At 43.9% G+C, this 72,089-nt stretch overlaps 2 protein-coding genes across 8 annotated transcripts in view; both read right to left on the reverse strand.

Annotated features, from left to right (window-relative positions):
- Positions 1 to 3,587: 3,587 nt before the first annotated feature.
- Positions 3,588 to 34,342, reverse strand: LOC142772024 (uncharacterized). 3 transcript variants are annotated; one of them, XM_075874099.1, is made up of 5 exons: positions 33,918 to 34,342; positions 31,986 to 32,122; positions 31,868 to 31,918; positions 30,183 to 30,266; positions 3,588 to 5,000 (listed from the first exon to the last, which is right to left on the reverse strand). In XM_075874099.1, exons 1-4 carry the CDS (start codon positions 34,041 to 34,043, stop codon positions 30,224 to 30,226), a joined length of 357 nt encoding a protein of 118 aa, XP_075730214.1. In that variant the 5' UTR covers positions 34,044 to 34,342; the 3' UTR covers positions 3,588 to 5,000; positions 30,183 to 30,223. The 3 variants fall into 3 exon arrangements, with proteins under 3 accessions (XP_075730214.1, XP_075730212.1, XP_075730213.1); XM_075874097.1 differs by having other exon boundaries at positions 31,851 to 31,918; positions 33,918 to 34,334; XM_075874098.1 differs by lacking the exon at positions 30,183 to 30,266 and having other exon boundaries at positions 31,851 to 31,918; positions 33,918 to 34,340.
- Positions 34,343 to 48,653: 14,311 nt separating this feature from the next.
- Positions 48,654 to 72,089, reverse strand: part of LOC142772027 (uncharacterized) — a 28,690-nt gene continuing 5,254 nt past the window's right edge. For 2 of the 5 annotated variants that reach the window (XM_075874100.1, XM_075874102.1), the window contains exons 2-5: positions 60,771 to 60,907; positions 60,644 to 60,711; positions 58,590 to 58,673; positions 54,763 to 55,093 (exon numbers count right to left, since the gene is read on the reverse strand). In XM_075874100.1, the coding sequence (XP_075730215.1) occupies positions 54,942 to 55,093; positions 58,590 to 58,673; positions 60,644 to 60,711; positions 60,771 to 60,907 (441 nt within the window). In that variant the 3' untranslated portion in view covers positions 54,763 to 54,941. Of the gene's footprint in view, positions 48,873 to 54,762; positions 55,094 to 58,589; positions 58,674 to 60,643; positions 60,712 to 60,770; positions 60,908 to 72,089 lie in introns of those variants that run through there. The other 3 variants (XM_075874101.1, XR_012886255.1, XM_075874103.1) reach the window with 3 other exon arrangements.

The following is a 72,089-nucleotide window of genomic DNA, read 5'->3' on the forward strand; positions in this document are numbered from 1 at the left end:
TATCGCAGAGTTTCGAGCACGGGTAGCATAGACGTATGGCCATTGAGAAGATTTGCGGCAAATCACTGAAGTAAACAGGGTGACAGTGGTCGGTCTGCAGAACGTGAACAACAAACAACTTCAGCCATTGCCTACAGCTGAATAAAACTGAAACAGTGTGGTCTACTTACGTTGAACATGATTTGTCATAAAAGATGTAAGTCTGGAATACTACACAAACCGCTAACTTTTCTGCAGTAAAACACTACACAGCTTGTAGAAATTTTATTCAACTATAGTAGAAATAAACCCCCAAAACAAATTACCGTACTTTGGAGCTGTAGCCGAAGCTCCATGTAGTTGATATCATCGAAATCAACACGAGCACGTTGAATATAAAGTATATTAAAGGTCATGGGGTCATGCAATTTTTTGTTTGCTTGGCTGTGAACAGATTTCACATTATATTGAATTATTAAGAAAGCCAGCTTTTTCAAGCGCAGGAAATTTTGATAGCGACGTGCTGTTCACGGAATCCTACCCAGGAAAGCTAGCATTTTGTTAGGGCTGATTTCCACATCAGACATGAAATATGACCACCGGAGTTAGTATCAGCGGCTTCAACACAACTGATCCCAAAAAGCATCAAGTTATGAGGTCACCATAACTGCATCATGACGTCCCTGGTCCTCGAGATTTGTTATGTCCCTAGGACGTCATCATGATGTAATATAGTGTGAGGTCGTATGAGAGACATCATTGCTCAATCAGAGGCGGTGTGTAGTCACGCTTCAACGCCTGTGATCTTGCAGGCAGTGCACAAGTACGTGGGGTGCAGAAGGTAGGCCGGGGATATCGGAAGATTCATTACAAATTTGATGGTTTTTACCTCGCAATTCTCTTAGGCGAGCGCATAAAGGGACCATGAATTCGTTACAGCTTAAGTCTTGCGTTGCAAGCTAATATCTAGCATAAATTCAGTACTACAATCCACTACGATAATGCGGAGCAGATTTGCATCTACCAATTATTCTCGCAACAAAATCAACAAGTTCTCGCTTTGTTGAGGTCTCTCTAGACCACGATGCATACTCTCATCAATATAAAGGAACAACACTAACTCAATGCGCCCGGCAAGATTTAAATTCCTTGGAGCCAGTTCTTTGAAGCCTTTTGCAAACATCTTGCATTATAGTCTACTTTCAGACAACTGCAGATGAACTGGCTCCAAACACGTCTCAGTAGGCACTGTCAAAGCGCGTGTGGTGAACGCTGATAAGTGTATGCGCGTATCACTTGTTCTCTCTTTACTCCTTGCTTTCTCTATACTTTTCCTCCCTCTCCACTTCCCCCCGGGTAGAGTAGAGCACTGGGTACAGCCTCATTAGCATCCCTGCCTTTCCTTTGCCTTTCTCTCTGAAGACATTCATTTTCTTCGTTAGTTTTTATGGACAGGTTTGAGCTACATCTAATTGACAATGAAGCCGAAGAAAGAAGAGGGATGTTTTCAGCAATTTTTATGTAAACCAGAAGAAATTAAAGCGGACGAAATACTAACATGCCGCCGGCTGGAACTGTACCTTGAAGTTGAACCCTTCCAATAATGCCGCCGAACCGCCACTTGTCATCTAAGACGGCGTTCACTTTCCCATCCACCTTATGAGGTCGCATAACCAATGACGTCAGCAGAAGTGAAAGGAGCGCTGCACAATCGCCGTTAGGACTGCGAGCGCACTGATTAACGCTTTAAGGTTTGAGTGCGTAGATATGGCTCATAAAGTGGTTCATAAAATTAATGGGAGGATGGCTACCCCCTTAGCTAAAGTATTGAAACATCGGGCACGTTATTCGAAGGTTGAATGTTTGGTCCCTGGTGATAGAAAGTGATCCTTTTGTTCACATTGATTTGTTCTCATTGATATCGCAATTACAACGTCCGCCTCGGTGGAACAGGGGCTTTGGTGCTTGAATGCTGACACCAAGGTCGCGGGCTTGATCCCAGCGGCGATCACAATTCGATGGTGGTCAAATCGTAGAGGCCCGTGTAGTGTGTTATGTCAGTGCACACTTGAGAACACCAGACGATAAAAATTTCTGGAGTCCTTTATTACAGCGTCTCTCATATCCAAATGGCGGCTTTGGAGAGTAACACTCCAGATAACAATGTTGTTATCATCACACTAACTCCAACTAACTTTTCTATATGTTCCTTTTGATTGTAGGTTCTCATTATTGCTGTGTGCAGCAAAGAGAAACAAGCCGCTAATATTACAACATATCCAAAGAGTTAATGATGCTGAGTGGGGCGAGGCGTCCGTCCATTCATTCGTCTGTCTGTCTGTCTGTCTGTCTGTCTGTCCGTCTGTCCGTCTGTCTGTCCATACATCAAGCCGTTTTTTCAATTGCACACGCTTCTATTGAATCAATGTCATCTAGGAAATGAGACGAGAAACAGTGATGAATACAGATCGGATTATCGGCAAATGCCTATTTTGTTTCTTGCGTTCCTATCGTATCACTTTGATATATGAGCATGAATTAGAGGTTAAGAAGAGCTCCAATGGTGTTTTTACAGTGCCTATGAATGCCTATTTTCGACGTCTGTGTCTGAATTCTTATAAGTGCCTGTAAATACCTATTTTCAAAGCTGGTGCTTACAAGAATGCTCATAACCACATATTATACTTTAAAGCACAGTTGGAGACCGGTGTTCATGTCACCTGACAAAACTAAGCTTTCGGAACTCTATGGAGTGCAACTTATACTCCGTATCATAAGTTCCTTTTAGCAGTAGTGCCAAGTCTATTAGGCCTCTTAGCCAATAGGAAGACAAATTAGCCTTTGTAAATGCATTCATATTATCAGCCTCTGCTCGCTTGCGCAGGGAACAGGAGGTGCTTCTGTGTTGGTGCAGGACGATGGAAAATGAATTCGGAATTGTAGAGTGTATTCGGGGGAAAGTAAAGCGTAGATAAAAAAAGGTATCGGGGTGCTTTTTGTTTTGTTTGTCTTTACTTCAACGCTGCATCACTAGGTCACATGAGAACTTTTTCTTGGGCATGGAAGCTGTTGCGTGCACCATTATAATTTTCAATTCGTACTTTACACGCAGCGAAAACATGAGGAGAAAAGGTGAGCTGGAAACATTTGCCACTCGCCTGGTGTGGAGCTCGCAAGCCAAATTTATTCTGTGCCCTCTTTGGTACCGGAGCAATTTGAAGCTCGAAGTTCACACGACTCAGACGCCTGAACACGTCATGCGCAGGCAAGGTTACATTGGCATGACATGCTCATGCCAGGTCATGCACTCAAGCAGTATTGCGTCGTTTCGACGTTCTCGGTACTGTAATACCTGTTTCTGTTGGATGGATCCCTCTATCCATGCACGTTTGGAGAGGCTGGCATGGATCATGCATCTTTACCACGCTACACAGCGTCGCACATCTGTAAGTGCTCTAAGGGACGATGCTCCAAAAACATGCCAAGTGTTGTAAATGCTTGCACCAGCACAATGCGAGAGCGACGAGAACGCCAACGCAAGCGAAATGAAGGCAGCTTAGCCTCGTATCGCGCCCGATACGAAGTTAAAAAAAAGAAAAAAACGTGCATAGGTTTTGTTCGCATGTTTTATTATTTTTTTTCAACCTTCATATTTGTATTCCGGCCACAGATAGCACAAATGACACCCGTCACCTCGAATTATTCTCGCAGTGTCACGTACTACTTTGACGTACGCAGGACCAATCTCTGTATGCGCCACCTCCAACATGCTAGGTGCGCGCCTTGAGATGAAGATCGAGTGGCGTTTAGCCTGACATTTCACCTTTTTCTGGGGAGTGTAGCCATACAATCTTGGCGAATCGGTTCGTGAGGGCCAAGTGCAAGCATTCGTCTTGCCTGCTCGAAGTTGTCAAACTGGGTGAAGGGCCCTTTAAGTTGGTCACAGACGTAGGAGAAATCGACCCTTTGCGGTTACACCAAGTTAATACGAAGAAAAAAGACCCTTCTGGCATGTTAGTGGTCCGACTATTGGCTCCTGTGTGGCTTTTCTCAGCCATGCCGAGAATAAAGAGACCCAGGAGCGTGCCAATTCGACAGCGGATTCTTCAATCACTATGCTGGGATAGCAAAGGAGAGGCCATATACTGCAATTCCTGCGAGGGAAAAAAGGCATGGCTATGCGAAAAACATTGGCGCCCTTACGCCAGCATAAACTAAAACATTCCTGTTTGCTTTCCTGTCGTAGACACAGATTCCACAAGTGTTTCTTTGAAAATATAAATTGTGAGAAATTTTATTGTGCCTATATTTACGATTTTGGGGCCTAAAAGAATGTCTTGCCCACCTATTTTTGGCGTCTAAAACCCGGTATTTTAATGCCTCTAAATTTGGCCTTTAGTGATGAGACAGCGCCATCTATTACAATGTTCGGGAGACACTGCTGGTTACGCCTGACGCAAGACTAAGTTAGACGAGGATCTTCCCCCCTGAAGCTCTTCTTTTTTCGTTCATTGCGGCGTTGATGTTAAACACAAGAACACGTGGGACTTTTTTTGTTGTTGTTGTCCTGACTGAGCACTTCTGCTCTGCGGCGTCATGATGCTTACCATAGCTGCGAAAAAAAAGCGATTATTTAAAGGTTGGCTTTATTTTCAACTTAGTTGCTTTATGGTATTTTCAGCTGCCATTCATCTTGAAGCCATGACGTTGCTCAATCAGCGCTGCGAGAAGCTGCGAAAATATGGCTTAGCTTAATCAAAATTAACAGCCGATTTCTTTTGTTCTGCAACCTAATACTCTTTCCCCAATGGGTATCTAAGCAAGTGCTTTCTGTTACGCGCTTATGTAGACCATTCATAAGCATTTTGTTCACAGAAGTGTATTGCGTAGTTCTTGTGAGCAGCTTGAGCTGTATATAACTCTCCCATGTGTGGCTATCCGAGCAAATTCTCTTCTGCACTCCAACCTTGGGCCGTCTCTGATAAAAGAGTTCCTCACTCGGAGGTCAACGAAAGTTGTACCTGAAAAGGAAGAAAATGGTGCATTTGTAATAGTCTCACAAGAATGATGGACGCTTTCTTTGTGAAGCGTATCCAACATAAATATTAGTTATGAGGTGAACATCACTCGATGAAGTTGCATAGCCGTCTACATTGAAGTGGCCTTAATAACTGGCTTTCCGGTCAACCTTTGATGATATAACGTCTAAGTGTTATGTTTTGATTTATGAGTCTTTTCTGTATGCTTTTTCAATAGCCTCCGTTCTCAGTATTTATTATTGGAAGCGTCCCGCAGTTTGGTCAGGTTACTCATTTCATCGAACTTATAATCATGCTTGTAGGGCTCGATGTCGGTAGTCGTAATCAGAGAAATCTGGCAACAGCTGGCTGACGAATGAGCCCTAATGTCATCCGCACTTGCACGTTTAATTTCTCAAACAACCCCTTGTCCATTGTTTTTCTCATTCCGGGCTGGGACAAGGAAAGGAGAAAGAAGAAGAGCACGAGCGAGAGGAGAGACGTGGAAACGCTCAATTGTCAGCAGAGCGCTTCCTAGCGCAGTTAAATAAACAAGTATTTTTTGCCTTAGACCTTAAAGACGGAGTTGAGTCTGATCGCAGTGTCTGGAACGCCATCGTCTTAGTATTTGGTGCCGAAGAACCGGGATTGAAAACCAGGACCCTACGGACGGCTGCCAGTCAACTGCAGTGGCATGGACCAACTGAAGTCGAAGCGGACATCGCGGCGAGCACAGAACACGAGGATTATAAACGAGGCAAGTGCTCTCCTCGCTAACGACTCTGCCTTCTATGACGAGCTCAACCCCATATATGAGAGGCCGAAGGCTAATAACGAAGAGCTTAAAAACTTGAACAACGAGATTGAGCAGCATATACCTGACGAGGAGATCGAAGTCGAGTATAACGCCGTCTTACAATACGAGGACAGTGCTACGCGAATTCTCGCAGAGATTCTCAGCAAGAAAGATCGCATGCTAAGGACATCGACCGGAACTCAAGAAACAGTTGCCCAGACAGTCGCAGCACCATCAGACGGAACTGTAGTCAAGTTGCCTAAACTGACAATAGCTCCTTTCTCTGGGGACCTATGCAAGTGGACCGAATTTTGGGAACAATTTGACTAAATTGTTCATAGTAACAATCGCATCACTGCCACCGAGAAGTTTCATTACCTGCGACTGTATTTGAAAGGAGACGCTGCATCAGTAATTGCGAGCCTTACCACGACAGAAAGTTGCTACAGTGACGCTATCAAAATGCTAAGGAAGCGATTTGGGGACAACCCGCGCCTGGAGCAAGAATATTTTGCCAAGCTACGGATGTTAAGCCCTGTCCGTTCATCGACTGACAACAAAGCGCTACGCAGCTTGTACGACCAAGTTCTCGTTAATATCCGAAGCTTAAAGAGACTTTGGGTGTGCACAAGTCGTCATTTTTGTCAATGCTCTGCGACATCCTACTGCGTGCTCTTCCACTGGATATAGTCGCGCAGTATCATCGATCGTGTGCCGCCCAGTTGGCATATGTCTCGAGAGCTGAAGCTACACCCGTGGGATGGACTGTGTGCTCAACTTCCTGTGTATCGAGCTGGAAATCCTGGAGAAGAGTGATGTTCAGGATGCCAGAGGACGAGGACATACAAAACGCCCCGTGGCCAGTCAGTCGACGTACTCTCGGCGTGGGAAACCGACGTCATCTGGGCTTCACAGCAACTCGGTACGAGAAAAAAAGGGCAACTGCGTATTCTCCTCGTCCAGTCATCACGGATCAGAAGCCTGCACAGCTGACTTGTCACTGACGCAGAAGAAGAAACTGCTTTCCAACGACAAAAGGTGTTTCCGCTGCAGCACTAAGGGACGTCAGGCAAGGGACAGCAAAAAGAAGATTTCCTGCTCCAGATGCCAAGCTCGACACGCTACAATCATGTGCGATCCCGATAGGTGTTCGCTGAAGTCAGACTATGCTAACAAGAACAACGAAAAGAACTACGACAGTCTGCGCATCATTTGGAAGAAGACCCGTCAAGGAAGGCTCTATCACTTGCGTTTTCCTTCAGACTTTTAGAGCATGGGCCATGAATGATGACACCTGCCGCTACATACAAGGCGTTTTTGACGGTGGCAGTCAGAGGACTCTCATAACTGAAGATCTGTCCTACCACCTTCAGCTGAAAAGCGTGGGAAAAACTCGCATAGCCTTCAATACTTCCGCAAGTGCGTCGGACCAAGAGGCTAAGAGGCGTCGCATCGTAGAGCTGCGACTGCGAAGCCAGTTTTCCGACGCAGAAATAGTCTAAACTGCAATAGATGTCCTACGCATCTGCCAGGACATCACAGAAACTGCAATAAACGTAGCCTTTGTCGCATCTTTCAAGAAGCTGGGAAATGATGTCGCCGATGAGCTCAAATATCTATCTAGCATCACTAAGAGTGGCATCGGCGTACTTATCGGGTCTGATCAGATGTGGAAAGTGTTGACCGGCGAAGTTTTACGGTGCGAAGGCAACGAATCATTGATCGCACTGAACTCCAAGCTTGGATGAACCTTCCAGGGAAGCACATCACACTTGGTGTCCCGACCAACTATTTCACAAATGATGGTGTGTGTGCTAAAAGCCCACGCTATCGGTTTCGACAAGATTCTGCACTCCTTTTGGGAACTTGAAAACATAGGAATTACGGGCACGATAAACAAGCGACCTGAAATGAGCAACATATGATGCATTTTGAGCAAACGATTAGCTTTATATACGGAAGATATGAAGTGGCCCTTCCTTGGAAGGATAATTTCGAGCTTGCAAGCAACAAGCAAGTCAGCGTTACTCAACTGGACAAGCTTGTCAACCATCTCAACTCCAGGAAAGGACTGCTCGAAACGTATGCCGTACCATAAGAGAGTACTTGAGGGCAGGACATGCCGAATTAGTTAGTGATGTACCTGCAGAGGTGACGAAGTTATATTAGATGCCGCCCAAAGAAGTCATGCGTTAAATAGCACTGACGACGAAAATGAGAGTGCTGTTTTACGCTTCGTGACATGCCAAAGGATGCAAGTCCCTTAATAACTGCCTTGACAAAGGTGACAACTTATACCAAGACCTCGTGCAAATTCTGCTAGGCTTCAGAACGCAGCCGGTGGCAGTTATCGCGGACGTAGAAAAGGCATTCCTTCAGATTGCGATTCGGGAGGACGACAAAGACGCTTTCCGCTTTCTCTGGCTTGCAGAAAGAGATTTATTCAAGGGCAAGCTGCGAGAGTGGAGGATGGTACGAGTGCCTTTTGGTGCTATATTTAGCCCATTTTTGCTCACAGCCACTGTTCTCTACCACGTGAAAAGAGCACCGACTGCTATGGCACCAACAGTGCAAACTCTTGCCGAGTCATTTTAGGTGGATGACTTAGTCACTGGTGCCGACACAGAAGTGGAAGCCGCTAAACTTTGCCGAGAAGCGTGCACAATAATGAAATTGGCTGGCATGACATTGCGGAAGTGGACAACAAATTCAGGCAATTTGATGCGAAGGCTTGAAAATCAAGTAGAATATACTAGTAATGAGATGGTCGTTCTTAACGAAACGTCTCTCAAGGTCCAAGGGTTTGATTTGGAATCCGGCAAATGATGAATTCAACTTCGGTTGGAAATCTACTCTGGTTTTTGACTGCACAGACGGACACAAAACAATTTGTCTTCCAGAGAGCATCAAGATTATTTGACCCGTTGGGATTTGTAGGACTATATACTATTGTCATACGAATATTGTTTCAAAAGCTGTGGATACGAGGGATTGGCTGGGATGAAGTACTACCTAATAACCTGCTAAAAGAATGGAATTATTGGGTCATCCAGCTGCCGAAACTGCAAGACATCGTCGTTCCTCGCTATCTGGGCGGCGGAGCAAGGCAGCTCAATGTGCTTCAAGTACATGTTTTCTGCGATGCCAGTCCAGCGTCATACGGAACAGCGATATACGTCATGTCAAGTCCTGAGGAGCCGAAACTGTTGATTACGAAGTCCCGTGTAGCACCCATTAAGGAGACAACGCTGCCGCGATTGGAGCTGCTGGCTGCGTTAATCGGCTCAATAATGTTGACATACGTGAAAAGCGCTTTGAGGAATGTTCAAGTTGACCACACGATGTGGGCTGATTTCGCCATTGTGTTGTCATGGACCAAAGTTGACGGTAAAAAGTAGAAACAGTTCGCAGCCAACAGAGTCAATGAAATTAGGTGCACTACAGATCCATCAAAGTGGAGATACTGTCCTGGAACGAACAACCCGGCTGACCTACTCACGCGTGGCACGACGCTTGAAAGACTGCTGTGCAGCTCAAAATGGTAGCATGGTCCCGAGAGGCTAACTAAACCGATGTCTGAATAACCCCTACAGTTCAGTGAACTAGACATAGCGGAAGCCGCCCAAGGTGAAGTTACAACAGTTCACGTCACACCAATGACACGCTTCTCAGTTCCGATAATCGTCATTCAACGATACAGCAGGCTTCACCACCAACTCAGAGTCACTGCGTGGGTTTTCAAATTTACTGACCGATGCATAAAAAGGACGGATCATGCAGGACATCTCGCGCCAGCAGAACTCCTGAACGCTAAACAGTACTGGATAAGATGTACACAAGAGCAACGCTTTCTTGAAGAACTCACTGCTTTGACCAACGGCCAACCAGTCGAGTCTACATATCGAATCGCTGAACTACGCCCTTACATAAACAAAGGCATAATTCTTCGGTTTGGAGGCCCCCTATACCTCATGCATTCCACGCAAGATATCAAGCACCCAATCATAATGCCGTCAAGCTACCACTTTTTGGCACTTTTGGCAAACAGAGCCGAACTTCAAGTCCTACATGGAGGAGTTAGATATACACTTACGCAGCTTCGGGAACGTTACTGTATTTGTCGAGCTCGCTGTTTGGTAAAAACAGTGCTGCGTGGCTGCAATATATGCAAGCGTTTCAGTGCGGGCCCAGGAAGTGCTGAGACTGCTCCGTTAACAAGTCATCGAGTGTCACCAACAAACCCGTTCGAAGTTTCAGGAGTCGACTTCACGGGCCCTCTGTATGCACGCACGGAGAAAGGGGACAAGAAGTGCTACGTTGCGCTTTTTACGTGCGCCGTATCTAGAGCCGTGCATCTCCAGCATGTCTCGGAAATCACATTTGAGGCTTCCCTGTTGTGCCTACGACAATTCGCAGCTCGGAGAGGATTGCCTAGGGTAATCCACTCTGACAACGCACGAAGTTTTCACAAGACATCGGCAGACATAAAGCGACTACAGCGAATGTTCTCTGAAGAGTACGTCACTGGTCACGTCAGCACCAACGGCATTTCATGGAAGTTTATTGCACCAAATACTCCTTGGGGAAAGGATGGTGGGAGCGCCTCGTACGATCAGTGAAGCTTCCGCTGCGAAAAATTGTAGGCAACGCTAGTCTGAGCTACGAAGAAATATCGACAGTGCTGGCGGAGGTCGAAGAAGTCATAAAGTCTAGGCCTCTGACTTTCATCGAAACAGATGCAGGAGAACCTTGCTTTTTGACACAAGCCGAAGTTCTCCTTCGTCGAAGGTTGACTTCCATACCATATGCGACCGCCGACGAAGTCCACAGTAACTCCAAGTGAGCAGACGCCATACGCAGAGACAACTACAGGAAGCTGCTGGTTGAAAGTTTTTGGAAGCGTTGGCAAAAAGAATACCTGTTACAATCACAATCTGCACATTTTGCCGACATGAAATCAACTACAGCATTGAAGCAAGTGGACATCGTTCTCGTGCATGCGGACAACACGCCACGCCAGCTATGGAAGCTTGCAAGGGTCACGGAAGTATACCGCAGTGCCGACGGTCTCATTCGTTCTCTCAAGATCAAGTTGCAAGGCGGTCACCTTGCGATCAGGCCGATACAAAAACTGTACCCACTTGAACTATGTGTTCAACTTTGCGCGGCCAGGAATGTTGATTATTTTTAACGTTCCAGGCTGGCACAAGGAAACGAGAAAGAAGAAGAGCGCGAGCGATATGAGAGACGCGGGGACGCTCAAGTGACAGCAGAGCGCTTCCGAGCGCAGCTAAATAAACAAGTATCTTTGCCTTATACCTTAAAAACGGAGTTGCGTCTGATCGCAGCGTCTGGAACGCCATCGTCTTAATACCCTGACACAAGATTTCAAAGGCGAGATAATGAGTGAGAGGACTTTATGCAGAGACATACACATGTACTCAAATATGAAGAGCAAATATAGCGTAGAGCATACTTAAAGTCAATTTTAATGCGCACGCCGTGTGACTGATCGAGATGCGCAGCACCTCGCGGGCGACGCCGTAGCAACGTGTTGTCGAAGTAAAGAAGCCTACTATATTAGGAGTCAGAGTTGGCTGGTTGCTGGCCGGACTTTGCAGCGAAATCGGCAATTTCTGCCTTCGTGCGTGTAACTTTGCGTGTGCCCGTTGTGCTCCCTTCCGATCTTTGGCCATCGTGGTCATGGTCATACGTTAGGCAGCGCTTCTGCAACTTAGTTGATACTGTGGCACTGCCTGCAAAATTAGTGGGGCTATGTCGGTCTTTTACTGCGTGGTTGACTTCAGGCCATCGCGGTCACAGTTCGGCCAAACTGTTCACAGCTTTTCTGCAAAGAATTTTCTGAAGTCTTTCACACCAGAAAAGTAGACTATGAGCATGGCAAAGGCGCATACATATATTTTTCGTCCCGTCATAATATTGTTTTTTGAAATGGAAGTGAATATGATATGTTGCGTGAAGGCACGTTGCTTGGCACTTAGTGAAGGAACTGGGTCTTGTACTCTTTTTCTGTGTACTTTATTGCAATAAGGCAGTCGTAGCACTCTCATTGCTCTCTAGCCCTTCCCCGCTTTTTTGTCGCTCTTCCACTAAGTCACTATAGTTTTGGCGGAAAATACAGGTAGATCTTTTAATAGGCCACTGTGAGCCTGACAAAAATTCTGAATTTGGCTTATGAAACAACTATTCCGACATTGCTACCTGGCTGCCTTGCAGGGTAAAGCACTGGGCCAAAGTGCTATTGGTTGTTGACGTGTAATCCGTAAGCTGACGTGTTGACAAGCTAGTCTAACGTGATAGCTTTTGAAAGCTCGTGTCGCAGAAATTTCGTTGTCAGCGTCAGCACCATTAGTTGAGAAAGAAAAGTTGTCCGGGAGTGAAAAATCAAAAAAGAAGTAAAATTTTAGGTCCCATGCAGGATAAGATGCGGGTTGTTCGCGTGGCAAGCAGGTTTTCTTCCACAAAGCCACGATGTTACTTAGCAGCTACATCGGGAAAAAACACTACAAAATGTCATGTAATGATAGGACTCTCTTTAACGCATTTTGCTAGACAGGTGTCACGGTGAAAGCGAGCCCATTCGGCGATTTGTAGGCGTGTTTGGGAGGCTATCAATCTACGTCAAAAAAGGCCAGGATAGCGCAGCCATCGCCTCTAAAAACACACAGAAACTTTCAAACAGCTCTAAAAAAAGACAACTATGTCCATCTAGCGGGAAACCTATCATGCTTTTCCAGAGGTGTTGATCGAGTGAACAGCAAACGCTAGATAATGTGCTGCCATCTATGAGGCATTGCGAAACCCTTTATGGCCTATAAGATGGCGAGCGCACAGTTTGTATCTTGGAGGCTATGCGATTCTTGCTTTTGGTCAAAAGCCTCTATGTATCTTTCGCGAGCGCGCGTGTTTGTGGGGGGGGGGGGGGTGTCTGTGTACTATCTGTGAGACATTGTGAAAAACGTGTCCCGACTACTGCGGAGCGCCGTTGTAACGGAGGGAAGGGGTCACACTGCGCAGTCACTGCATTACTATAGATACGGCGCGCGCGTGTTTGTGTGCGTGTGTGAGTCTGTGTTTGTATGTGTGTGTATGTGCGAGTGTGTACGTGTGTCTAACTAAACATATTATTAAGTATGCACTTAGCGGTTGAAGGGCGCATTTGGGGCCGAATTTTGCTATCGCGTTCAACTCTTAAAGACGAAGCTTAAAGGAACCCACAACTGGACAGAACATGGAATTAGATATCCGTGGAAAAAAAAAGAGCGCTAATTATGGTGACATGTGCGAGCCTACGTTTCGCGGTCAGAGTAGCACTTATATTTTTAAGCCGCGTTCAAAATGAACTAAAACCAAAATGTCGCGCCCCCAGCGCAAGAGATATGAACCACAAATATAAAGTCCTAGTAAATATGCTGTGATCATTTGAAGCGTGCCAGAATAAGGTCTTAAATTTTAAATATGTACCTTATTGCTCATTTCTGTTTGTTTTTATGTGGGTTGAAAGGTAAAAGAAGCAGAGCATGAAACGTGTCGCTGCTTTCGTGGCCTCTACAGGGAAACAGGAGAAGTTGCGCATACGCCTGCCACTCGGTTTTTAAAACACCTCCGTGAGGCGTGGACAGTATTGGCCTGGCCACTGAGGCAAACATTCTATTGGGAAGAGGTGCCCATGAGGATATAAGCTGACACAGGATCGAAAATGTCACACAACAGCTTTCAAAGTAAAAAGAAGAAAACGCTGCCACTTCAACACGTTTAGAAAAACGTTGTTGGAAGGGGAAATACATGAGACGACTGAGGAGGGCTAATACGAAGTAGGTGAGCTGATGAGGACTGAAAAAATTACCCACTGTGAAGAACCACCCTCTGACAGAGAGCATAGCGAACAGCTTTTAAAACACCTCCGTGAGGCGCGGACACTATTGGCCCGGCCACTGAGGCAAACGTTCTATTGGAAAGAGGTGCCAATGAGGATATAAGCTGACACAGGATTGAGAGTGTCACACAACGTACAGCGACTGCCAGATGAATCAATCAGCGGTGGCATCAAATGAGAGCGAACAAATCAGGGGAAGAAGTTCTCCCGAAGACGCAGCCAGACCTCATTACACAATACAGCAATAAGAATCAGACTAGTAACTAGTCCTATGGACACCAGCGAATTATCTTGTCCCCGTTCTTCCACTATATAGATTGTGAATCACGTGTGGCTCCTACCTCTACCATGTCCCATGGAATGTGGGTTTGTACCGCACGAGATTCGCATAAACGGTCAGAACAAACTTTAAAAATCTGAGTTTCATAGACTGAAGGAAGTCATATTGCAGGAAATGTGGTACTAGCGTCGCCACCACTGTCAATGAAGAGATGAAAGTGACTTCTTTTCGCATGTGGCTGCATTCTTTGTAATGTGTAGCATGCTTTAAACCACGAGAAAATATCCACGTGAAATCTTTCCGAACAGTCTATTAGGGAAAGTAATATGTGGGCCGTTTGTAGTGAGTGACCAGCTTTAAACCATGCAGGTATGATAGTCACATGTTCAACCTTCCGACGGCAATGTACGGTTGCAGCGCGTACTATCATGGTGACATTACATGATGAATGGTGAGGCATGTATACAGGCCGCGTATCTTTGTTAAGCATCACTTTTACTGCATAGCGTAGCATAGAAAGATATTTCGAGTGTTATTGCAAGCAGATATATGGCTGTATGTTAAGAGTTCCTGCTTGCCTTTCAATCAGCTCGGCTTCGATCATCGCTCGGAGGCACGTTTTTTTTTTTAACTTTCATAAAGACATATTTCTTGATTTTTTAAGTACGCATGCCGACACCGATGGCAACACCAACGCCGATACCGACGCCGATGCAGGAATTTCTGCGAAACAAGCCTCTTAGCCCTATCACGTTAGAAGAAGGGTGGGTAAGAGGTATAAACAGTTAAAGAATGTAGTTTTCCTAAGGCACTATTGCTATAGTCTTGAAACACCGAGGAGTGACCGAAATTTGGTGATTAAAACAAAGCGAAGCTATTTTCTGCTACACCAAGTAAAGGTAATGTCCACGCAGCTGAAATGGGTCGCGTTGTACAATGAATCCGTATCGTGATCCTGTAATGCAGATTCGGTACCGCACTCGTTACAAGAGCTTGTCAATGAAGAAAACTCCCAGGTTACACGAAACTACTGACTCAAGTCATCCGCGTTGAGTGGGCGGCGCCACTCGTTCTGGTTGTCAAGGAATTGAGACAGCTTCATCGGCTTGTGCGGCACATTTAGAATGACAGTAGGCACAAGAACACATCAAGCAATATTTGTTGCTAAAGGTAAAGCAAATATCTGCGAAACTCAATGAAGGGAACTTGCTCAGTACAACAGAATGTTAAAACCAACCAAGCCTCTGTCAAGATTCTGAATACAAGTCATATTCCGGAAAATCATGAACCATGTAATGCAACTGCTTGATTCATTCGATTCGCGAGTTTAGGCGCAGTCAAAAGATGCTTGACCATTTCTAAGTTGTTTCCTTGGGAAGTGAACTTGATGTGATGTCAGCCAACAACATGAGTCGGATTTTTCGAATAACAAGAGGTCAGATCCAAGTTCCGAACTTTAACCTCTATCGAGTGAAACCTCTTGTTATCCTTGTTTTACCCCCTGTTGCTATCTATCTATCTATCTATCTATCTATCTATCTATCTATCTATCTATCTATCTACCTATCTATCTATCTATCTATCTATCTATTTATCTATCTATCTATCTCTCTATCTGTCTGTCTGTCTGTCTGTCTGTCTGTCTGTCTGTCTGTCTGTCTGTCTGTCTGTCTGTCTGTCTGTCTGTCTGTCTGTCTGTCTGTCTGTCTGCTTACATCAGCGTACGGTGGCGTTCGTCTCCATAACTAGCTTTATGGCAAAATTGAGACAGGAAACCATGAGTGCATGGTCATTAACAATAGCAGGTGAACAGGACATGAACTCCTCGTGTTTTACAAAATTGAATTATCTTGTCCCCGTTCTTCCACTATACAGATTGTGAATCACGTGTGGCTCCTACCTCTACCATGTCCCATGGAATGTGGGTTTGTACCGTACGAGATTCGCATAAACGGTCAGAACATACTTTAGAAATCTGAGTTTCATAGACTGAAGAAAGTCATAATGCAGGAAATGTGGTACTAGCGTCGCCACCACTGTCAATGAGCCCAAACGTGAATGTGCGCATAGAATAATGTCTGGTTTGGGAGAGAATCAAAAATAGGTGTTCCACGTGAAGGTCCTATTTCACTCAAAGGCACACCGCTGCGTAGAACTGTTCTTAAAATAATTGTTCAGGCTTCATTGCACAGCTGAACATCTAGGAGTTTACTACACCCGGTCTTCATAAACATATGTGCCTATAAAATTGTTGCCAATGTTTTTCATCCTTCTTTCTTTTGTTTTTTTTTCGTCTGTACAAATAATTGCAATAAACTCTTTTGTCCGCAACCTTTTTTTTTTTGGTTGCACTATAGTCCGCGACAAGCTAAGACAACGCCTCATAGTGAAAGATGCGTGCGGCATCGCACACTTTTCGATGGGGATGAGAGGTTCCTCGTAGAATGAACGTTCCTAGTTCCCCGCTAGAAGCGCTCGCAGCCGATACTACTACTTCCGCTCGATTCGGAAGTGACGCTATCACAAAGATATAACCATGTTGACTACGAGACGGAAATAGCCATTGCTTTATTCTCAGAGGCGGCAAGGTTTAAAGATGCCAACGCAGCGAGTGCTTGACGCCGACACTCTTTGGGCAGCGGAGTACGAGAGAACAGGAGAGGGCCGGGAACCGGCTTTTCGGCTAAAGTCGCAGGCATCTTTCCAGAGAAGGCGTTGGCTAAGAGTGAAAAGTAAAGTGTACCACTGTCCATTTGTATTATGTGCGTCCAACTGCAACTACTCATTACTATGACGTAAGAGTCACGATGAATCAATGACAAATTCACCATGGCGCCATTCGCGTCGAGAGGCGATGTGCCGCTACACCGAGACCGTCAGGCGACCATTCAGTTTTCTGTTGTGCTATTAAAGACGTTAGTCTTTCTTAGGGACCTTCGACGCAAAACTTTTGGTCTGTCTGTCTGTCTGTCAGTTCATATGTCTGTTTGTTCACCCTTAAAGCGAACCGGGTACTCTAAACAGCAGCAGCCGATACCTCAAATGGCCGACCCCATCCGCAGCGCCCACTAATATTGTTCAAGCTTCAGCGTTCATACTCGTGCGATTGTCAATTGAAAGGCAATTATGAAAAGACGCATGTGCGTCTTTTACGAGAAAACGCATGCAGCAGTAATTCTAAAGACCGTAACGTTTATCACGCTGCGCTGACCATGCAATGCTTGCACGAAAAGGCGAGTGTCTCCAACGCTTTGCTAAGACGACATGGTGGTGGCACCTACCTGTCGCCTTGCGTTCTACACTTTATCTCATCTGAGACGGACGCGCATGCCCGTCTCATGACCACGCGTTTCGTTTTCCAAAAAAGCTGCGAGATGGCACTCACATCTTCACGTGTGACGTGACTTGATGCACTCGTTCGCCTAAACTGCACGCTCGAGGCACTTTAACGTAGCGCCTCCAGAATACCATTCACCAATTTTCTTGCGAAGGACATCAAATGAATAATTTGTTCACTCTCTGCACACGCAAGATCTTTTGACGACATTTCCAAATTAACATGTAGATACGGGGCCAATTTTTTTTCGTCAAGAAGAAGCTCTTTCATTCACTCGCCCTCAACACAATCGTCATCAGTTATCAGTAAATGCTGGCGTTTATGATTTTGCAGCGTCTCAAAATGCAACCGAAGTGGCAGAGCTTCACCGCGTTCCTTCGGTTTGGCATTTACAGCGTGAAGAAGCAACACGGCGTCTATTCTCTGCGTTGATAGGATGATCACTCTCGACGATTGTCGTCGTGGTCATTCGTTTGCAGTAAGGTGAAGAAGAAGTGTGAATGTGCGTGCGTTTTGTTCCATGGAATGTGCGCGTTGCGTTTTACCAGCTGCAAAAGGTGTGTCATCAGCGTTGTCGCATGTGTGTTTGTGAGTGAGTTACTTGGCTGTCGCACTGCGACAATCTTAGTGATCGTTTGCGATATGCGCTGTATTGTGCACCAATATGAGGGTTGTAAGTGCGGGCGAGGTGTGCGCAACCAAGAGGACCTGCCAGCGTCATACAATACGAGAGTAAAAAAACACCAGGTGGGGAGAATATGCATTGGTGTATGCATTAAAAAGCGAATTGTCGTGATCGTGTGTGTGAGAGCTGGTGTGTGTGTGTGTGTGTGTGTGTGTGTGTGTGTGTGTGTGTGTGTGTGTGTGTGTGTGTGTGTGTGTGTGTGTGTGTGTGTGTGTGTGTGTGTGTGTGTGTGTGTGTGTGTGTGTGTGTGTGTGTGTGTGTGTGTGTGTGTGTAACTATGTTGACGCATGCCAAATGACACAGCTGCGTCATTTGCCAGATTTAAGTGACTGTTGCGTGGGCGTTTGTCTCACGCTCGAAGTACGAATGCCTTGCATGAAAAACAACATGCGAGGTTTTTTAAAACGGGAAATGATGCGAGCTATGTAATATCGCTGCATAAATCTTTATGAAAGCAGCGATTACAATTGATCACCAGGAGTTGAATCGATCCTGATCGTCACTGAATCGACGCTGCTAAAACTATGGTAGAGCGAAAAAAAGAGAAGCATTTTGTTTTTCAGACATTGTGTCATCCTTAACGATACAATATTACGAATTGTTATTTTTTGTATATTTTTTTTTATTTTGCCTGTTTTGCGTGCATGTATTACGCATAGCTCCATTGTGCTAGGCCCTACCGCGGTGGTCTAGTGGCTAAGGTACTCGGCTGCTGCCTAGCAGGTCGCGGGTTCGGATCCTGGCTGCGGCGGCTGCATTTCCAATGGAGGCGGAAATGTTGTAGGCTCGTGTGCTCAGATTTGGGTGCACGTTAAAGAACCCCAGGTGGTCGAAATTTCCGGAGCCCTCCACTCCGGCGTCTCTCATAATCATATGGTGGTTTTGGGACGTTAAACCCCACATATCAATCAATCATGCATTGTGCTAGCCGACCAGATGGGTTCTTGAAGTTGGCCAGCCAGCAAAGGGAGTTGTGGTCACTCACTACATGGAAGGGACGGCCGTAGAGTTGTGGGCAAAACTTTATAAACTGCCCATACTACAGCAAGACATTTCTTTTTCGTTGTGGAATAATGCGACTCGGCACGGGAAATCGTTCTACTTGGATATGCAATCACTCGCTCGGTTGATTCTTGCCACTGGACGAGTACAGCGCCTAAACCTATGTTGCTGGCATCGGTGTGGATCATAGTAGGAGCGTCCTCGTCAAAGTGAGCAAACATAGGTGGTGTCTGCAGGCACTGTCGTAGATCGTCAAATGCTGCTTGTTCCTCTTCGCTCCATAAAAATGGAACATCGTCTCTTGTTATGCGTGTTAAGGACAATGCTCTGTATGAGAAATTGGTGATAAATCTGCGGTAGTAGGCGCAAAGGCCAAGAAAACGTCTCACGGCCTTCTTGTTTGTTGGCACCGGAAATTTTCGGACGGCATCGATCTTGTCGGGGACCGGACGAACACCATCATGGCTCACAACATGTCCTAAGAATAGGAGTTCCTTGGTACCGAAATGACATTTCTCAGGTTTCAGCGTTAAGTCAGCGGACCGTATTGCTCGAAATACTAATAACAGCCGTCTTAGATGCTCCTGGAAGTTACTGAGAAAACAATGACGTCATAAAAGTATACCAGACACGTCTGCCACTTAAGGCCTGATAGGACGATATCTAACAGTCTCTGAATTGTTGCTGGGGCTGAGCACAATGCGAAGGGCAAGACTTTAAACTCTGAAAGCCCGTGAGGCGTAACAAAAGCAGTCTTTGCTTTGTCTCGCTCATCGACCTCAATTTGCCAATATCCGCTTTTCTGGTCCATCGCAAGAAGAAGCGTGCATGTTTCAGCCTGTCAAGCGAATCATCAATATACGCGGCAATGGGTATACGTCTTTTTTTGTCACGCGGTTCAGCTTGCGGTAGTCCACACAGAAGCGTAAGCTGCCGTCTTTCTTCTTAACTAGAACTACCGGTGTGCCCAATGGCTTTTTGACGGCTGAATGATGTCATCATCGAGCATTTTCTGGACTTGTTCTTGGATTGCTTCGCGTTCTTTTGGTGCCCCGCAGTATGGGGTTTGTCGAATTGGTCTTGCCGTCTCTTCCGTTATAATTCGGTGCTTTGTCAGTGGCGTTATTTAACCTCGCGGTTGATGAAAAACAATCTTCGAACTGGCCGAGAACATCTAGAAGACTCTGAGGAATAAGAAGTGAGTGGAAGAAGCCCGTAGCTTCATTTCGCTCTCTTAATTCAGTTATAATATTGAGTTCAGGATCTTTTTACAGTGTGTGCGGTGGGTGGACTGTCTCCAGAGTGGCAGCTAAACATCGGTGAGTCGGAGTTTCACTACGCATCGCGATCAGAATTGCCCCTTAGCGGGCCCGTGCCTCATACCTGGCAAAGCCCGGGTATGGGGGACAACAAGATGCCGCTAGCACCAAGCCGAACACCACTTATCCATCCCGCTCGACTTCAAGTTGCTGCAGGCTCAGCAACAATATCGACGTCTCATACAGAGAACAGCGAGGCCTCGCAGTGCAAGAAGAGGCGTACAGAGGAGGAAGAAGAGGTTGACAACGATGACGCTACATCGACGTATTCCCTTAATGACATGACACAGATGGATACAGAAGCACCCAAGGAAGACGAGGGAGCTTACACGGTGGTCACCCATCACAAGGACCGAGCTACGGGGATACCGGTGGTGTTCAGACCAATCGCTGCCGAGGACTCCTTCTGGAAGGTGAATTTTAATCGCATAGCATCTGAGATAATCTCTGCTATTAATGAGAAAGTGACATCATCAAGAATCAACAGAGACGGAAGTTTTTGTGTTAGAGTACGGTCTTTGTACTTGGCAAACAAGTTGCTGCTGATCAAGAGTCTGGCTGGATTGCCTGTACATGTGATGATACCTTAGTCTTACATGAAGACCTTAGCAAAGATAAGAGATGTTCCACTTTAATACAATGAGTATGACCTACTGGAATATCTTAAAGATGCTGGAGTAATCTCAGTCACACGACAAAAGAGATGGGTAAGAAATGAAGATGGAAGTGCCACAATGCAGCCCATACGTAATGTAATACTCCAGTTTAGACATGACATGCCATTGCCAAAAAGAGTTGCTCTCGGCTTTACGGTTCAAACTGTCGAGGAATACATTGAGCCGGCGGTAAGGTGTTACAACTGCCAGAGATATAGGCATAAGGCTAAGACTTGCAGGGGAACCAAGAGATGCAAGGTATGTGCGGGTGCACATGATTACAAAGAATGCACCTCGAAGCGTCAACCTAAGTGTGCCAACTGTGCTGGAACACATCTGGCGTCGTTCTCAGGCTGCTCTCGAAACCATTTGGCATCAGCGGCACAAAGAGAGAGAATTGTAAAAGGGTACCATAAGATACAAAGAGGTCCAGCACCTAATGCGGATATAATCTAAGATGTTCCTGCGCCACAAAGAAATGCAAAACAGTGGCGCCACGACTCTTACTCGGAAGTATTGAAGCGCTCAGCACCAAAACATCGCGTTGGCAAAGAAGTCCGGGCCCAGGAACATGCTGAAGTGGAACTTTCTGCCAGGCCAGACACAGCCAAGGAGCCACTGACTACCAAAGGGAAGGGTCACAGCAGCTTCCTGAGGAAAAATTCTTCAAGAAATGCGATCTCGGCAGAGACAACCGGAAACGATCAAGTCATTTTGCCAATAATCTTTGCGGCTCTCAAGGCGATTTACGATCCCTGCCACAAGCAGGTTCTTTACCAGAAGTGAAATTGCTGCTAGATGTTGAGCATCTTCTCTTGTCGTAATCATGGCTACCGGACTATCTAACTGGTACAAAAGAAGTGCAATATTCCAGTGGAACTGCAACGGTTTGCAGAGAAAAAGTGGAGATTTTCAGAAATTCGTCGCTCAGCACGGGTTTCCGATTTTGTGTATTTCCGAAACAAGAGTATCCACTAACTTTCGCTTGTCCAATTATGTGGTGTACCAAGCAGAACGTCCTGCTGCAAAAAGCAGAGTGATGTTGTGTGTGAGACGCGATATTCCGTCGACACTTGTGGCTACATCAAAAACAGATGCGCCGGAATTTGTTAGATGCAAGGTGAAGTTTGGTAACGTTACTGTAACTGTAGTTAGTGTTTACGTGCACCTTCAAGCAAACGTTTCATACGCAGAGTTGGCTGCAGTGTGTAGATCTGACCATGGTCCCATAATTATATGTGGTGATTTTAACGCGCACCATGAATTGTGGGGTAGTGGGCATTGTAGTGTAAGGGGATCTGCTATAGTAAAAATATGCGAAGATTATGGTTACATTATACTAAATGATGAATCTCCGACGTTTCTACGGGGGCATAACTACTGCAGCGCACTAGACATTACTGTGTGCTCTTCTGAATTAGCGGCTGGAGCAGACTGGACTGCAGACGCTGACACAAGAGGCAGTGACCACTTGCCAGTATTCATATATCACCCAAAGTTGAAGAAAACGAAAAATAACCGCACAACAAGAATTACAAATTGGGCGATCTTTCGAGAACTACAGAGACAAAATCTTGAACCTTGTTCTGACACAGAAACTTATGCATCGAAGATAAAAAATTTTCTAACGAAAGCAACTCGTGCAGTACCCGTTCCAGATGGGTATTCGGGTGTTGACGCTGAGTATGAGAGGCTTCGGACAATACGACGTCGATCTGAAAGAAGATATCGCAGGTCGGGTAATTTAGAAGATTTCAAGGTGGCACAGAAAGTACATTGTGCAATGCGTAACCAACTGCAGAAGCTTTCAACCAAAAGGTGGCAAGATTTATGTGCCTCACTTTCTCCATTTACCTCGGCGCCTCAACTGTGGAACATGGTACGCGCCCTCCGACAGCCAGTAGTCCACTCGAGACCACTACAGGCTCTAGCGCTGTCTCGAGGAGTTAGCGAACGTGTTATTGCCGAAGAATTTTGCGATCTTATACTGAGAAATGGAGAGACCGCCCAAACTAGCGAATATAAATCCTCAGCAGAATCTGCTTCGGCGGTTGTAACAAAGTTCTCTGCGATCAGTTCATCAGATCTGGATGACAGCTTCACACCAGAGGAGCTTCAATATGTGCTGTCTTCAGTAAAACGAACAAGTGCACCAGGAACAGATGGAGTTACGTACGCTGCTCTTGCTAATTTGTGCAAAAAAGGAAAATTACACCTGTTGGACATCTATAATAAAAGTTGGCAAGAAGAAAAAGTTCCGGAAAGTTGGAAGATATCAAAAGTAGTACCGTTGCTAAAGCCAGGAAAGAGCCCTATGTAGTTGGACTCGTTTAGGCCGGTTAGCTTGACAAGTTGTTTTTCAAAAGTGATGAAAAAAATGATCAATGAACGAATTTTATGGTGGCAAGACATAAAAAAACTACTACCAGAAAGCATAGCCGGAGAAGAGGTAGATGCAGAATGGACTGCATTCTGGATTTGGTCACAGATGTGGAAAACCAACGAACGCAAGGAAACATCACTGTCGCTGTATTCCTTGATGTCCACCGAGCATACGACACAGTGAGTCACGTTCACGTTCTGGAAGGCCTGGCGTTACAGGGATTCGAGGGCAAGATACTGCGTTGGATCGCTGACTTCCTGAAGCACCAGAAAATTTTTGTAGTTACGCAGGAGGGCCCAACGTCAGAACATGTCGTCAACCAAGGAGTGCCACAGGGAAGCGTGCTAAGCCCTACTCTCTTTATTGCAGTCATGGCACAGCTCCCGTATAATCTTCCACCTAACATCAGATGTTCAGTATATGCTGATGATATAAGTATATGGACGTCTGGTCCATCGTTTTTGGATGTGCAACAAACTCTACAAGAAGGATTGGATTATGTAGACCATTTTCTAAAAAAAAGAGGTATGACACTGAGTCTGGCTAAAACAGCCATACTTCCGTTTACATTAAAAAGACCTGGAAATTTCCAGATTATTCTGCAAAATCAGCCTATTCAAATGGTTAAAACTCATAAATGCTTGGGAGTAATTTTAGACCGGAGACTAACATGGTCGCCTGATGTACAGTCCCTGGAACAAAAAGTGAATCAGGCCATTCGAATCTTCCGGCATCTCTGCGGGGCCAAATGGGGTGGTACTACAGAGTCATTATTAGCCCTACATTTTGCCTGGATACGCCCCATCGTAACTTACTCACTGCCTCTGCTGCACGGACTCCCAGCCTCCACCGAAAGGAGACTTCACTTGTTATTGGCAAGGAGCTTGAGGGTATGTCTGGGTTTACCACGGTCAACTTCCAGTGCTTTAGTGTATGCGGAGGCTCGAGAGCCACCTTTGGCAGTACTCGGAACTAAAGAAACATCTCGAAATTTATTTAGAATTTTCACGCAACATGAAAGTCATTTTTTAACTGGCGCACTAACGCAAAGGACGGCAACGAGACTACAGGATACTATATCATCATTTCAAGCAGTAGTACCAAAATTTAAACAATGGAAACCTTCAAAACCACCTTGGACGTTGCCACTTCTCAACTTTATCCGTGAAATAGACGGCATAGGGAAGAAAGCAGACATGGCACCTCTAGTAGCGGCACAGTTAGTACTTCACCAGCTTCATGTAATGCATATTGAAAAAACGAAGATATATACAGACGGATCATGCACAGAAGAAGCGTCAGCCTGTGCGGTCTTTATACCCGAAATTCAGAAAAAGAAGATGTACAAATTATCGCACAAATCTTCATCGACGACAGCAGAATTGGTGGCTATCTTTGAAGCAGTTAAGCTTATCTGCGAGAATCCCGAGCCACGAAAATGGGTGATATGCACTGATAGCAAACCTGCTCTTCAGCTAATCAGAAATTTGAGATCACCTTACAAAAATGGTGAAATAGCACAATGTATCGCAAAAACTGTGGAATATGCCTCATCGCAGGGTCACAACATCGTATTCCAATGGATACCCAGCCACATTGGAATAAAGGGAAATGAAGATGCTGATAGTCTCGCAAAGAAAGCATTGAAGGAAGGACGGGATTGCACAATCCCTATGTCTGGGGCGGATATTCAACATTTTATATCGCAAGGAGCTAACCATTGTTCGATGGAGAAGTGGTTTGAGAACCCTAAATCAAAGGAAACGATACTTTATGAAGTCGATTCACACAGAAAATTTTCCATAGCGACAGACCTCCCACGACACCTAGAGACATTGATCCACCGACTTCTATTGGAAGTAGCATACACAAACAGCTTCCTGCACAAGGTACAACGATCAAACTCACCGGAATGCCGTTGTGGTCATGCAGAAGAAAATGTTCGCCATATTCTTTTGGAGTGCGTTAAATACGCGAATGAAAGAAAAAAATAAAGAACAAATTAGCAAGTTTGGACAGACGGCCCCTCACAATAAAGAAACTACTTGGACCATGGCCTGAGATGCATCTCCAGAAAAAGGCAATAACCTTCCTGACAGACTTTTTAGTGGAGACCGGACTGGACAAGCGCCTATGACTGACAGCCAGAGATAGGTATTATGTAAAATGTGGTCATGTATATACTGACACTAGAGTAGTAAGGTGTGCGTGTAAGTAGTTTATGACTGTGTGAACTGCGTGAAGAAAAATGTGTATAGGCATGTTATTTGAACAGGTTTCAGTGTGCTATTATGTGTTTTTTTCGTTTTTTTTTCTTTTCCATATTGGTAATTTTTGGGTACCGTTCTGTATTATTATTTTATTTTTCGCTGCAGAACTTCGTGAAATGGAGTAGCTGAGGCAATAGGCACCTCAACCTCTCCACAGCAAAACAGTTAAAACAGAACAGAACAGAACTCTGCCTCTGCGCTGGCGATAAATCTCTGCTCACGTCGACAGGTAGTGGTGTTGAAGCTGCCAGCGTCTCTGCCGGTTGCACTGCAAAGCACTCACGGAATTCTACAATTTTTTCGAAGTATGCAACTGTGGTACCCTCTGTAATGTGTCAACGCTCGTTGCCGAAGTTCGTCAACACCACCTCTGCTTGCTCAGACTGATGTGACTTCTGGCAATAGCAATTCCTTGAGAGAGTAAGAGTGTCGATATTCGTTCCGCAACGCCTTCACCAGTGAGGTGCGTGTTACACGTGAAAGAGACGAGGTGGCATGAAAACGGTGGCATGGTCACGTTGTCAATAACGCGCATGGGCTTGTGCTGCAGCGATGTGCTATGGTCTGTTAAGAAGGTCTGTACACCGTCCGGTATATTTATGATGGCACTTAACTCCCGCAAAAATTCATACCCAAAATGGCATGTTTACAACACTCAGAAAGAATAACGAAGGTTGCGACGAATGATGAATCCCCGATCTTGATTCGTGCAGTGCACTTTCCGGTAGGCCTCAGCAGCTGGCCTCCGGCTCCTCTAATTTGCGGCCCCGTCCATTCCATTTTCACCTTCTTGAGTTTGTCCGCCAGATTCGCACTCATTACTGAAAAGTACACACCAGTGTTGACCAGTGCTGTCCCGTCGTAACCGTCAATTGAAAGTGTAATATCGGTGGGCACAACCTCGTCTTTCGTCGATTCTTTCGAATTTGCGGTGCTTCGTGCGGTGATAATGGGCGATTTTCAACTCTTCGGCGATTCGCAACCTTCCCCCCTAGGGGTCACTGCTTTTAGTTTTCCCGGCGTGGACTGGGAGATCTTCCTTGCGTCATGTCCGTGGTGCTACCTCTATTAGATTTGGGAAAGTAACCAGGAGAGGGCGAGCGTGACCGGAACCAAGGAGAAACGTCCCGCGGGATCGTCGTGCTTGTATCAACGTTGCGCCTTCCATCTAAATAGCACCGAGGCGTAGTTGACGGAAATCCTTGGTACCTGGGGATGGGATGAGGACAATACGGCACGATTCGGCCTGCTTCCCCACAAAAGAAGCACAAGGGCCTGTAGTCAGGGGTACGCGAGATGTCGGTTTTGCGAAGTGGAGGTCGCATCGGCATCGACGTTTCCCTGTAGTACCAAGGCACTGTCGGCGGCTGTTGCTGATGGTACTGCTGAGGTGGTGGCACGTTAGATGGCTGTCGACGGAGAATATCTGCATATGTTGGCCTAACTATTTCAGTGTTCGGCTCGGGAAGTGAAAGCGCTCTCCTTATCTTTTGGCGAACAGTTTCTGTGACCGACGCAATCGCGCAGTCATTGGGTGTGGCGGCGAGCTTCTTCATCTCTTTTTGCACAATTTCGCGTATCAGCTCACGAAAAGAACGCTCGTCAGGTGTCACAGTGGTCACGGCGGTTGCGCTGATTTGTCCGTTGTTGTTCTGGCGGTCGTACTGGTGACGGCGTAGCTTTAGTGCACGTTCAATGGCGGTAGCATCTTTTCAAAGTTCGTCGACGATTGAAGACAAGTTCCGCACGAGACCAACAGAGAGCTGCTCTTTAACACCGCGCATGAGGTGGCTGATCTTTCTGCTCTCGGACATATAGGGATCGGCTCGATAAAAGAGCCGAGCCATGTCCTCAACAAACACAGCAACCGATTCGTTTGGCTTTGGAATACTTGATTTCAGGAGTCGTTGTGCATGCTACTGCCTTTCAGTGTTTGCGAAGGTGTTCAGGAACTTCCGCCGGGACTCGTCCCACGTTAACCACACGAAACTTATGAACCATGTGCGAGCCCCGTCCTGAAGAGGGAAATACACGCACCCCAACTTCTGTGCAGCGTTCCACCCGTTAACGTTGGCTGTGCGCTTGAACTCCTCAAGCCAGCCATATGCGTCCTCATATGTGTTGCCGTGGAAGTCCACAGGAATTTTAGGGGTGAAAACAGTCCCCTGTGTCGTGCTTGCGCTGGTAATGGCGGGGCGACTGCTTCCGGGCGCGGTCATGTTTTCCGCCCAAGAACCGAACTCTGGGCTCAGGCCTAACAAGCGGCGGCTGGTGCGGTGAACGGGTGTTTCGACGAGTGGAATTCTTTGTGGACTAGATCCCGAGCTGTTGAAAGTGTCCTGGACATGTACCCAGCACCTCCACCAGTGTCACGACGCAGACACAGCAGAAGTTTGATATAGAAGAGCTCACTTTAATTAAATGAAAGGCGTTCGTAAAGAGGACCGGGCAAGAACTTCATCTTTCTTTCTTGCTGCTCGAGCTGTTCTTTGCAGGTTGAATGCGGCATTATACCTTGTTTATAATAAATTAGAGCCCCGTGAAATAAAAGATGAATGCATTGCACTCCCCTGTGAAAGCAAAGTCTGGCACGCAATTCACTTGTATTTCCCGGATAGGGCCAACCACCCTGCCTACGCAGACACACTCGCACAGACACATTCATTGAAGGTAGTTGCCTCTGTTTCAGCAAAACGGGGCCCTGCTTTGAAAAGATTGAATATTCAAGGGCTGACAGGGTGATAGCAACACCATGGAGTGAAAGTTGTCAAAGCAAGAAAAAAAAAACTTCACCTACTCCTTTGAGTCACCACCACTTTGGCCACATAGATCGCCTTGGCCATGAACATATCTATTGATCCCACTGTTAAGCACTATGTGTGCTACGAACTTTCATTTCAATGATGCATCACGTCTAATAAAACATTGGCGTTTACCACAAACAAGATGAGAAGCACGGTGACGCGAAACGCATATTCGGTATTTAAGGCAGCACAAAAATCAAAATTTGCGAAGTCAATCTCAGATTGCTTCTCCATTTTTCGCTCTTAGTCATAGTGACCATAGTTACAGAAGACAGCGAAGAAACCTGGCAGCGAAAGTTTCATAAAAAAATGAAAACAACCTAATGGAATGTGACTATTGCCCTGTTTCATTTTGTGGAACCGCCATAGAACAATTTGTTAATTTTAATCATTATTTTAAATGTGGCATTGTTTATTTAGTACAACCTTAGGCACCACGCAGAAACATCGCCTTCGAGAGATATTCATTTCTTCTTCGTGAGCTTTGAGATGAGTGCTAAAGGGGGGGGGGAGGGTGCGATTTCAACTGCAGATATATTGCTAAGCTAGCGCGGAAGTCCGCGCCTTCACAAGTTTATTTATGGAACTTCGGATTCTTTATTTCGATACCTATGAAGTAATGCAAGATGATGGTTGTTTGCGTGACAATTACGGCCACTGTTTGTGAACTACTTCCATTGTAGAGTGGAGGCATGAAAAATAAGGGCAATGAGGCCTCGTTGGTGGAAGCTAAATATATTCTTAGGTTGTGACTGACTGTAGTGCTAGTTATATTTTGTACTTCAACTTCACACCTTTGCAAATCGTAACTTACATTTCTGGTCTTTATTGTGCGTATACGATCCTCAATTACATTGTATCTTCTATAATAATTATTATATAACTATGTATATAATAATTCTCACGTCTAATGTGTACCACCCATCTAACACAATGCTCCTCTAAAACCCTGAAAAGTAGCCCCGCCACGGTGGTCTAGTGGCTAAGGTACTCGGCTGCTCACCCGCAGGGCGCGGGTTCGAATCCCGGCTGCGGCGGCTGCATTTCCGATGGAGGCGGAAATGTTGTAGGCCCGTGCGCTCAGATTTGGGTGCACGTTAAAGAACCCCAGGTGGTCTAAATTTCCGGAGCCCTCCACTACGGCGTCTCTCATAATCATATAGTGGTTTTGGGACGTTAAACCCCACATATCAATCAATCAATCAAAACCCTGCAAAGTACTCGAAATAAGTAAATAAACAACCTCCATTATTAACGTGGTGTTTTCTTTCTGCTTTCGTAGTGATTTAGCAAACTTTACAAGTGTACCTACCGGTATACCGAGGAACGATTAACCTTCACTCGTTCCACCTCGGTGGATCAGTGGCTCGGCTGCTCGGCTGCAGACCGAAGGTCGCGGCTTCGATTCTAGTGACGACTATCGCATTTCGTTGGAGGCGAACTAGTAGAGGCCCATGTACGGTGCGAAATAAGTACACGTCAAAAAGCACCTGGCGGTAAACATTTCCAGAGTCCGCATATTATTATTACTTGCATATTATTTAAATTCTCTCAACCTCGGAAACTCATGTGTATGCTCTGAGCTGTGAGCTGACGTTTGTCAAACCATAAATTACATGTTCAGCGCAGTGTAGGTGCCCGTAATAGCACAATATGCACACAGCTATTAGTATTTTTAGAGCTTCTCATGAATAATTTGTGAATAAGTTTGATTTTAATAATTTCTGTGGTAGCAAAAATCAAATCAATAACGTACCCCGTGTAATCGAACGTACCACTACAACCCCACACGAACAATCAGGGGCCTTGTAGGTGATTCTTTCGATATGCAGTGTATGATCTGCAAAAAGGAATGAGCACAATCATTTACAACTTATCTACACTGCGAACAGAACATTCTTCCCATATGCATGTCATTTACCGCGCCTATAGTTCTGGGACAGTCAAACTGTTTACTAGACTTCTCAGGCACTTCGTAACCTTCAGGAGACGTTGTGCAGTGCCTTGCATACACGTAACTGCCCAAGAAACATCCACGACAACCGACGCCATGAACCCTGCCAAGTACCCCATTAGGTGGAGCCAACCAACGCGTCATTAGTATGAAATAAAGAATAACTGAGCGCAGATGTGTGAAAATATTTTTGCTATTTGAAAGCCGAGAATCAAACTGGTCGTCATGCCAACGATTCCAAAGCCGCTACATTTTGCGGGCAGATACGCCTCATAGTGCGGCACCAGCACTCCCGTCTCTTTTTATTCGGTCGAGGTCACTAAACGAGGGCTTGGCTATCTGGACACCCTTATTTCAGGGAATATTTTTAAATGTCGTTTATTTTAATGATTGTTTACAGAAAGTGATTCTTCAGTGAACAGCAGCACATTTCGTGCTAAAAAGCTATTCGCGTGTTAAGCGAGAAAAGCTGCTCATGAGCCAGTTCAAGAGCCAAGATATGTCAGCGCCATCAGCTGCTTCCATGGTTTACCTAATATAGAGGAGAAAAAGCCCCGCCATGCGATAACTCCGCTTCCTGTGCAATGTCGACGTGGTTGTTAGGCCTGTTCTCTTTTTTTTTTCAGTACACTCTGCTTTGAAAAAAATTATGAAAAGAAACCCGAATTTCTGATATGAAGTTGCCTGAAGGACTTTAGGTTTTCGAGAAGCTGTTGCCGAGAGAGCACGAAAAAAATGGGGTGGAGATGATGTCCATGTACCCACCACCACTCAAGGAGAAATGCTAGCAAAATAAAAACTAAAGCGTTCCCTTGCGCCAGTTGGCACGACATAATCAATGTAAAACAAGGCAAAAAGACAGAGCACCAGCACGAGAAGAACAAATCAAAGGGCACATAAAAAGGAAAAAAGCAGTCTCTACTTATTGCAACCTTATTAGTCTGCTAAAAACACACCTACCACTTGTTCAGCGTTAAAGGCCGGGTACATGCACCGAAGGCTCCCTCACGCACCCTGCACTACAGACGCTGTCATCTTATGAATGACAGTGTCCAGGGAGCATTCGTGAGTCTACATTCAAGTGAATTGTTGTTAGGATACCAGTGGTATCAGCACCTGGCCTCTGAAAGTCCTAACTCCCGCTTCGTTCTACAATTGTACAAGTGTTTTACACAAAAACACTGAACGGCGTATGCTATATACTGGGAGTAAGAATTACGAAGATGATAATACTGATTATGCAGTTCTGACAACTATTCATTCTGTCACTCTAGCCTCCAGCTGTTATAAAGTAGCATCGGTTATCCTAGCATTTTCACGTGATCCTTACATAAGTGTCAATGTTTTTATTTCAGAGGTTGTCAATGCGCCACATATTCTATTCCATAAATTCACTTACCAGTTTTCTTTAAGGCTTCCGAAAGGCAGCTGGCACTATTCAACTACTAAAACAATAAATATTTGTAATACCTTCACTAAAGACGTACATTCGGGCCAGAAGTCTTGTGCTGAACTGTCCCACTAGTTCCACACTAATCCTGTTTAAAAAGATGAAGCGTGGTTCAGAATAAGTATAACCATAATTGAAGAAATTATACATCTTACCTCTGTCGGCCGTTCAACATTGTCCTGTTGAAAGAGATGAACATCTGGTTTATAGAACGCTGTTTATCATACCTGCAACGGATGTTGTTAATTTTTGTGGTATTGTACGTCCATATTATTTCTTTAGTATTCACAAACTGAAAAAGAGAGGCAAAAGATAAGACGCAGTGAGTATGTTGTGCTAAGCTGCCGCTCCCAGATAGACATGTTCATTTTTTTTATATTCAAATGAGATTTTTTTTCTGATATGAAGTTCTCTGAAGGGCTTTAGGTTTTTGAGTTTGCAGAAGGACCCTCAGCCCAAAAACGCTACGCTTACCAGTTAAGACAGCTAAAAGAAAATGGCTAGTGGTAGTTTTCGACATCTTCCTTCTTTGCTGACACCTCATTGCATTATTACCTAGAGCAATGAATTCATAAATCTTATTGCAGTTGTTTAGAGTTCTTGGTCTTGGAACTGAAGTTGTTGTTGAAATGTGTGAGCGCGAATACAAGCAAAAAGTCATAGTTTCGGTCCGATGCAGCTACCTTACTTTACCCGAATTTATTTCAGCAGCTAAAATGTACGTCAAAAGCGGGACACATAGATGTCCAAGTCTGCCCAGGCGGCGCTGTAAGAAACACCGCCGCCAGCGCTCTCATCCCCACCCTTGCCACAACTAGGTAGTGCGAATGAAGCCACCCTCAAGCGAATGTGCATAGGTCACTATAGAATTCCCTTCTTTCGTTGGTGCTGAGGTGTGGCTTTCTGAAAACTAAAGTCCCGAAGAGCTTTTTTTCGTCGATCCAGAAATGTAAACATTTTCCGTCTATTCAGGAAAGTAGAAAGCTCATGAAAGTGAACTGGGGACACAATGCAAAAGATGCTTCAGTTATTTGGCCATGCGGCAACTCGCAAGTACAAGTGAGCATCACATGACAATGAGATCGAGGCAAGCACTTCGACGAACTTGTACATACTCGTAGTGTCAATGCGAATAACTGCATACACAAACACTCTATCTTACGATCAGTGGCACGGAGCTCATTTCATCAGGCACGAATTGCCTAGGTGATTTTCAGCTTTGCAGTAGCATTCTACGTCCATCTCCCGCTTCCGTTGCGTTCCGTTGTTTTACTACGCATTCTCGAGTCTTCCATTACCTGTTGTCTTCCCCTTCTGTATATTGCAACTGGGGATACGTCTTTGTCCATTTCCTCGGGGTTCAACGAAAGGCGAAACCAAAACCTCCGAGAAAGCTCTGGCGATCGCGAAGATTATGAGCAAGCAAAACGTCTTGCTTGTGTTATGACCAGTCATTTATGCTCGTCATACAGTCATGTTAGGGCATACAAATTGGGGTATTGATACGATTATCGAAACGGCCAAGAAAGCCGTAAGCGGCTAGATAGATAGATAGATAGATAGATAGATAGATAGATAGATAGATAGATAGATAGATAGATAGATAGATAGATAGATAGATAGATAGATAGATAGATAGATAGATAGATAGATAAATAGATAGATAGATAGATAGATAGATAGATAGATAGATAGATAGATAGATAGATAGATAGATAGATAGATAGATAGATAGATAGATAGATAGACAGACAGATAGATAGATAGATAGATAGATAGATAGATAGATAGATAGATAGATAGATAGATAGATAGATAGATAGATAGATAGATAGATAGATAGATAGATAGATAGATAGATAGATAGATAGGCTCAATGTCACCAAGGCTGGCTAATAAATGCTTCGAATTTTAAAAAATTGATAATTTTGACACGTACCCGCTACAATTAGGCCAAAATATTTTTGGACAGCTTTACGCCCCTGCTACACGTAGTGATATAAAGAAGACCGAGTGATAAAGGTCTAACGTAGAAATGCGTGCTAACTTGATAGCCACATCTTCATTGATTAAAAGCAACAACTCACGTCTCTGATTCGGTAGCAGTGCACATGGACGAACGGGAGAAAATATTGTGCAACTTCTATATGGGCAACAAAAACGAGAACTATGGCTGTCGAGACTTTTTGGTGCATAGCACAGCTGCTAGACATTTATCTGAATGCACACAAAATGTGACTTTAAGCTGCTGTTGTGGCGTACGACCGGAGATTATCTTTGATGACCTTTCTTTTCTTTCAGTGAAACAATGGGCTAACGGCAGCTGCTTTTTTCGCATTACACTTCTTCACACGTTGATTCTATTGCACAGATTTAAACAACCGTTTTCAGAATACACATTTCTGTCTGCAACGATGTCCTCTACAAAGGCAACTTTCACCCTATTAAAACTTTTGATATCTTAGTGGTTCCTGGCCGTATCCTTGACAATTTATGTATATTTCACACTGAACCATCGTCCATGTACATGCCACACTGAACTATTCATGTACGTGCCACACAGAACTATGCCCATGTCACACTGAACCATCGCTTCACACGTTCTTCGAAGGGTAATAAACGGAAGTAGTGGTGAAAATAATCAGGAAAACTGGGGCCGAATGCACAAAGCTTTCTCTTTGGCTACGCATTTTCTTAGCCAAAACTTCTCTTATCTGGAGGGATTACTATAGCGCGAGTATGAATTTAACTTATTCGGCACTTAAGAGGGCAAGGAGGACACACGATAGCCGATGAAATGACAAGGAAAGAAAGATGTGTTTGCCGATAATATCAAGACAGCACGCAAAGCGTCTAGCATCGAGAGTATACGATGATAGCCAATAATTTGCTGCATCTAAGTTTCAGATCCGCGAGTGTCTGCTACAGCGCTTACGGGATGCCGCGTACGTTGTAAGAGACGTTTTGGTGGGCTGTGCAAAGCCAAGCACTCGCCTTTAATCAACGACTGTAGCTAAAAAAATAATTGCTCGATGGCCTTAAGCCACCGAGCAATCTATGCACTATCTCGCCAAGTACAAGTAAACAACACTCCAGGTGCACCACTTAAATGAAACCACACATAAATCGATGCATGCAATGTTTGAAAATGTGCCTCGAATGTCTTCCCCTATTTAACGCGACCAGTTACCTTACATTTCATCGAAGCTGCGCTGCTACTTAACTAATTCGGTGCAATCTAGCACGGCATAGTGGTGAACATAAGGGTGTTTTATACCTATAGTCAAAGGTAGCCTTTGTTACAATATTCTTATTACAAGACACATGAGCGACTTTGGTGCTTGCAGACGAAATGTGCGGAAATAGATAACAGCAGTAATCAAATGAAATTGTGAGCACAATTTCGCTGGTTCTATGCACCGCAGCATTTTTATAAAGCCGGAATGCGAGAACGTGCATACGCTTACGCTTAGGTATATGTCTACGTAAAATGAGGGAGACTCGTCGGGAGGTGTCTCAGTGCTAATACTTTTCACAAAACACGGTGCAAATATTTCCTCCAGCGTTGTTTGAGTGCGCAAACAAAGCAAGGGACGTGTATACGAGTCTTGAGGTCGATAGACGTTATCACACGTGCGAAAAGGACGAAAAGAGAGAGAGAGAGACTCTCGTTTCGGCTTCGCGAAAGCATGAAATTGATAGATAATAAAGACAATTTTCTGGCCCAGCAGACGTCAGGGAAAGTCTCCGCAAAGCAGCGTCAGATGCTCGGAGAGCATAACAAAGTGGAGTACGCATTATATGGGAGTGACAGCCACTCAGAAAGCGAGATGAAGTGTGACTGTCCTTAGATGTGAGAATCAATGCTAATTAGGAGAGTTGAGTTAATGAGCCAAAACTTTCCTAAATAACGATAATGGAAGCAAACTGAGCATTCATCTAGTGAAAGTGACAGTAGTGACAGTGAACTCATAATAGTTGATTAGCGTTGTCACAGGCCGATGTATATTTTTATTTTCTTATTTATATTTGGCAAACTATGAGAAGGTAGCCTACGTTAAAGCCGGCTATCCCAACGTCATGACAGTAATGTACAAGAATAAATAGCGCTCGGTTATACAGTCACACGTGGCGGTTTCTATCTTCTAGTAACCTTGGGCAAACGCATTCTAACTATTTTTTCTATTTTTGACAAAGTTTCACTAGACGTTTTTGCATTTGGCTTCATTCGAAGGAATGACGATATATCAGCAATAGGGCGAACGCAAGCACTGCTGCAGTGGACGAGCGGTTACAGCGCTCAACTACAATCTAGAAGGTACTTGGTTCGATTCGCAGAATCACTGAGCACTTTTTTTTTCAAGAGGTTGCCCGGCCTGACATTATGCGTGGTGGCGGGTACTAATTTTTTGAGAAGTAGGCTTTCGCACTTGCTTCTTTCACTCCCCTTTTGACCCAAAAGCGCTGTACTGTGCTCCTTTAAAAATTAAACAATTCAGGGTTCATAATTTTCTCCTCCATCCTCTCTTATCGCAAAAGTGTGCAGTGCTGAAATACCAATATCATACCTGGTATATTACTTTTCACGTGTTTGGATATTCGACCAGCAATCAGTCTTCATGGTGTTTTAAAGAAAATCTACACATGCAGTGAGCTAACTGCTTGCAGCCAAGTTGACTGCCTTTGTAGGAACACGCTTTGGTGCTAATTTGGTGGGCATCATCACATGCAGCAAGACCAAGGAGCACGGACAGTTAGAGCTGACGCAAACAGAATGATTAGTTTGTGTCTACTCTCCCGCTATTTGTCATGCTGCACGATTCAGTGTAATGTCTCTGTCAATGGTTAAAATGAACTATAGCAGTTAATCGAGTTCTGCTGAGAGGGTCCCCTATTGTCCAGAATGGAACAGAACAATGGCAATTTGATTTGTGTGATAAAGAGATACCGTGCTTTAGGTTACTAGAATAAATTTCTAAATTTCTAAAGTGAAGTTTATTTTTTATTAACAACAGTTCCAGTGCAGATGAAAGGTGCATGGACAAAATTCGTGTATTCAGCTTGACTAGGTTTGTGACCTTAATTGTAATTGCGAACCGGTATCACAGTATGCATAAATATCACACACATACACAGCCACGGGTGATAGCTTGCTTATTCTGATTAAAATTGATATGTTGAAATCGACATATTCGACCAACGCAATATGTACAAGATATGCCATGTAGAGTAGCTATGCTCTAAACTAATCTTCGCAGGTTCGTTCCATTTTACCCAATATCTTGCCCATGACTGTAGGTTGGTAAATGAAACAACTTCTTCGAACACACATATTCTGTATAAGGTTACATTTATTTTTATGCAGTACAAAACAAACTGAAATGTATCATGGCTCAAAAGAGAATTAACTACAAATAAATTCAGCCAAATCATTACCAAGCTTACCATGATAAACGGATTCTCATTTAAAAGATACATATATACATACATACATGCATACATACATGCATGCATGCATGCATACATACATACATACATACATACATACATACATACATACATACATACATACATACATACATACATACATACATATACGCACAAACACATATACATATGTACACCCATACGTACATACATACACTCAGGTGTAAATATTAAAATGAATGGCTATAAAACAACAATTCTAATACACTCATTTTGAATATACTACAGAAAGTAACTTACGAGAGAAATCCACCGGCACTGTTATGTCTGAACAAGGTGTTTCTCGAACCATCTCGCAAAAGCTTGATTCAAAGTTTTCCGCTGCTGCCCAGTGACAAGCAGTTTTTATAAAAAACACAAAAATAAAGCCCTTGACAATGTCATGCTAAAGAAAAGGGCTGTGCATCAATATTTCGTACATGTCTGCAATATCACTGTTTATATACATAGCTTGGCTCATTCACAACCCACTAACAAAGCATGTTAGGACACTTGGGCTGAAAGTTGGCACAGCGCGAGTAAATTCTAGACAATGCATGAATAATACAATTATAAGCTACTAAGCTCCTTGGTGCAAACAGTGTTTATATTGACAGCTATAGGTGCCATTTCGTTTCCCCAAAACACTTCTCAAAAGTAGAATCAACTTTATTTAGCTAAAAGTTTCTATTCTGGCGCGTTGTGGTGGCTCAACGGTGAAAGTGACTCTTTTGGCCAAGAAAACAAAGACCAATTATTTTTCCAGTTCGTGAATTCACCCCATGCTAACATTGAGGCAGCTGGTAAGAGTGCTTTTGGAGAGAGGAAACCACCACATTCCCACCAGTTGTGGCCTTGGGTAGCTACTTCACTTGGACAAAAATGATGAAGAACACTCCTCAAGATGACTTCAAAGTTTGCACATCAACACAGTTCCCATACAGCTGTCTATTAGTCTGCTTGAAAAATATTGAGTTTACTGGTAGGCAAAGACTGTACACTACGTGAGGTGATGCTCCAGTGCACTGCATGTATGTCTTGCTGCTGGCCTCAACTGCGATGTTGCTCAGCACATATGTGTAAAATAACAACTAATACTATGCCACTGCAAAGTAATTATGTGTCATTTGCATGAAACAGGGACCACAATAAAAGAACATAACAACATTTGCCTTCACAAAGCTAAAAAAATGTAAATAAATTTCCACAGAGTTTTCACAGTTCATCTGAGGATAGTAATATTGGTAGTAAACACATTCTTACTTCCACTAACAAACTATTTTAAGATGCCAGATTCAATATTAGAGTATACCAGCACTTTTGTAGGGCTAAACAATTGTACAGGCACCTAGAAAAACACAAGTGAATGCATGCTATAGCTACATATAAAAATAAATACTTTTATTTCTAGTCTGAGTAGAGCTGCATAGATGATAAGTCACTTGCATTACATTATGAACAAATCTATCCGAGCAAAGTATACATTTAAAAAGTTACACTTACACAGTATCTAAGTAGACTATTGAAGGACGGACATGCAGTGGGATAATACTCAAGCACTAAAATCTACTGTTAAGATATACTAGGAGTAGTGATGATCCTCTTCCTTCCAAATAAAATAATCCACATAGATTCACTTCCCAGAGCTTATACACTCATGGCATCATTGGTGCTATACAAATGAGTGTACACTGAAGGATGACATCGACTAAGTACATGATTACTGCATCCATGGCTTTACTTCTTGTACTACAAAGAATGCAAACACTGTTACCATTGGCGACCATGGATGCTGTGATTTCTGGCATGTAAATATAGAGGCACGCAGGCACTTAACACACATGTTAAAAACTTCAGCTCAAAAATAATTGCCCACTAACACTACATCAGCCTTTAAATTAGTGTCATAGTTTGGTATCTTCCATGCAAAATTTAAATAATTTCTAATGCAAGCAAATGAACTGCTGAATAATGCCCTGCTAAGAAGTTAAGCAGCAGCTGCTCCTGACATCACAATGTGCTCTTTGTGCTGTTGTAAACTTTGAGCAGGGGAACAGTCACTGGCAGTCCCTTTATACTTGTTGGTCTTCTGTGCTCTGTTCTTGATACACTGTACATGACGGTAGAGCACCGAACCCCTTGTTACTGCTGGAACTTAGCAAAATACAGATTATTGTTACAACCATGCTACATGCAAGAGTGTATAGTTGTCAATTATGTGCTCATATTTACAGATGTCGTATTTTCAGAAGCCAATGACAAGCCTCAACACACACACAAACAGTGAAGACTGAAAATATATTTTATTATGATACAAGAGCAAAACTACAATGTTATAGATGAAGGCACGAAACTTCTGCCAGGCATAAAAAGCCAATAAAGTTTCTTCTATTTTGACTTTACACTAGGTGCGAGAAGCAGACCACAAATAAGTTCACTAAGAAACACAAGTTAGACTGCCTTACAATACAAAAGCCAATGTTCATACCTTTAAGGCTGTCTAACATAGCCAGCTCACCGTACTGCGTATAGGAGCAAATGGGCAGTCTAGAAGACACAAAGAACTTGTGGATTATGAGTGTGCTTGTTGCTGACATCTATTATTCTAAATGAAGAAAACATTTCAAAAATGCACTTCAACAGGGGAAATATTCATACGCAACAAACACAGCGGGCTCCTGCAGGTGCCACCAACACTCACTATTATTGTTGATACCAGTGTCTTGCCGGATGGATATGCTGCGTCCTGCACAGAACACCAAAGGAGCGCTCCATGACTTGGATTGCATGTGTGCTAGCTGCATCGCTCTGCTGCTGAAATAGGCTAGCCAGAGACAGAGAAATAAGAAGCCATGGCTTTGAAACACACTGAACGTCACCTTTAGAGATCAACAATGCATATCTAGGTCAGGTACAATTTGTAGAAAAATATATATCACTATGCAATCATGGTGAACATGTTCGGCTGAAACACAAGCAACAGCACTGAGAGAGAAAAAGCTACATTAGGTAAAAGATGCAGTTACTGGCCCTATGTCATCTGAGGCTTGTTTAATAGGTCTTTCTCCTTGCAAGTTGTGAACAGCCAGACTATATTCACCCGCTTGTTATTTCCTTCCAGAGCACTTGATCCACAGAGGGAGTCACAAGCTCGAGAGCTCAATAAAGAATCAAAGTATTTGTGCTCGTTTCAAAGCACAAGCTTTTGAGTCTCAGATTATTGGAGTTTCATTCATAAGCTGCAGGCTTTCAACTTTCAACATTCTCAATTATCTTGCTATTTAATTCTCTAAATGTTGAATAAGAATTATGTGTGAGAATAATACAGGTATCCACTGCAAGCAACCATGCTTGGGTTTTCAATTTGTGCACAGTAACTGGTGTTCACTTAATCGTATGTATTAAAGAAAAACTAACCTTGCAGCCAGCCGTTAGGCAGTTTAGTGCCCTCGAAGCTCCCAAGCAGACCACAGTCCTTCCAGATGAGGCTGCCATGCATGCTTCCACGCCACATCCGCTGAATGATAACAGTCCGAGCAGTGACATAGGCTTGCATAGTTAGGAAGAACGTGTCCTTCGTATTTTCGTACAGGTGCTCCAAGTAATGATGAGGATTGATGTGCCAGAATGTGCAACCGATGCATCACAGGACCTTAACAAACCAATCTCTGCGATCTGTGAAGAGCCAAAAATGAGGTGTTTAAAAACAATCATTAAAAGCACTCACTTCTAATACTTTTTTGAGGAAGCTATCACTTCGTTAAAGTGACCAAAATCTGCTATAATGAATTTGAAATAAACTGAAGCCTCATGTAAAATTTACGTACCGCAATATATATGTCCTACTGAAGTATAGTACTACCACAGTGGTAATCGTCTATAGAACTAATTTTCCAAAATAACATAAACTTTTTAAGTGCAACCTGGCTCCTGAAAAATAATTTGACATTAACTTTCCAACTATCAAACGTGGTCAATCGACAGGCCCAACCTCATAATCAAACAAAAGCTCACTTGTATCAAATCACAAAAAACTTTTTATGCATTTGCTCCATAATATATGTATGTATATAACAGTTGTAGTAAATTTTTCATGCTTCAACTTACCATAGAGAAACATTATATCTGATGGGCTTAAAAACTTGCACACGTTATAGAACTGCGTGAATAATAGTACCAGTAAAATTTAGTTCTGCTAGGTGAACTCACCGATATCAGAATTTAGTAGCCGTCGGTGTCATGAGGAACCAAGTACGGCCAACAGGCAAAGGGCATCTGCAGACTGGAAGCTGCCAATGACAGCAATGAAGGGCTGGCCAGGCGTGCACGTCTGTTGATAAAGTGTAAGAACTGGCCATGACCTGCTGTTGTCAAGGCTCTAGTGCCTTGCAAAACGATGGCCAGACGAACTCGGAAACCTGTAGTTAGGCGATATTGGCCTACAACTTCATCCAAAGCAAGGCACCAGTGAAATCTTTGCTTTTTCTGGGGGCCGGAGGGAAGCTTGACGTTCACGGGCTCTCGCTGCCGCATAGAACTCTCAAGTTGTTACCGAAGAACAGTCCAGGCCCGTTCCAAAGTAACACAATCCACAACAGAATGTAGCATCTCGCAGTTTTGGTTGATCTCATCACAGCGCTAGGACTATGGTTATCACAAAAAGGAGAAGTGACGATTTAACAAACAAAAGCGCCAAGCTGCCCCACCACAACTTCGCAGGGCAAAACAGTTATCAACGCTGTCTTTCAATTTTCGGTCACACGAGCACAGCTTGTTCACAAGTCTTAGAACATCAACACAGCACCACTGTTCACAAAGAACATCGTTTCACTCCCGAACAGTACATTGCTCTCAAGTAAATAGAAGCGTACAGGCTAACTAGTGGCGAAGCAAGAACCGAGCGCGTAGTTCATACGTTTCCGTACGTACTTGGGGTCACTCAAGTAACGTGTCAAAACGCTGTCAATCCGAAACGTCGCACAGCACTCAACTGAGAGACTGGAAAGTCAAGCGAACGAACTGTTACCGGCACACAAACACACATTGCAGGTTTCTCGAGTGCTAGTTGCCGTCGATACATCGACGCCGATCCCCGCTTGATAACCACACCAACGCACAGGCTTCGCTGCGCTTCACCGTACACCATTGCACTGCCACAGCTTTCCGCACTGCTTACACGCACCGAAAGAGCTGCTGTAATCACAACACATCCGGTCAAACGCTGAAGTAACTCCTGCGAGAAGCGTTTGCTGAAAGTCGCACCGACCGATATGCTGTTTACGACGCCATGTTGTTTAAGACAACTGCGCAGCACATAAGAGAGCTCTTAGAAAGTTCTTGCACTATTTTCACGGCGTGAAAAAAATTTCTCTTATGTGCGAGGGGGGTGATAGGACGAACAGGACAGGCGTGCCAGATGAAAGAAGTGTTTTGGCAACGTCGCGGAGTGAGCTGATGTAGAGGGTATTGCCTCACAGCCAATCACAAGCTGTGCCTGTCGGCCAAGCCATCGTCTGCTTGCGTTTGTCGTCTGCTTCGATCAGAGCATGCGACAGGGGATTCGCCTTCGCAACGCTATTATTCTCAGGTCAAGTGGTCGCTGCGTCGCACAAAATACATGTCAGTGGCTCGCTCTACCTTTGAATGATGTTCGTGCGCCAAGTTAAATGGCTGGTAATTGACGCATGGATGAATTCAGCCAAGGTTTGCTCCAGAATCGTGAGGGTTTGCATATTTTCGGTGTCATACAAAGTTACTAGGGTCATTTCATTCCGATTGCTTGCCATATTATCACGGTCCATATCGGTGTCTGAACAGTGAAGGTGAAGATGCATGATTTGTTTGTAGTTCCATGCGTAATCTCGCGCACCCCTAATGCGCTTTGGTTTACAAAGTACGCTTTGTTCCAGATCGTCCCAAAGTGTATCGACAGCTTTATTTCAGAGATCGCAACCATTGGACAGTTAGAGCCAATGAAAGTACACTAGAGCACAAACTTTATGAACCACTCACTGAAAACTTCCTCTCATTTTTATTTCCAATAGCGTGCAAAGAATGTGTTCCTATAACCTCTTTGGTGGCAATTTTCACCAATGAGGCAAAGATCTCGAGTCGCACTTTTAATTGGATGAGATGGGGCGCAACACAACAACATAACAAATAAGGTTGATCCTATGCCATGCCGCGTTCGAATGCACCGACCATTCACGTATCACATTGCTTGTCATCCAACCACAAATCTTTGCATGCGTAGTTTTATGCCATTGACGCCCAATAAAATTCTTCAATTACTGCCACTTCGAACTTATTGGACGATGGTGGTGTTCAACACCACCCACTGCGTACAAGGGAAACAACACGCGAAGCTCAAAGCACCGAAAGAAATAAAAACGCACCAGCAGTCATCAGGCAGCCCTAATGGGCGTGAATTAACTCAAAACCAGCCAGGGCACCAAAGTATACCGCCGCGGCAGCAGGTTCTAAGTAGCCACATTGTTCCTAAGAGTGGTCCGGACCACTCTTAGGATTTTCTTTCAGCCATGCTGTTTTTACGCACAATTTCGCTTCGTGAATTCACTTACGAGCACTTTTCGGTGACGTTAGCAGATATAGCAACTGCATCACCATCGCTGAAATGTTCCCGAGCAGTCACAGCGCGCTTTATTTGCAGCGGCCGATGTGACAACGATGGCCTCTTACGACGTTTTTTCGTTTCGTGAATCGACTTACGCAAGAAATTTTCTCTTGCGCAAAAATGTTTTCGTAAGTGAGTTTTTTTAATCCGGCCCCTGATGCAGTTCGTGACAACTTGCACTGTTTCCAACGTAGCGAAATACCACCCATTAAACTAGCCGGCCTGCTTCAGCCTGTACGAGCACCTCACGCACCTTTGCACAGTTCAGGGTTGAGTGAATCGAGTCGCTCTCCAATTCCAGAGCTAATAAGTGCTGAATTGATAGCAATGATAATATTAATAATACTACTAATGATGTTAATAATAATGCATCACTCAATAATGCGAAAGCCAAGCTGTTCAAGCAGATACTGCTTTGGACATGGCTATTCTATTCTTTTTTCGTCAAAAACATCGTCCTCCACCTTAGTACTTCAGTTGTGGTCATCGCAAATCGTGATATAGCTTTCACGGCACAGTTGCTTTGCGTTATGCAGCAGCTGAACGTTACGAAACACTGAACGCCAACTGCATAGCACCCGTAGGCAAGCGGCTTAATTTAGCTCCTCAACAAAGTAACTGCATATATGCTTTCGAAGTATGTCACCACATATCCCAACCATGCCCCGCTGAAGTGTTCTAGAGGTGTAGTGGCTATGGTACTAGACTGCTCACCCACAGGTTGCGGGAGGAAATCCCGGCTGCGGTGGCTGCATTTTCGATGGAGGCGAAAATGCTGTAGGCTTGTGTGCCCTTTTTTAGTGTACGTTAAAAAACCCCAGGGGTCGAAAAATCCGGAGCCTTCCAATACGGTGTCTCTCATGATCATATGGTGGTTTCGGAAAGTTAAACCACAAAAGTCCATCAACATATTCCAAACATCAAGATCAAGTTCTATCATACGCGAAATTTATGGCAATATGGCCCTTAGGGAAATCACCGGACTAGCACTTATAAGCCTCGTTTACGGTCCCCACGTTCCAACGAATCTTCACACGATGCTCATAACGACTTCGCCGACCACCACCTGTCCAGATACAAACGCCTTTGTCCAGCGTGTCGAAGCAGAATGGATGCTTGCGCGACAACGCATTGTGTCAGCTAGCATCCAAGGCCAGGATGCTAGCTGACACAACATCCATCACAGAGCTTACAAGTCTAGTGACAAAGCCTGGATTTGGGCCCCAGGTCGACCTTTGCGAGGCAGCCCAGAAAAAAAATGTTGTGCTAGTATATCGGAGCTTACGTTTTGCATCGCTTAGGCAAACTAAACTACGAAGTTCTGCCAACGGAGTCATCACTTCTTTCTCATAGACGACGTTTGGTTCAAGTCCCTATCACTAAACCGTAGTAGTACGCTGACTGCAAATAACAAACTTCCCGATGCTGAGTCTGCCCTCTGTACACTTTTATTTTCTCGTTTCTTTTATTTTAAAGTTCTGCTCTATAATTTACTAGTCGCTGTGATTCTATGGATTATTTTTCAATATTGTATTTCTTGTTTCAAGTCAGCACTGCGACCATGACTCTTCGTTTTATTGTATGTGTGTGTGTTTGTGTGCGTGTGTGCTTGTGGTATGTGCGTGTGTGTGTGTGTGTTTGTGGGGATGTGTGTGTGTGTGTGTGTGTGTGCGTGCGTGCGTTGATTGATTGATTGATATGTGGGGTTTAACGTCCCAAAACCACCATATGATTATGAGAGACGCCGTAGTGGAGGGCTCCGGAAATTTCGACCACCTGAGGTTCTTTAACGTGCACCCAAATTTGAGTACACGGGCCTACAACATTTCCGCTTCCATCGGAAATGCAGCCGCTGCAGCCGGGATTTGAACCCGCGACCTGCGGATCAGCAGTCGAGTACCTTAGCCACTGGACCACCGCGGCGGGGCTGTGCGTGCGTGCGTGTGCGTGTCTATGTGTGTGGGGGGGGGAGCAATGAGAAGCTAGTGGCTGCTGTGTCTTAAAGCAGCAATTCGCTCCGAGTTAACTCTTTGCGGCTTTCTTTCGCAACATCTTATGTAAACCACGCTGACGGACTCGACCCTTGCCCCTTCATATAACAAGCGAGAAATGCACCTCACTTACAAAAGCGCCATGATTTTGGCATCTTCCTTAGTAATAGGTTGCGACATAAAGACTAGCTTTCCGTGAAAACGTTCTCAGGGAAGCCGCAATCACCCTCTTTGCCTGCCATTGACGAGCTCGCTTCTTTGGCGAGTGCCCCGTGACTTTTCCTTTTTTTTAATAAATCTAGAGAAATATGAGCGGGACGGAAATTTGTCCGACCTTCATTCGTGAATACTTGAGACCCGTATATACCACAGGAATTTCGCAAGCTCCACTATTCCTAGCTGGTCCACAGAAAAGGAAGACGTTCTCGTGGGCAAAAACGCAAATGCCAGAAGGAGTGATTTGTGCCCCATCTTTTTGAAATTAAACATTCCTTCATATTAAGCACCAGTGTTTCAGCCCAGTCCCCGCTTTCGGTAGGAGTCATAATTAAAAAAAAACAATGCATCAAACAATGCGCCAAAAAAGGGCAAACTCTGCTACTGACCAGTGTTCCACTTGAGGCTTAAAACCAAGAAAAAGAAAACACTGCTTTAGACTTCTTCACAAACGTAACCGATATTTGTGGATAAGCATAATGAACCATAAGTATAAACGAAGTGACTGACGCAGCCTGCCACATGGTTCAGGTTCGCTCATAAAAATAATGACGGTGGTCTTAACTCCCCCTACTTAGACGTTCGCACATAACAATCCATTTGTCTTCTGAGTGAACAACAGTGCTTTATCAGTGGTTCCCAGCTGTAGATGTTTTGGACCAATGAAAAAATAACGAGGGGCACCTTGCTGTGAAAGAAAAGGAGGGGGACAAGTCATAACTTAGCATCACTTGCAGGAAATAAGTGAATTTTATCACCACTGTCAAAGGATGGACAAACTAAATGTGCCACACCAATTTTATATCAGGAGCACGTCGAAGAGTTCTGAGATCTTCAGCTACATTTATCATGTTTCTAACCACGTTTACTCTTGAATCGCACTTGCCTGCAAGAATTATGTCACCTACATGAGTCGTAAATAACTGCAACAAAAATTTTACTGTCGTCTTAAGAAGAAAGAGCAACAGAGACCTTCCACATCAAAATAAAATATGCCATTGAACAATGATACCAAAAATCAGAAGAGGCCGCCCTCAAGAATACAGTGTTCCTGTAAAGAACGGTTTTTGTGAACACGGAAGTAACTTATGGTGCAATCCACCTCAGTTCTAGTGACGTATTCACGCCACGGAAATTTAGTTGGAAAGATCAACGCCGTATCCAGAAACTGAATAGTGTTAGAGGAGCTTGCTCGGAAATACACCAGGTGTATGTGTACTACACCAGGCATTTTTGTTGAGACCGTTTCTGTAGTAAGGTTTGTTAACGGGCAGACACATGATTCGTACAGTACGTCGAAGGCAGCGTTGTTGGGCACGTTCTGCAGCAAACACTGCACAGTGTTTGTCACGTCGATTGGCAAATTGGCACAATAACTGCCTGCCCCTTTATGCCGTACTGGTCGCTTCCGTGAGTCAAATGTCTAGCGCTCATAAATGGCACATGTGGATCTATCAGGAGTTCTTCGAAGAGCTTGATAGCAGGCAAGTAAGGGACTTGGGGAGATATCGATACCCATGCGTAACACTCACCGTACTAACTTGTCACGCGCCGCCGTGCCAACGAAGCGACGAGAACGAAGTAAGCAAAGTCGCTAAGATACTCACGCGGGCCATCCAATACCGATGTCTTGTACGAATCCTTCACGTGCGCGCTGGGTGGAGCCTTCGTGTGGGCGCCACGCCGTCTCCGCCGGCACGTACAATAAGGCTCCCTCACGCCCTGGGTGGGAGCGCACCGTCTAGTGAGCATTGTGTATATTACCTCCTTGAGCGGTGACCGGAGAAGTGTGTACCGGCAACGTGTACACGCCAGCCGCTGGCCATCACCACCTGACAAGGCTTGAGCATTAGAAAGTTCCTAAAATTGTGGACCATCTCGCCAATGGAACCTTGATGGGGGGGGGGGGGGCGAAGCAGCAGCAGTGCGCAAGGCGTTGGGCCGGTTGAAACGGGTGTTGACGCGGGAGCTGGAAGAGCGGTTTGAAGTAAAACGCGGTGTCGCATTAATTTCAGTGATTGCTTGTTTGAAATACATAAACAAAATAAATAAAGGCATGGCAGCCGTATTGGGGTTTACATAAGTTCATCGCAGACAAACGAGCCGAAAGAGTGTCTCTACTCGATGTGTGGTCGAGCGTTGTGGACAGTGGAGACTGTGAAGCGAGAGAAAAGTTTGTTGAGAGCCAGCGGAAGAGCCCGCAGCTGCGAGAGCTGCAGTGAGCGTGCTGGAGAGAGTAAGCGACGATGAAGAGAGCGACATTAGCGCGCACGTTGGAAGAAGCGTGCGCGAGGAGCGCGTGACGTCAACGCGTAGCTGCGGCGTGACTTTTACTGGGCACTGCTCCAACGCCTGCGGTGAGGGGAACGCATTGCGGCGCGTTCTTATGAAAGAACGTACGTAAGGCGTTACAAACTTAAGTGAAACAGATGCTTCGCATATCAAACGAATATGATCAGTAGCAAATACAAAAGAAGTTACGTGGATTTTATCAGTTGTCAGTCCGCGACATTAGATACTGGTTCCTTTTTCTTTATTATTTTTTTGAGGTCTCATTCTCTGGAAGCTCTCGGAAGACGTTTTGCATGTGGTAAACTTTTTCTCAGATTGCTTTTTTTCGGTGGGGTGGTATCCGCCTCAGTGAGTGGTAAAGTGAAGTACCGCATCATGACAGTAGGATCCTTGATTACCTCCTTTGAGGCGTCTTTTCTGCGCGTCCATCCCGTGAGAATTGTCTGCAATCGAGCGCAGTTTTGTCAATGAATTAACGCATCGCAAAAAGGTGGTCTTAGCCTAAGCGTCCGCTTTATTCATAGAATCAGCTAACCCATATATGCCTAGTGTCCTGCATGTAGGACAGTGAAACTTTTCAGTGTAACTCAAATGTTTTTTCTGTAAAAAAGGTAGCGCCACTTAAAGTGGCATGATACCCTTCCCTCGTCATATGCAAGTTCAGGTGATCGCTGGGCTACAAATAGCCACGTGCTTTCAGTCACAAAATGGCTCTTTCACGTGCGTGTAACTTAGTGCTATGCCGCAAAAAAACATGAGCAATATTGAGTCAAATTTTTTTGATGCTGCTGGTATAATTGACGGTTGTTCGTCAGTTATTGGGTATGCAGTAACTTAGGTATGACAGTGATAGGTGCTAATGTTTTTTGTTCATGGTGTGTCAAACATTGGTGTCCTACATACAGGACGGCTCCATACCAATGTTCGAAAGAGTTCTTTTAAAAATGAAAGCCTTAGTCTGTTTTCTGAGGTTGTAGAAGCAATCAATTTGGGGAAATAAATTACTTTTGTTAATTTTTCTAAAATTAGGCATATATGAGTTAATACCGAAACTATACTCTGTTTCACACATCATGTGCAATGTTGGGAAAGCTAGTGAGACTTCTTGCAGTCAATGCGTTCGCAACAAAAAGTACTTCAATGTTCTTACCACCAAAAATTTAATTTTTGTTCGTTATTAGGGCGGGAAGTCATTGAAAATATTATATGTCTTGCAAACAAAAACGCCGCTGAACGTGTGTTATTACGTGGCTGTACAGCTTAGTCTTCGCGTGACGTCACATGCAGGCTTTTTACTTTGGTTACGTCACGATGGTGGCCACCAGGACTATCCGTGTTAGTGCAGGATAGCACACCACAGGGTCGTTCAGAACCCGCGTTTTTTTTTTTGTGCTGACTCCGCTTTTTTCTGTTCGCCAGTCAAGCCAAATTGGAGCCCAAAAAATTGCAAGGGTGCACCGGCACTAATCAGATTGAATGCGAGTGACCACAAACACGCGGAGTTGCACGTTTTGCTGGGCGAGCTTTTTGCATAGCTTGCACAGCATTGCATCTGATGTATGAAACGGAGTATAGCCCTTGAGCAACCGCTTGCCTTTTCTGGCAGTAACAGCTCCTTTCCCATTTAGGCGTGCACCCCCCCCCCCCCAAAAAAAATTATGGACGGCATACAGGAGAACAGGAGAATCATGTTGTGCGTTGCTTTTCCTTGACATTCTACCGTGGGTTCGATACCTTTAACAAGCCATGGGATGGCAAGCGTATCTCAATTTCTTAGTTTGACTTGCTACGCCTACTGGCTGTCACAGCACTTTCCTGATTACCCTCTCTCCGTTATTACTATACAGCCTTCAAAAAGATTTGCTTAATTATTAATTTTGAATATTAATTGTTGGAAGAGGGACGTATGACCAAGTGTCCACGGGGGTGCATAAAAGCAATGGACGTTCTACAGGCTCTCATAATAAACGTGAACACTCAAGTACTTATACTACGACAAAGGTTGTTTTTGTGTTCTGCTGACTAATATATTGATGGGATCAACCGGGTTTTTTTTTTCTAGAATTGATTTCGCACACCCCTCAAAGCGACTTCACGGAACTCCTTTTACTTGCGGATCACAATTCAGAACTACTGGCATAGAAACTAAGCTGATGCACAGATAGTTCTAAAGGTTTATTTCGGGCAATCGGGCACTGTAGAAGTTTATTACACGCTCGTCTCGTTGTCATGGAGAAAGCTTCAAACTGTACACGCAAGTAAGCTGATTTCATTGAGCTTTCCTGCATTTGTTAAGATGTATTTTTCTTGGAAACGCTGAGTTGCCGTACAAAGATATCACATATTACACGTTCTGCGCTTGTAGCAGCAAAAATACAACTACGCCACCTGCACTTAATATATTCTTGTTGTCATCACGCTCTAGGTGTGACCACGATGTGAAATCGCCAAATTTTAGCTGATGAAAACTTAACAATATATTCATCTCATGTTGCTCGGCTAATCATTGGACTTGCCCGCCACACCAAAAAAAAAAAACAGGTTTGGTCGAGCCAGCACACTTTTCTCACCATCGCACTTCATTGCAGTTGTCGACAGCAGACTTGTCATACAGCACGAAGTATCCACTGCGGCCGATGGTCCAGTGGCAAGCACAAAAATGTGTCAACATGGTAATGAAGTGATGTATTCTGCTCGTGGACGAGATGAGCAGCGCCAACCATTGAAGCACGCAACACAAATATTAGAGTTTCCCCTTCATTGTGTCTTCCCACCATGTGCATCGTGCTGCTCATTTGACCATGAACGTAAGACAACTTGCCCTAACCCAACACCACTTATCCTATCCAGTGCGTTTAATTTCGTTGTCAGTTTAGAGTTTTACAGCTGCGGCAAAAAAATGCAAGAATCTGCAAAAAGCCAGTCTTTAGCTCAGCAACATCGGCTTCCTTATGCATTCGTGATACACGCTCAATTGGCGGGGTGACTCAAACATTGTGTGCACGTTTCATTTTGCAGTTTTGAACGTGAAGCTAGGGTTGTACTAGGTAAATCCAGTGCCTAGTTAGGCTCCTTTTTTATCAATGAAGTTGGCCCAATGGTCAACAAGCTTACGTATTCTTTCCAAATAAAACGTTTTCTGTTTGTCTTGAAGCAACTTTTGCACCGAATTCGGCACCTATATATCTGAGGAAAATCAACGACAACTCAAAACCTTGAGTATCCCGAACGAGTAAAAGTCACATTAAGCTCGCTCTCAGGTCCAAATATGCTGTTTCAATATCTCAAGCTCTTTTTTTTATTGTTTCAATAGTGTTAGACGTGCGTGACCATGCACTAACGAAACTTTATTCGACAGCAAACCTCGGCGTTCGTGGCAAGTAGCTCGTTGGGTTTGTTGGGATTTGCGAATTCTCGATGTCCGTAAACGCAGTTTACGTGACAAATCACTTCGCTTATTTTGCAAGCGCAGTCTTCAACCAATGTCTAATTTTTTTACACCTTCCAGTCAAAGAAATCAAGTCACCGTTTCTTGTTGTTCTTTTGTGCAAACTTCTAACGCACAAGCCAGAATTATTCAGCAGCACAAGCAAGAAAGATGACAAGCCAAAATGATGCTTTCACAGCATTACCACAGCAGTATAACAATAAAATATGAGAGGACAGACGACAAGCTGTGGAAGATGATCAGAAACGCTATGACAAAAGTATAAATAATGTCACACGTGCCCTCGTATATGTGTAAGAAAACACGGCTCACTGGCTGAAGTGGCATAGTTTAAATGGATTGATCCGAACAGCAAGATTTTGACTAGCTAGATTAGTGAGCATATTTCTTTGCTGCAAAGTTTTTCTTTCAATCGCCCCCATGCTGTTACAACGTGTAGGGTAGCAAGCCAGTTGGCCTTCGTACCTTTCCTTCTTTGCCATTTATTTCATTCTATTGCTGCAAATTATGGTCGCCGTGCTGTCGCGGCGATAATCAGCGCGTGCTTATGCATCCCCTCCTCCTTATAAGCGGGAGCTTCTACGGGCTGCGTTCTCAACAAACACACAAAGATTTGGGCCAGGAGTGTGTACCTGGGGCATCCGTGTTCTCTTACACCAGCGTTTTCTAGAGTTACGTCCAGTCGGATCTAAATGAGTTGACTGCCCAACTCAACACCATCACTACGCACAAGCCTTGTTGTTGTCGTTTACTGTGACCACGCCGCAGGAAAGTTGGTTATTTCTAAAGCGCATGTTTAATACAAATATTATTGGCCCTGAAAATGCTAGCCCTGCCAGTAAAACATTATAATGTGTTGTTAATGCACTCATTACTTCGCCCTCTTGGCGTAACTGTGTTTTTTAGACATCATTGCACATAACGCGTTCTGCGCGAGTGGAGCAGATATACAGGTACACAAGCTTCAACAAAGATAGTCAGGAAGTCGCATAACTGAGTAACGTAAGTAGCATATAGACAAACAAACAACCGCATAATAGTAAGGGAAAAAAGAGTGTGCCGAAAGAACTACGCTGAAGATGGTTTAATCCAAAAGCGGTAAGTTTGGATGGTTTGCAATACTCTGCTAGCATCATTTCTCGTAATCCCACCGTACGGTTTCCAGACCCATCTCCTACCGTTAAAACAGCGCGTAATTCCTTTCACGTGCCTCGCTGAATGATGAGCAATACCATTCACTTGGTGTTTGTCTATGGGTTTCTTGGAAATACAAGCTGGCTAAGCCGAAAAGACGGTGTACGTATTCATTGTAAGCATGAAGGACAAACACGATGCATAACAGTGAGACAAGCCATGGCATCCCGCATTGCGTTGCTATGAAAACGACCAGTAGCTAACGTATAAAAATACCCTTAGGATACTCTGGCTTCACCTAGATTGTCTGAAGTTTTGTATGTGTTTTGTTGCGCGTCGGCTATGACTTAGACATGGTTCAACGTATCAAAGCCTAACAGCCCTCCTTGGATCTTTGATGGAACACGAACAATATGTTTCTGATGGCAAGCAATGCGTTCATGTACATTCCCTTCAGCTAATATACCTCCACAATCAACCTGAATAAAAAAATTGCCCGCAGCTTTCCTCGGGGGAACACTGAGGAGGATGCGGAGCATATAATTGGTTAACGGGGTGTTAAAGTGCGACTTACTTGGGTCGATGGCTAAATTGGTTAACGTGGTTGTGAAATGGGGTGTTAAATTGCGACTTACTTGGGTCGATGGCTAAATTGGTTAACGTGGTTGTAGGAGGGGGTGTTAAATGAGTGAACACGTACACAGGTATGCGAAAGGACGGCGCTGGTCGAAGGGACGTCGATCATTGTGTTTGTGGATTCGTTGGAATTCATTTCACCGCAACCTTGGACGTCGACGCGCCGTACAAACCAACCGACGAGCGGCAACTGAGCGAGCGAGCGCCGACCTTGAGTATATATACAGCGCGACGGTGCATGCCCTGTCAGCTGTCGAATGTTCGAGAAGGGGGAGAAGCGCAACGGCGCATGCGCGCGCGTCAGCTGCCGCTGTTCTCGAAGCGCGACGGCGCATGCGCGCGCGTCAGCTGCCGATGTTCTCGAAGCGTGACGGCGCATGCGCGCTACATTATACAGCTAGCGAATGTTCGTGAAGAGGATAAGCGCACGCGGTGTGTAGAGGAGGAAGGGATGCACAGATGGTGGAAGAAGGAGGAGGAAGCTTGCGGACGGCGCCGCACTAGAAGCCTCGAGTATTAGATGCTCCGCATCTAAAATGTCGTTATATGCCGCAACAATTCTTGAACCCGCCCCCCTCCTAAGGTGTGCTATGCACGAAAAGCCCGCTTTTTTATGCTTTACGCGCTGGCAACCCGTTTAACCCGAGTGGTCGCTTCAGTTCCAATGGTATGTCTCATTACTGACTTTTCAGAAAAATTGCAATGCTTACCAATGCTGCTCTTTCAAGTTTCAACGAGTCCCATGGGACGGCCTAGTGCTCTTCCATAGTAGAGTACCAAGTACTCTCAATCGTTCAACAGTTTTTTGTTTAACACAGTTTCAACGAGTCCCTCTATCACCAATACTGTGAATATACCTAGCTTACTGTGACCATATCTACTGAGCACCTCTACGCCATACGCTGAAAAAAATTGTACACTCGAAATGCCCTGTCATTCACGGTTACTCACCTACTAGCAGGAAACACTGTTATAATTCCTTTTCGGTCGGTTTTGCATTAAACTTAGTGGTTCGTCTATCTTCTCGGCATCCCACAGCGGCCAGCAAAAACGTCACGGAATATACGCTCGCGTCTTTTAGCTGACAGGATAAAACATTGATCTAGACACTCGGAGAAATACCATATATGCCTTTAATAATGCATATTGTCTACTACTCGAACAGCTTCACCATGTGGCATGTTGTTGCGGGAACTTTCTGTCTGCGCTACCATAATTGTAAAACATCTACAAAAACTGTGGTATAGCTTCCCGTAAAGAAAGCATGCCGAAAGTCGTATCATAGCCAGTATGCTTAATCAAGCGCTTTACGCAGTTCCGTCGAACAGTTTGGGCTGTAAATAACCTTGCCCCGGTCCGTGATTCGAGAAAATTCTTTTCTGCAGTGATGTCCAGGGCTGCCTTGAATGAAAGAATTTCTCACCCGGAGATCAACATGCGTCGAACCTAGATAGAAATAATATAAGAAGACATTTGCATTGTTTTCTGCTGGTAAATGTGCTTCGTCTTTTGTGAAAGCATTCTAAGCTTGCCCAGGCCAGATTTTTGCTATCATGAATCTTTCGCGTGAGCAGGACCCCGTGTTCCTAGCAAAGCACATTATCTGCGTATTTTTATCGCAAAAAAGTTCTTTGGGATAGAGAAATAAGTTTCAATATCAGTTTAAGTTTTAGCGTCAATTTTCTTTTGTGGTACAGTAGCATTCGTTCATACATTGTTTATTCAGACAAAAACAAAGGTTGTTGTTGCCTAGGCTGAAGAGACAAAAGGCAGGTTGCTCCTGCCTGACTAAGGTCTCTATTTATATACATTGCCTCCGGTGAAGTGAAACAAAGATACAAATTTTATTCTTAGTTTCAGTACATTACGAATATATCTTATCATTCTTCTAGTAATGTGAGGCATTTTTGTTTTTTCTTTAAGAGCCTAATGCAAATTAAATAAAGCTGAGAAATACGCACTGTTTTAAACGCAAAGCATTTCTTAGCGAACTACGGCGACTTTGCGCGTATCTATCTATCTATCTATCTATCTATCTATCTATCTATCTATCTATCTATCTATCTATCTATCTATCTATCTGTCTATCTATCTATCTATTTATCTATCTATCTATCTATCTATCTATCTAGCCGCCTACAACTTTTAGCTCTCCTGGCCGTTTCGATAATGGTATCAATACTAAACTTGGTATGGCATAACATGACTGTAGTAAGGACCTATTTCATTAGTGATAACATGAAAATCATGACATGCATGTCATGAAAGTCGTGATTTACATTTCATGGTCCTGAAACTTTTGCGGCGGTTTTGTTCACATAGCAGGTTGCAAAACTGGTATGGTATGAGATGATTGCATTGCGAACACAAGTGACAGGCCCTAACATAAGAATCATGGCTTGCGTGTCATGGAACAACACGACTAGATGCCAAGCTCATGATGCGCTCGCGGGCGTTTCGCTAGCGTCACATATACCAAACTTTATATTACGGTCCGTTAATGGATGGCGAAGGTATGTGACTGGTGCAAACATGATAATCATAGGATGCCTGTCATGTAACAACATGACTACATGCTATGCTCATGATGCGCTCGTGGCCATTTCAATAGCTTCACATGTACCAAACTCAGTATTACGGGACGTGAAAGAATGACATAAATAAATGACACATACAAACATGATATTTACAACATGCTTGTCATGTAACAACATGACTACATGCCACACTGATGATGCGCTTTCGGCCGTTTGACTAGCTTTACATATGCCAAATTTGGTATTACGTGACGTCAATAGATGACGAAAGTATGTGACTGGTGCAAACATGATAATCATGAGATGCGTGTCATGTGAGAACACGACTACATGCCACAACCAAGGCGCCATTACATTTCGACGTGACGCGGTGTACGTGCTCACCAGCGTTCATTTCGTCAGGTCACGCCGGCGTTGTCACACCAGGCACCGTTCTTGCCATATACTCGCCGGCGTGTGTCGCGCTGCATTGCCTTGACGCATGCGCGTTTTAGCGCGTCCGGCCTCCCTCCGTCCCGAAAAGAGGGATACGCAGTGTTGTCTGGGTAACGCATCGGCGCAAAAAGCAGCATGTCGCATTTCGCGCTGGTTGCCATCGGGCCGCGCCAAAGGACGCTGGTCGCGCCTGGCGTCCGACTATAGAGTGCTCCCGTTTTGCTAACGTAGCATCGCTTTGCCCAGCGTGCGCGCGCGTCAACGCTATATTGGAGTATATTGGACCCTTCATGATGCGCTCGCGGCCGTTTTGCTAGCTCTAAATATACTGAATTCGGTGTTACGCGACGCCAATGGGTGACGAAAGTATATGACTGGTGCCAACAATATAATCCTCACACGCGTGTCATGTAACAACATGACAACATATCATGCTCATAGCGTGCACGCGGTCGTTTTGCTACCTACGCATATGCTAAATTTAGTATCACGTGGCATGCATAGATGACGAATTTAAACGACACATTCAAACATGATAATCATGACATGGAAGTCACGTACGGCATCATTTACCTCCACCTCGTAACGTAGTGCTTATTTTAAAGTGCCATATGAACATTCCTCATTCGTGCTTCGCATGTCATCGATTCCCACTGTACGTGGGATTCGCCAATTTTTTTTCACTGACAATATGGTTGGGCCTGCTCAAACAACTTTTTGCCAGTATGTTCCTGTCCCCTAAATACCACAAATCTATAATATGGCTAAAATCTACATAGCCAAATATCGACAGTATAGTGGATTGAATATTGTATCTGGCATGGATAGTTCGAAACATTTCATTTTTACAGGAATTAGCAAGTGAAATAGGTGTAAAACGGTTCGAGCGTACGGTATAGCCATATTTCGCGATTGAATAGACGTCTTTCACCGTCTTGCTTCGACGCATTGGCGCAATGGCGATTACTATACTTGAAGAGCACGTGGTCCTTCCTGACAAAAGGGGCACTATTTTGTACTGTCATCAGTGTTTTCTTGTTCCTGGCACCAATTGAAGGCCTTCAAAAGTGTTTCAATTAGTTTTATGTCACGCCTTTTCTGACCACTTTTTTCTTGTTCAGGAAATAGATAGACAACCGATATTTTTATTTCATACATATTTTATTTCAAATATACCGTATTAGAGTGAACGGAGAACAAGATACTGTGGCGCTAAAGTCGAGAACAATGACTGAGACGCAAAAAGAAGTGGGCAAGGCTGCCTCTTACACTATACAATCGAATTTCGTCACTAAAACGCATATTATTTGATATGTTCCAACTCGCGCTAGAAAACCTAATTGTGGGACGTGAACGCGATAACAAAGCAACTAAGACGAAAATTAAATAGTTTGGGTGAGACCAAGTTGGATATTTTTATTCTTTTTGTTGGCGGAGAGCTGGTTTGATGAATGTGGCTCACTTTGATTGAAACCATTGGAGTACTTGACCTATTTTTTATTAGAAACTGGCTTTATGAGCTCATGTTACAATGAATTACTGCCCCATTTTGATTCTCACTGCTCTAGAAATTCACGATACTCATGCATGCTTTACGTCCTTCAGAAATTTAGCCCATAGCTTCGGTTTCTGCATTTGGCTCTTTACAAAAAAAAACGCCTCATGTATACCACTGTAGTTACTGTTTCGCCTCAATGCCATTAAATTATTTACAATAATAACGCAGCGATAACTACATGAGCTGGTAATATAGACAACTATTTTGCACAAATCACCTCGTTACAATTCCTTTAGCATTTTATATCCAGGTCAGACTGATGGCAACGTAGTGGACCGCGTGGGTACTCCTATCGATCACAAAAAAGCTGGAACAGCCTGCTCACATAATCATACAGGGAAGCGTCCGACAATGACCCACTCATTGTCAGAATATATTTTCAATTGGAACAAGAAATCAAAATGAAACATACCACGGATGACGGATCGCACCACTATAACACCACACGAACAGTCTGGGGCCTTGTAAACGAGAGTTTCAGTAGACAAATGATGAGCTGCAACAAAAATAATGACCCCAATTATTTCTGAACTCTATCCACTTCACGCGTTTAATGGATATACCATGTGATGAATCAGACAGTTGATTGTTGACACGCGTTTTAAGATATCTCTAAAGTTCCAGATAAAGTACCTAATGAATCTAATTAACACGTCAAAGCTGACAAGGGACATCTGCTGCCACAGCCACCATGATACTCAACATATATGTGATGTCAAACCGTTTGACCGGACTTCGTAGCCTAATACATGACTGATCGTGCGGCAGCATAAATACTTCTGCATTACGGAACGGTCCAGTACACTTATCTACGTATGCTAAAAAATGTCTTCATTTGCCAAAAGGATGATTCACTGAGCAATGTCAGTGCACAACAGTCACCCAGATAATCAAAATTGTCAGAGTTGGTCACAACGTCGTTTTTCACAGTCACATTGTGGTATTTTCGCTACCACAACAGCAATTATTATTATCACCTTCATCTAACCAATGTGCAAAGTTTCAGTTTTCTTGCAACATTTATAAGTTAAGTGCCACTGTCGTTACGTTGCGGCGTGTCTTCCATCACTAACGGCCGAAGGCTTACCAAAAGAGCAACATAATTGAACATACGCCCTTGTATGAATCTAACAAGGTGCTGCACCCACATGAATATTGCTGAGAGAAATAATATTAACGTGGATTTTACTGACAAGAACAACCATTTTTTAACCTCGTTATAACATTATAAAACAGCGCTGGAGATGCAGGACCGAAAAAAAAAGCACTGACACAGGGTGCTGCAGCGCAAACATTTTTGGGAAGCAAAATGCCTTACTACGTCAATTCTTTTCCCCACAAAATTCGCAAAGTAGCAGCGATGTGTGGTGTAAGTGTGCGCTTTTCGGCCTATAATAACTACCCATGGAGAAACTGAAGTTTCAAGGTAGAGAAATTCAGTGGAAAGAAGCACAAGCAGCTTGTGGCAAGCTGTCAAAGACAATACGTGACTAGCTTTTTGTCTCTCGTAAGGTTTCTGTTGTGTACCAGGCACTTTCGTCCTTTGGCTCTTCGTATCTAAGGTTAACAGACAAGCGCGTTTACGTAAAGCTTCTGGACCCATCTATTTTTTTACAAAAAAAGGGCAACTTCGTCGCCCCCTCTTTCGAGTATCTGTGTCCATGGGTTTTGGTTGATACCGAAATCTCGTTTGTTTTATTGATTGCTGCACAGGAGGAGTGGTTGGTGAATATAAAGCAATAATAAAAACAAAAAAGTGCGTAATGCAACTTCACTTCCTGTTATTGTCAAAGTAAATAAGCTGGTTAATTTGTACAGCGTGAGTATTGAGCTCTCAAAAGGTGGTATACCTCATTCAATGACTAATGTATTGCTTTTCAAAATGAGTAGGCGTACTCAATTGAAGCCCTTCACTTGATAAATGAAGTGTTTATCAGTATGTTCTGCTAAAATAAGTCCCTATGTGTATTTATTTTTTCGCCCGGTGTGGAGTGCGAGCTTCCTTATGTATTTACCATGCAAACGCACCTACTCGCCACCTATGGTTCTTTAGTTCTGCTACATTTCTATTTAGTACACCGTGAAACTCACGTATACCAACTGGGACAATCGTGCATACACGCCTGTGCCAAGAAAGATTTGGTTTACACGTAGCGCAAGCAAATGCGTACAGAATATTTCTGAGGCACTCATAAGGTATATTACGTGAAGGAGCACTTAATATTATGTTATATCTCGTGAATGTATCACCTTACGCATTGCTAATGTTCCTGTCCTTTTTTCGCCTATCAGCCGTCTTACAACCGCGTCTTCGCTGCGCAATCTGAAACAATCTCAGGTACCTATGCGAGTAGTGTGTAACCCATTTTACGCGGCTTTTTATACTTGTGTACTGTTTCTTCCCATTGCTTCCCAAAGGCACCCTTGCTTATGCTGCTCGTAACAAAAACTGAATAATTGCCTTACGTCCGTGAAACACGTCCATCCGGGCAACACGTCTGTTGCTGAACTGCCCCAGCAGCTCAAGGGTAATCCTGGTAAAAAAGTGCACCGGGATAATTTGAACCTCAATTTTACAACAAAAGCACCTTACCTTTGTCTGTTGCGCAACAGTGTTCTGTTAAAGGCAATGAACCCCGAGTCCATAAAACGCATTAAATCTAACCTGCACCGTACTTCCTTTCTTTTTGTGGTAATATACGTCCATATACATTCTTTGGTGTTCACAAACTGAAAAAGTGCATATCTGGAAATTAACTGGGGATGAGTATGCACGCTATGCAACAGTGAAACTTCGAAATTAACATCTTTCTTTTCATATTAAATGTCGCATTTTAGGGTACTCACAATTGTATCTATGCAGTTTCGTTTCTTGGGGTCGCAAGGGCGCAGTTTTTATAAAAGCACGGTATTCGAAACAATACAGAGATCAGTGAACATGCCTGTTGCTGGCTGTTTGTTCTTTCTTGAAACGCTAGCATTTTAATACAAGTTTACCCAGTATCTTACAGTACATAATATGCGTTCGAGGACAACTGATGGAAACAAGCGTACAGCCTTTGATGCCTAGCCGAAAGCGAAAAGCAGACGTCAGCGTCGATGGTGTCTCCTCACATGATCATGGTGTCTGCTCACATGACAAATCACATGATCATGGACGATCGAAATTTGAAACGTCATGACATGAAGCCTCGTGATAGCATGATTGCGGAGTCTGTGCTAAGTGACGCTAAGTAGAAGGATCAAATTTTTGGAACATGAGATTAATACAGTAGCATAAGAAGAAAGCTCATAAAAACAAGATGAGTTTATCTTTAGAGCCATTTTTAGCAGGAAGGGAGAAAGAGAAGAAAAGAAAAAGGAAGGAGAGGAACAAAAATCAACCAGACGTGCGTCTGGTTTGCTATCTTATAGTGGGGGAAGGTCCCTTATTTCTATCTTCGTCTTTTAATTCATTTTTGGCAAATTGCCAAGCAAGTATGCGATCTTTTTTTATACTAGTGTCAGTGGTTTGACGAGCGAAACACGGCGACCCTACTTTATTTGTTTATTTATTTAAATAATTATTTATTTATTTGAAATACCCTCAAGGTACATACAGTACATTGTAAAAGGGAGGGACAAGTATGAAGAGTGAAACAAAAACGAAAGAGATACATGAACAATTATTTCATGCAAGCGCAGTAACATGTATAAGAATTACAAAAAGTAAAAGATAAGATCGATATATACATTGGTCATACAAAATGTAGGACTTTATTGAGTAATTCAGATAATAATATAATAATAACAAAAAGTGCAAGGGCAAGAGCTTTCTTTGAGACGGGCAGCTTTTATGCTCCTCTAAATAACAAACTGCCGTTATTAGCGCTGTGTTAATTCATTCATCATCATTTTGGCTTGCACATTGTTGCAAATTATCAAATATGAGCAAAGCCACATTTATTTTTAACCCAACATTAGATGTCCAAGTATTGGCGAATATTATGTAATTGTAGCAGAATACGAAAATTTGCATGAAGAGTATGTAAGAAGAAACCGTATGTAGTTAGAAGAACGGCATCAAAGACATGTCATGTATGGCGGGTGTGAAAGGTGAACATACAGTGTTTAGGTGTAAACAAAATACAGTGGTTATCTGGAGGCTTTTTTTTCTTCATTTGACAAAACCTTATTCAAAATTAGTAAAGTATTTTATTGAGGCGTCGTCGTCATTCCTGTAGCTTAAAAGTTTTATTACGCATGAGAAGCAAATATGGACATCCATTTGAATACATGCTACATATTTTTCGATGATTGAAGCCACGATTAATTAAGGACAACTTCACTAATTATTTTGAAATACCATAAATGTTTCAGAACATATCCAACTACACGGACAGCAGCTACAACCGTGCAATTGCAGTGGTACATGCAACTACACAATATGATTCAATAAACTATACGAAAAGTAACAGAAAAATATACAAGGAAACATAATTGTTTACTGTTGAAACGAAAAAAGTAAAAAAAGGAACAAATGATACTATGGATGCGCGTTTTTTTTTTATTCAGAGTATACAATTTATAAATTTAAACGAACTATTCCCAACAGCAGGAAAACATAGAGCTTAGCGAAAATTGGATATGTTACCCATGTGGGTGGATTTCGGATTCCAATGACTTTAATACATTTGGTTATTGTAGAGTATTCATATTCTTGATTTCTGTAGGCATGCTCTTCTACAAGAATATCGGTACAGAACAAGCGCGAAGTGGCCGGGTGTTCACTAGCGTTCTTAATTAGACCTAGCCTTAGCTAACAGTTACCACCACAGGCTCAGCTTCTCTAAACGCCACTAAACAAGGGTTAGTGCTTTTAGGTTTTGGTTAGACCTGGCTGACTATTGCTCATTGCGTGCTTGTCATAGCTGACGCTCTGAGAATACTGGCTAATGTTATACGATATGAACTTGCCGCCAGCTATGACTTACGCTTGCTGACGCTGGCTTACGACGAGCTAGCAATAGGCCAGCTTCGTTAAAGTGGGCTACTGCTCCTTAACTCGTGGCTAGTTGTTGGCTAGGGTCTGTAACTTTAGCTAGTAGTGGCTAACGTCATATATCTCTCCCAGAGTTTATTCTCAACTAGTTCAATTTATTTTTGTTTTGAGTACCAGTCGACAGATCTCTAGCATACGGTGACGAGTCGACTAAAGGCAAGCTTTAGTTCAATATTGCTGGAGAGCGTTAGCTTACATGGCATATGCTTTACGTGTTAGTTTGGGGCTACCTGCATGCTAAAAGTGGCTAGTTGTGACTAACAGTGACTGGGCTCGTGTGTTCTGGCTAACAACTTATTCTGAGTGCTTTCTATCATCCGCTAATGACGGTTACCACTCGCTTAGTTTTGTCTTGTGTTGGCCACAGTGATAGCGATTTTCATTCTTGCCCAGTATTGTCGAAAGTCCGCACTGAGATCACGAAAGGCAGCGTAGAGCACGATACATCCCAACAAACGAACACCTTTCAGTTACATCTCTGAGACGCGAGGCTACAACATACATTCATGGGGAGGCCAAGTAAATCAAAGGGAAATATTTCTTTAGCTGCTTACACATTCTGTTACTTTGAGCCTGTCAGAAAGCCTAGAGCTGTTCTTGAAGTGTAAGTTAAAATATTGTAGCATGAACAGTGGTCATGGTATTATACTTTTAATGAAAACAGGCTAGGTTCGTAAAACATTAAAGCAGCCTAGAAGTGTGGAGCTTTGGCTAGTTGGTATGACATGACGATAGATTTAGCGCGAAAACAGAACGACGACAATAAGACAAGAAGGACAAGAAGTGTCCTTCGTGTCCTTCTTGTCTCTTTGTCGTCGTTCTGTTCTCCCGCCATAACTATCATCTTTGAAGTAGAACTTTTTTTTCGACAACTTGGTGCATGTTTTGCTAAAGGAATGTGGGTGAAATGAGATGAACACAACAAGAGACGTTGACGAACGCCCAGGTGTTCGTCTATGTTTTTTCTTGTGTTCATTTTGTTTGCGCCTTATTGCCTCCGTAATACGTAAAACATATTCATATTCTTATTTTGTCCCAAATGTAGGCGAACATTGCAGACATCACTAATGCATCTGCTATAAAAAGAAAGCATGGCGCGCATGCTGCATCGCCTCGCTTCCATGAATTTGCACTGAGAGTGTGACGGGGTCATCGCTGTCTGCACCCCATAAGCGATATAAAACACAGTAGAATGAGACTAATTCCCCATTATTGTCTTTTCGCGTGGAAGAAACATACGCATAATATTGCAGCTCAATTTGGAAAATTCGAAGCATTCATTGGCGAAGCAAAAGCACTTTGACTGATTTTTGTAAATGAAACGTCCTGCGTCAGGGTGTGCACGTACGAGAACTGGTATAGGAGGACATAAATATAGTAAGAACCCTAGTTTCCTCAATACATGACTTCACTCACATGTTACGTAGTGACGCTCGTATCCACATAGGAAGGCTCAAGGTATACCGGAGTGCGCTACAGGTGTTGCAGAGTATATGCCATCGAAGGAACAATCAGAAAATACTTCGGGTATTTTGGCATGAAAGCCTTAAGCTCGTGCCACCGAAAATCTTGTGCCTGCATTGCCGACTATTTGGATAAACGATGATTCCCGATTGAAGGAAAGAACTTAAAAATTGGCCCCGTATCTGCATTTACACTGCAAATGTCGTCGAAAGACGATAGTCTTGCCAGTAGGGAGAGTGAACAAAACATTTATTTGATGTTCTACTCAAGAAAATTGGTGAATGGTATTCCGGAGGCGCTGCGTTAGAGTGCCTCGAGCATGCAGCGGAGGCGAACGAGCGCATCAAGTCCCGTCACACGTGAGATATGAGTGCCATCTGGCAGTTTGGTTTTTGTTTTTTTTAACAAAGTGTGTGGCTCTGTGACGGGTGTGTGCGCCCGCCTCAGAGGTGATAAGGGGTAGAACGCAAGGCGACGGGTAGGTGCCACTACTGTCTCGTTTTAGCAAAGCGTTGGAAACACTCGCCTTTCCGTGCAAGCGTTGGATGATCAGCGCAGCGTGGTAAGCGCTACGGTCCATAAAATTGCTTATGTATGCCTTTTCTAGTAAAAAGCGCACATCCAGAATACATACGTGTTGTTATGGTGCCCCAGACACGCGCAATAATTGCTTTTTATTCGAAAATTGCACAAGCATGAACGCTGAATCTTGAGCAACATAGGTGGGCGCTGCGGATGGGGTCGGCTGTTTCGAATATCCAATGCTGTTAAGAGTGGACAAACAGATAAATATACAGACAGACAGACAGACAGACAGACAGACAGACAGACAGACAGACATACACACAGACAGACAGAAAGACAGACGGACAGACGGACGGACGGACGGACGGACGGACGGACGGGCAGACAGACAGACAGACCAATATTTTTGGGTGAAAGGTTAACAAGAAAGACTATTGCCTTTAAATGTATCAAGGCTTGCGCTAAGCTACGCAGACCTTGAAACTGAGTATTGGGATGACTCAGTAGCTTATTTTTGTTGCTTGTAGCTCATTCCCAGTTATTAGCTGGGTAATTCCCAGCTTCCCAGTCATTAGCTGGACTTCGGCAGTGGCGGCGGCGGCTCACGGACGCAGGCTAACAGCGCTCGTCTGTTTTTCAGTTGGCGACTAGCATTTCGACGTTCCAAGGGAGGACTTGTCGTGCTGCATTAGATTCGGGCCCGACTGCATTTACCGGCTGGCGTCCATCGACGGTCTGACGACGTCCATTGGCGCGATACGGCCCATTTATGGAAATCAAAGCATAGTCCTTCCCGCGCACGGACGTCAGTGCTGCTCCCGCCATCTGTTAACAGCGGACGCAGCTCACAAATCTTATCTTCGGTGGTTGGTGGGCGTGGAGCTGCTCACTTTGGCAGCGGCGGCAGCGGCTTACGGACGCAGGCTAACAGCGCTCGTCTGTTTTTCAGGTTGGTGTGCACCTTTTGTTGCCTACCATCCAGTGCCGATGCTGCCGCTGCCATAGGTGATTGTGTGGTGTCTTTTGTGAAGTGTTGCATTGTTTTGGGGTAACTTGCTACAGAGCTTAGCTCGGCTCTCTTAGCTATATGGCAGGCGCACCTACTGGTCGTATTAATGACGTAGCTAAGGTGCTTTCTGAGAAGGCTCCTACTAGTATCAAAGAGGTCGTCAAAGTCATCAGTGATTTGGCCACTAAGCTTGATGCCTTCGCAGTTCATATGATAGCTCAGGTTGGTAAGATTGAAGACTCAAACTCAGAAATTAAAGTCGAGGTCGGAAAAATGCGTGAATCTGTCGAATTCATGAATACGGCCTTTGAAGAGTTTAAGAAAGATGTTGAGAACTTTCGAAGGGAACTAACAGAGGTGAGGACTCAAAACAAAGATATTGTGAAACAAAACCAAAAGATGGCTAGACAACTGACTGACGCCAAAAAGAAGATTATTAAACTTAAGCAGCACAGAAGGAACATGAACGTGGAAATCATAGGGCTTCCACGTACCGCAGATGAAAATCTAAAGGCGGCAGTGGGTAAAATGGCCACCTGTTTGGCAATCGAGATGTCCGATAGAGACATTGATGTCGCACATCGTGTCCCATCGAGAGATAAAGATAAACCAAACGTTGTGGTAATATTTGCAACCAGGACATTCCGAGACAAATTTCTGACTGTAGCTAGGAAGACGAGGCTAAATACGAGTCACCTTTTTTTAGAGCATACTGATCCCATCTATGTCAATGAGCATCTCTGCCTAGAAAATAAGATTCTGTTCAGGAAAGCTCGACAGGTGAAAGCAGAAAAAAAGTGGAAGTTTGGATGGGTATCTCAGGACCGGATTCTAATGAGAAAAGCTGAGAACTCTGTGGTTGAACATATTCAATCTGAAGGGGATCTTGCCAAGATTTCGTAGGTGCTCGTGTTCAGTCAAGTTCTGTATTTATAAATATGCTTAATCCTTCATATCTGAAAAAAACAGAAATGTAATAAATTCTCGGTTTTTCTCTGCAATGTTCGAAGCCTACGCAGGAATTTAAACAATCTGGTCACGTATATAGCACGGTTAGACTTTGGTTTCGATATTATTGCTTTGAGTGAAACATGGTTGAAGGCTGATGAAACATTGAGTATGCAGAGATTCAGGCTACTATCGCAGCCACACAACTCGCGTGCGCGTGGAGGTGGTGTTGCCTTGTTTATACGAGACAATAATGCGTGCAATATCTTGCTTGATGCATCTGTTACCAACGCAACTATAGAAACTCTGTTTATCAAAATGAAAAGAGGGTCAGTTATTGGCGTTGTATACCACCCGCCCGGTTCTTTGATCAAAGCGTTACTGAAAGAATTTGAGTCTGTGCTTATTAGATTTCACTGCATGCACTACAATAATATTGTAGTTGTTGGAGACTTTAATATTGACCTGTCATCCGATACCTCGAATGAGTACACCCTCCTGTTAAAATCTTTTAACTTGTGTGATGTCATAAATGAGCCAATGCGTATCACTGACACGTCCTTTACTCTTATTGATCATGCCCTCTGCAATGTTGGCGATGATGTGCATGCTGGTGTGCTTCCTGTTCCCATTGCCGATCACTTGCCTATTTTTGTTACCCTTATCAATGAGCCTCTCAATACGAAACCTTCTAGGAGAAAATAACTACAAAGATTGACTATAAGTTACTACGAGACAAAATAAGTCAAATCAATTACTGCGCTATGTATGACGAGGATGTAAATATAGAATACAGTAACTTCATATGCTCTCTCAAAAATGCTGTGTCACTAAGCACCACCACAACTAGTAGTAAGTACGCCAAGTCACTCTGCCCTTGAATGACACCTAGTATTGTAGAAATATTGAAACAAAAAGACCATTGGTATCCCAAGTGGAAGCAGCAGAGAACCAGTGCATACTACTTAAATCAATTCAAATGCTATAGGAAAAAGTCATTCACCCGTATGAGGAAACGAAATAAATAGTACTATGATAAGCTTATCGAAGAGGCTGGAGGCAATACTAAGCGAATTTGGGAAATAGCAAAATCCACAGTTGGTCTTGACTCAGATAAACGTGTATTGACTGACGATATAACTCAAGACATGCTGTATCGCTTTAACAAGTATTTTGCAGACGTCGGGCGTGCTTTGGCTGCTCAGTTTCCTGACACTACAGACCACACGCGTCCCATTAGACCAGTTTCTGATAGTTTTGCCATATTTGAGGGGAAAATGTCCCATATCATGTCAATAGTAAAAAAACTAGACGCCAATAAAGCGGCTGGGCTCGATGCTATTACAGTTAGACTAATAAAAAATACCATAGACATTCTGGCAGACGATTTGCTGCACATGTTTCAACACTGGCAGGACTGTGGTATATACCCAAATGAGCTTAAGTTGGGCAAAGTCGTCCCTGTATACAAAGATGGAGACCGATCAAGTGCATCAAGAACAGACCAATATCTGTGTTAAGTGTAAATAATAAAATTTTTGAAAAAATTCTATCAGTGCAGATAACATCATTTGCATCCAAACATAATATAATTCGCTCAAACCAGCATGGTTTTCGAGCACACAGATCTACATCTTCTGCAGTTTTGGGATTAACCCAACAAGTTAACAAAGCCTTGAACAACAATAAGATAGCCGTGGTAGTTTTTTTAGACGTAAGAAAAGCTTTCGATTCCGTCAACCACAACATCATGTTAAGTAAGCTTCATGACTACGGTTTTCGAGGCAAAATTCACCAGCTTCTCAAATCATACCTATCCGACCACCAGCAACGAGTAGTGATGAGTGGTGTCGAGTCCTCTACTCAATCAATAGTCTCTGGGGTACCACAAGGCTCAGTTAGTGGACCCAGTCTTTTTTCCCTGTACGTTAACGATTTTCCCTCCATCCTACTATATTCAGAAGCTTTAATGTACGCAGACGATACGGCACTAATCTTTGTTGGTGACAGCTTAAGAGACATCGAAGATAAAATTAATGAAGGGTTACAGAGAGTACAAGAATGGTTTAAACGAAACCACCTAAATATCAACACAGAGAACACTAAATACATAATCTTTTACTCTAGGAAAAAAGAACACGACTTTGCAGGTTTCAACTTGGTTTTAGATACGGCACTGCTACAGCCAGAGCTTCGTTTAAGTACTTAGGGGTCATGTTTGACTTGGACATGAACTGGAAATCGCATATAGAAAAGACATGCTCCAAGCTAGCATATGGCTGTCACACGCTACTAAAAGCCCGTAAATGTTTTGGCGCATCGATTTTGCGCATCCTATATTTTGCATTCGTGCACAGTCACTTGAGCTACTGTATAGCATCGTGGGGCAGTACATATAAAACTCATTTGAAATGTATTAGCCGCCTGCAAAAGAGGGCAGTCCGGATTATCATATACTCAAACAGGACGGATACTGCAAAACCACTTTTTCAAATGATGCGTGTACTTCCACTGGCCTCTGTTCACGTGTCTAGTGTTGCTGATATAGTGCAAGGAATAAAAAAACGAGATGACACATTCCCATTAAGCACCTTTACGTTACCCGCGCGCTGTACAAGAGCTGCAGCGAATCACTATTTTAATTTACCGGTAGCCAGAAAAGCCTACGGTCGAAGGCTCATAAAATTTCACGGCGCTCTCATATGGAATGCGATACCGACTGATGTGAAAGAGGCTAGAAATTTTTCATTGGCCATGAAGCATGCACTTCATGCGAACTTTCTAAGTAATACGTCTGTATAGTCATTTATTATTATTAGTGTTGTTATTATTACTAGGATTAGTATTATTCTAGTGCTATTATTATTCTGTGCTAAAAGTAGCTATGTTCTGCGCTATGTTTCTTTGTATAATTCAATTATGTGTTTTTTGCTTTTTTTATTTTTAAACATTGTATCCAGTTTGATGTCCTTTGTCGCTGTGTAACCGCTTGCGCAAGTATGCAGGTATGTCATACAGTTGGTTCCTCTACAAGCCAGTTAGGCTATGGGACCAAACAAGTGTTTGCGAAGTTTTTTGTTACATGGATGTGAAAGTTACAATAAAAAAAATACTACGTTGTTCCTACTTTGAATATGAGCGCATTGAGGTTCGAGTTAAACAAGTGAGCTTCACAGGCAGGACACGGGTGCATCCTTGTTGGTGTGGTCCTTTTATTGTTTCGGGGTGTTCTAGCAACGGCCGTTGCCTTTCCTGTTTCCTGGTATTCTCCCGTCGAACGTACTCAGGGTCTCCGGTTATGCTGCTGTTAGTTTTCAACTTTTTGTCGGGCTAACTGTTGCCTGCGTGATTTCTATTAGTAAAATTTAACCTATTACCCACTTCCTCTGTTCCCTCGAGCAGAGCGCTCTCAGCTGCGTAGCGGCTGTTGCTGTAGAAGAGAGTGGAAGGTTCATTACTTGGTGTCCGTCTTGTCTTGTCGTGGCTGCTGCTGTTTGAAAAGGATGGAGACAGCGCCTTTCGATACGTTCAACAACTCGACTTTATATAGAGCAATTTATGTACATATTTAAAAGACACTTTCACCGTTTGTTCTGGTCGCAGCAAAAAATGCTCTGCACTATCGGCTCTGCCGAGGCAACATGCGACGGTTCCAACGGTGAATGTGTCTTGTAAATATGTACATAAGTTCCTGTACATAAAGTCGAGCTGTTGCCATGGAAATAAAAACTAGGGTGGTTCATTATTTTTGTGGTACATACCCGTTTGATGGACCATAGTTTCTGGTATAGCAGGCACACGGCGTGTTTCTCTTCGGCGGTCTCCATCACTGCCCTCCCCAGCAAAATCAACAAGTATCGCCTCACGCACCCGGCTAACGCGAGAGGACGCATTCACTGTGAGTTTCGGTGAATCCAAAAGTTGGTGGGATGAGGAAGTTAAGAGAGTCATAGCAAAATGTCAGGAAGCCTCTAGGAAACACAGACATGCTAAGCAGCGGGGTGAACTGACAGATGATGTTGAAAGAAAATGGGAAACCTTTCTAAGCTGTAGAATGGCTGCATCCCTTCTGATCAATGAAAAGATTAGAAGAAAGGGAGCTCAGTGGCTGGCAGAAGTACATAAAAAAGATAGAAAGGCAGCTGCGAAATTTTGAAACCATCTAAACTCCCTAAGAAATGAGACGAGCCTAGAGCAGAGTTTTATAACTACAGCCCAAGGTGCCAGGCTAGAAGAGACGAAGCTATTGAATATATAAGAAGAAGGGTGACAGAAAAATTTCAACAAAGAAGTACTTTATGCACCACAATAGACAAGGCGAATCAAGTGGTGCAATGGCTCCATTTTCACAACGAGAGTGGGAAAGGGCTGAGAAAAAAGTTCCTAGTAGTACATCAAAAAGCCCAGATGGCATTCCAATTAGGCTGATAAAGCCATTATGTCCGAAGTCTAAGCAGACTTTGAGAGAGGCAGTGATCAAAATAATAATCGATGGTGAAGTTCCCGATGGATGGAAACTTAGCAGGATGAGCATGATCTATAAAGGAAAGGGGGACAAAGCTGACATAAACAACTACCGTCCTATAACAGTGACATCAGTGGTCTATAGGCTGGCGATGCAGATTTAAAGGAAAGACTGCAGGCATGGATAGAAGATGAGGGGGTGCTGGGGGAACTGCAGAATGGGTATCGGAAACACAGGAGGTTGGAAGACAATCTGTTCTCACTGACGCAGTGCATCAAAATAGCAGAAACGGAACACAGGCCCCTCTGGCTAGCATTCTTGGATATCGAGGGAGCGTACAATAGCGCGGTTCAAGAGGAATTGTGGGGAATACTGGACACACTAGGCGTGGAACATGTAGTCACTAATCTTTTAAAGGGTATCTATAAAGGTAACAAGGTAGTTATAAAGTGGGAAAAAC

Source organism: Rhipicephalus microplus, chromosome 9 (assembly GCF_043290135.1).
Source record: "Rhipicephalus microplus isolate Deutch F79 chromosome 9, USDA_Rmic, whole genome shotgun sequence".
NCBI classification, from domain to species: domain Eukaryota; kingdom Metazoa; phylum Arthropoda; class Arachnida; order Ixodida; family Ixodidae; genus Rhipicephalus; species Rhipicephalus microplus.

What these genes read in the sequence shown, in the direction of transcription:
- LOC142772024 (XM_075874097.1), bottom strand. Translation starts at nt 34,043, where the DNA reads ATGTCTAGCAGCTGTGCTATGCACCAAAAAGTCTCGACAGCCATAGTT. An exon ending in ATGTTGAACGGCCGACAGAG is followed by an intron (nt 31,919 to 31,985) that starts GTAAGATGTATA and finishes CTTTTTAAACAG; the next exon opens with GATTAGTGTGGAACTAGTGG. An exon ending in GGTACGTTCGATTACACGGG is followed by an intron (nt 5,001 to 30,182) that starts GTACGTTATTGA and finishes CTTCCTTTTCAG; the next exon opens with GTACAACTTTCGTTGACCTC.